This window comes from Arachis ipaensis, chromosome B5 (genome assembly GCF_059453495.1).
Source record: "Arachis ipaensis isolate K30076 ecotype BB chromosome B5, ASM5945349v1, whole genome shotgun sequence".
In the NCBI taxonomy this organism is placed as follows: domain Eukaryota; kingdom Viridiplantae; phylum Streptophyta; class Magnoliopsida; order Fabales; family Fabaceae; genus Arachis; species Arachis ipaensis.
The window spans coordinates 124,832,593-124,904,681 of record NC_142440.1 but is presented as its reverse complement, the minus strand read 5'-3'; the positions used below and the strand labels follow the sequence as shown (position 1 = coordinate 124,904,681).

Here is a 72,089-nt window from a genome sequence, read left to right as displayed (position 1 = left end):
ACGCAATTGGAAGCGCGCCATTTCGAGTTCTGTAGCTCCAGAAGATCCACTTTGAGTGCAGGGAGGTCAGAATCCAACAGCATCAGCAGTCCTTTTTCAACCTCTGAATCTGATTTCTGCTCAAGTCCCTCAATTTCAGCCAGAAAATACCTGAAATCACAGAAAAACACACAAACTCATAGTAAAGTCCAGAAATGTGAATTTAACATAAAAACTAAGGAAAATATCCCTAAAAGTAACTAGATCCTACTAAAAACATACTAAAAACAATGCCAAAAAGCGTATAAATTATCCGCTCATCACCTTTTGGACTAAAGAATGCAGGGGCAACCTATCAGAGACTGATGGACAAAGTCTTCAAAGACCAAGTCGAACAAAACATCGAGATTTATGTCGACGATATGGTCGTCAAGTCAAGCTCGGAGAAACAACATGAAGCTGATCTTCAGGAGGTTTTTCAACAGCTCAGAAAATACAACATGAGGCTAAATCCGGAAAAATGTGCATTCGGAGTACAAAAAGGTAAATTCCTTGGATTCCTACTTATAAACATGGGAATAGAAGCCAACCCCGACAAGTGCCAAGCCGTCGTAAACATGCAGTCACCTCGAACTATCAAAGAAGTGCAATGCCTCACCGGTCGTCTGGATGGCCTGTTTCGATTTCTACCAACGGCAGCCGCCAGATCATACCACTTCTTCAATACAATGAAGAAGGCTAACAAGTTCATGTGGTTGGAAGAAAGTGAAAAGGCATTCGCCGAGCTCAAACAAATCTTAGGTTCGCCACCTGTACTCAAAAAGCCAGAACAAGGTAAACCCCTTTTCGTGTTCCTTTCAATTTCCACTAACACGGTTAGCTCTGTGCTTGTAATAGAAACAGAGAAAGAACAACATCCAGTGTACTTCGTGAGTAAATTCTTACAAGATGCCGAGACTAGATACCCGATGATATAAAAATTAGCATTCGGACTGGTCATTACTGCTCGGCGATTACGACATTACTTTCAAACACATCCAATAATAGTTCGGACTGGTCATCCCTTGCGAAAAATATTATCACGGCCAGACTTAGCAGGCCGACTCAAAAAATGGGTGATAGAGCTCTCGACATCTCATACCAAACAAGAGGATCACCTAAAGCCCAAGCATTGACTGATTTCATCTCAGAGTTCACAAACAAAGAAGAAACACCCAAGATATGGGAACTATACGTAGATGGAGCATCGAACGAAAGCGGATGCGGAGCAGGCATCCTTCTGAAAGACAGTACTGGTGTCCAAGCTGAACAATCAATCAAATTCCTTTTTTGAAAAAACGAATAACCAAGCCGAATATGAAGCTCTATTAGCTGGCCTAAGGCTAGCCAGGGAAGTAGAAGTCACAAGTTTAAAGGTGTACTACGATTCACTCCTAGTGGTATAACAGGTAAACGGGCACTTTTAGGTACGAGATCCACTCTCAGAAAAATATTTAAATTAGGTCAAAAATATGCTACAACTTTTTTAAAATTTTGAAATATCACATATACCTAGGGAACAAAACTATAGGGCTGATATTTTATCTAGTCATTGGAAAAGGGGCATACTCTCTTGAAACGCTAGAAAGAACAACTCTCCCCAACACTTGGAACATTTCATCTTTAAAGATCTATTGTAGTTGAATCTCTATTGTAAACAAGAAGGGCCAGGTACTCTTTTTTTTTTATCACGAGGTTTTATCCCTAAGGAGGGTTTTACTCGGACAGGTTTTAACAAGGCCGATTGGTGCGGTATTTGTAACCCACTAACTTACCGGCAAGTGCACCGGGTCGTACCAAGTAATACCTTATGTGAGTAAGGGTCGATCCCACGAGGATTGATGGATTAAGCAACAATAGTATTTGATAGGCTTAGCTAGACAAACAGAAAAGAGTAATTGAGAGTTCAAAAGCATTAAACAATAAAGAAGAGTTTGAAGACAGGCAGGTGAATATGTGAGGAATAAAATATTGAGAAAGCAGTTAAGGCTTCAGAGTTATCTATTTTCTGGATTGACTTTTCTTATTAACTAATTTTAATCATGTAAGATTTAATTCATGGCAAACTATTTGTGACAAGACCCTAATTCCTTAAACCTTCTTAGTCTTCTCTAAAATTCATCAACTGCCAATTCCTTGGACAATTAATTCCAATTAGAGGGTGATGATCAAATTCTAGTTTATATGCCACAAGAATCCTAATTATCCAAAAATAAAGGGATTATATGTCACGTATCCCGTTAAATACAAACAATTAGAAATTCAGGATAATATGTTTTCAAGCTATTGTTCAAGTAAAGAGCTTTTTCAAGTTATACAAGAACTCAAATAGAACATGGGTCATACTTCCGTTCTACCCAAATTCATAAAATAAAAAACGAAAATAATTATTGAAATATAAATCAAAACATGAATTAAAATAGAAAAATAATATTATCAATCCATACAATAGACAGAGCTCCTAACCTTAACAATGGAGGATTAGTTGCTCATAGAATATGGAATATAAATTTGTATGGAATAATGTTGTGGAATGTCGTTCTGGAACCACCCTGTTAGGATCCCTTTTATAACTAATCCTAATAATTTAAAAATCAAATTTCTAAAATTAAAATTAAAATAATATCTTTTCCTAAAATAAAATTTGAATTTAAATTCGAATTAATTAACAAGTCTTCAGCTGATGAGTGGGGACAACTTGATTTGTCCATTCTGCAGCTTCTAATCTGTGATTTCTGGGCTAAGAACTGGGTCAAAACAGCCCAGAAATCGCCCCCAACGTTTTTCTACATTTTCTGCACGTGGTGCATGTCACGCGTATGCGTCGGTCACGCGTTCACGTCATTTGTGCAGATTCCAGTCCACGCGTTCGCGTCAGGCACGCGATCGCGTCATTGCGATTTCCTCCATTCCGCGCGGTCACGTGAGCCATGCGTCCGTGTCGGTATTTGCTGGTCATCTCCTTGGTTTCTTCTCTTTCTCTGCAGAAACTTCATCAAATCCATCCGAATGCTACCTAAAATGAATAAAATTGCACAAAACTCAAAATAGCATCCATAGTGGGTAAAATATAATTAATTCTTAATTAAACTCAACAAGTTAGATGCAAATTCACTAGGAAAAGATAGGAAAGATGCTCACGCATCACAACACCAAACTTAAACTGTTGCTTGTCTTCAAGCAACCAAAAACTAATATAAGCGTAGGATGTGAATTTGCATGAGAATGAGAGTTCGATTAAGCTCATGTTTCTTCTTATAGTGGGGTTTACAACTGCAATCCTGAATAGTTTTGGTATCTCACTTTATCCTTTGAAGTTCAGAATGATTGGCATCCATAGGAACTCAGAATCCAGATAGTGTTATTGATTCTCCTAGTTCAGTATGTTGATTCTTGAACACAGATACTTTATGAGTCTTGGCCATGACCCTAAGTATTTTGTTTTCCAGTATTACCACCGGATACATAAATGCCACAGACACATAACTGGGTGAACATTTTCAGATTGTGACTCAGCTTTGCTGGAGTCCCCAGTTAGAGGTGCCCAGAGTTCTTAAGCACACTCTTTTTGCTTTGGATCACGACTTTAACCGCTCAGTCTCAAGTTTTTCACTTTATACCTTCACGCCACAAGCACATGGTTAGGGACAGCTTGATTTAGCCGCTTAGACCAGGATTTTATTCCTTTGGGCCCTCCTCTCCATTAATGCTCAAAAGCCTTGGATCCTTTTTACCCTTTGCCTTTTAGTTTAAAGGGTTATTGGATTTTTCTGCTTGCTTTTTTTTATATATTATTTTTATATATATTTTTTTCGCAAGCTTTATTTTTTCACTGCTTTTTCTTGCTTCAAGAATAAATTTTATGATTTTTTAGATTATCAATAACATTTCTCTTTTTCATCATTCTTTCAAGAGCCAACAATTTTAACATTCATAAACCTCACTATCAAAAATATGCACTGTTCAAGCATGCATTCAGAATCACAAAAAATATCACCACATCTAAGTAAATGAGACTATTCTAAAAAAATTAAACTCAAATTCTCATGCACTACATCTGTTCTTCTTTCTTTTTTATTTCAAGTTTAGTGGGCAATACATGAGACATCTTTCAGAATTAAAGCATTTAACAGAAAAATTAAACTAGAACCTATGAATCTACTAATAAAGGATCATGCAATAAACAAAACAAAGTAGCAGGAAATCGGAACATACATAATAAAAGCGGGAGGGAATAAAAAATGAAAGGAACTCAACCACCTGGTTTATCTTAGCGGTCATTTTATTCTTCAGGTTGTACTCCTTTGTGAAGATGATTCGCCTCCCTTTTGGTGCCATAGGAATAAACAGAAAACCCTTAAGCGAAACGTCAACACCAAACTTAAAGGTTTGCTTGTCCTCAAGCAAAGAAGAACTGAAAATAGAAAGAAACAAATATTATTATGAAAGAAAAAAATAAGAGGATAAAAGAATAAGCGAGAATAGGGATTGGGAGAGAGAGAGAAAGAAAACTGGGCGGCGCAAACGACGCATTCGCGTATGGCACGTGATCGCGTACGTCGCGCATTCTTCATAATGACGCGTTAGCGTCAGGCACGCGTCCGCGTGCCCTAGATTTTGTGCGATTCGCGCGAAGCCAGCCACGCGCCCGCGTGACTTTCTGTTCGCATGGCTTGGGAGCCAAATTTTCATACGACGCGTTCGCGTCATGCATGCGCACGCATGGATGACCATATGTGCAACTGACGCGAATGCGTCAGTCACGCGTCCGCGTGACCAAATTTGTGCTTTTAGTACACTTCTTGCTCCAAGCCAGCACAACTCTCTGCCCAAACGCTCTTTTACGTCGAATTTGCAGGTCACGCATTCGCGTCGGTGACGCACCCGCGTGAATGGCGAAAATCACAAACGACGTGAACACGTGGGGTACGCGTTCGCGTGGGATCGTTTGTGCAAAAGGCATGAGTCCAGCGCCACTCCCGCGCAACTCTCTGTCAATTTTTATTTTTTCGCACACATGATTGACGCATTCGCGTCAATGACGCTTGCGCGTCGTGTGCCCTCCCCTCCCCCTTTTTTTTGAAATATAGCTTGAGGTGTTCGGTTCCTGGAAGAACATAGCTGCATGATCAGAAAATTAGTAAGAACTCAATAAAAATAAAATAAAATAACTAAGAAAACTACTACTATGAAAAATAACGAAGGATACGAAATTATCGGGTTGCCTCCCGACAAGCGCTTCTTTAACGTCACTAGCTTGACGGTCAGCTCTGCTAGTTCAGCAAATGAGTAGACCTCTGGCGATCAATCTCACCTCCAAAATAGTGCTTCAACCTCTGGCCATTCACTGTAAATTTTCTGTCAGAATTCTCTTCCTGTATTTCCACATGACCGTACGGTGAAGCTCTGGTAACCACAAATGGTCCTGACCACCGGGATTTCAGCTTCCCGGGAAAGAATTTTAGCCTTGAATTGTATAGAAACACTCTCTGTCCTGGCTCAAAGACTCTGATGGCTATCTTCTTGTCATGCAATAGCTTAGTTTTCTCCTTATAGAGCTTGGCATTCTCATAGACTGAGTATCTGAATTCATCAAGCTCATTCAACTAAAGCATTCGCTTAATTCCTGCAGCTTTTGAATTAAGGTTCAGGTACCTGATTGCTCAGAAAGCTTTATGCTCCAGTTCGACTGGCAAGTGACAGGCTTTGCCATAGACCAACTGATAAGGGGACATGCTAATAGGAGTCTTATATGCTGTCCGGTATGCCCAGAGAGCATCATCAAGCTTCCTAGACCAGTCCTTTCTTGAAATACTGACAGTCTTCTCTAAAATTCTCTTAAGTTCCCTGTTGGAAACTTCAACCTGTCCACTTGTCTGAGGGTGATAGGGGATTGTCACTTTATGACGGACTCCATATCTATGCAGAAAAGAGTCCAGCTGTCTGTTACAGAAGTGACTTCCTCCATCACTAATGAGTGTCCTTGGGACACCAAACCGGCTGAAGATATATCTTTGAAGAAAGCTCATTACCACCTTGGCATCATTGGTGGGCAAAGCCACAGCTTCCACCCACTTAGACACATAGTCGACTGCCACTAGAATATAGTTGTTTGAATGTGAGGGTGGGAAAGGTCCCATGAAATCAATACCCCATACATCAAACAACTCAACCTAAAGAATCCCCTGTTGTGGCATTTTATGGTTGGCAGGGAGATTTGTGGCTTTTTCACATCTGTCACAGTGCTTTACCAAAAATAGAAAAGTCATCCATAAATATCTCAATAAACTTTTCAACCATATCAGAAAAAATTGAAAGCATACACCTTTGAAAAGTTGCTGGAGCATTGCAAAGTCCAAATGGCATTCTCCTGTAGGCAAATACTCCAAAGGGGCATGTGAATGCTGTCTTCTCTTGATCTTGAGGGTCCACTGCAATTTGATTATATCCAGAATATCCATCTAGAAAACAATAAAAAGCATGACCAGCTAACCTCTCAAGCATCTGATCAATGAAAGGGAGAGGGAAATGATCCTTCCTTGTGGCAGTGTTGAGCCTCCTGTAATCTATGTACATTCTCCATCCTGTGACTGTTCTTGTAGGAATAAGCTCATTCTTTTCATTCTTGATCACTATCATCCCTCCTTTCTTGGGAACTACCTGCACAGGACTTACCCAAGAACTGTCAAAAATAGGGTAAATAATATCTGCTTCCCATAATTTCATTACCTCTTTTTGGACCACCTCTTTCATAGTTGGATTGAGTCTCCTTTGTGGTTGCACAACTGGTTTAGCATCATCTTCAAGAAGGATTTTGTGCATATACTTGGTTGGACTAATCCCCTTCAAGTCACTAATGGTCCACCCAAGAGCTGTTTTATGGCTCCTGAGCACTGAAATAAGCGCCTCCTCTTCTTCAGGCTTCAGAGAAGAGCTAATAATCACTGGATATGAATCATTTTCATCCAAGAACACATATTTCAGAGAAGGGGGTAAGGTTTTGAGCTCAAGCTTGGGGGCTTCCTCCTTCTTGATTGGCATGTTCATCAGCTCCTTTTGGGGTGGTGAATCGTCAACTTCAACTAATTCACACTCAGAAATAGGATCCAGAACATCATCAAGTACCTCAGTTTCTAGTACTTCTTGAACAAGTGGTTCAATAACATCTATTTTCATACACCCCTCAAAATCATTGGGGTGCTTGAGGGCTTCAAAAACATTTAGGACCACCTGTTCTTCATTGACCCTCAGGGTTAATTCACCCTTTTGCACATCAATCAGAGCTCTACCTGTAGCTAAAAATGGTCTACCAAGTATAATAGAGGGTTTTACCTCCTCTTCCATGTCTAATATAACAAAATCAACAGGAAAAATAAATGGTCCTACTTTAACAAGTAAATCTTCAACTACACCCACAGGTAATTTAATAGAAAGATCAGCAAGTTGAAGAGAAATACGAGTGGGTTTTACCTCCTCAATTTGAAGCTTTTTCATCACTGAAAGTGGCATGAGGTTGATGCTAGTTCCAAGATCACATAAAGCTCTCTGAATGCCGACTTCTCCAATGGTGCAAGGAATGACAAAGCTCCCTGTGTCTGGCATCTTCTCAGGAAGAGTGTGTTGAATAATAGCACTGCATTCCTTGGTTAACACCATGGTTTTTTGCTCCTTCTAATTCCTCTTGTGGGTCAACAACTCTTTCATAAATTTAGCATAGAGAGGCATTTGCTCCAGGGCCTCTGCAAAAGGGATGTTGATCTGCAGCTTCTTGAAGACATCTAAAAATTTAGAGAATTGCTTTTCTTTGGACGCCTTCTGAAGCCTCTGAGGATATGGCATTTTTGGCTTGTATTCAGAGGCCTTTGTTAAGGTGGGATAAGTGTCAAGAGAGTCAGAAAATGGGTTGTCTGCACATTTAGGAGGGGCATGCTCTACTTCTTCCTTCTTCTCCTCTGAAGCTTCCTTTTCAACTAGATCTTCATTGACCTTAGTCTCAGAACCAGCTACCTTACCACTTCTCAATTGAATGGCCTTGCAATCTTCTCTTGGGTTCACCACTGTATCACCAGGGAATGTATTTGAAGACCTTTCAGGTAATTGCTTACTCATTTGACCCATTTGCACCTCCAAGTTTCTATTGGAGGCTCTGGTTTCTTGTATGAAACTCATCATCATCTCCCATTTAGAATCTTCTTGGGATTTAGAATTTTCCTGCTGAGGTGGTTGTTGTTGCTGAGACTGAAATTGGCGGTTATTATAGTTGTTCTGTTGAAAACCGCCCTGAGAACTATTGTTGAAGTTCTGAGGTCTCTGAGGTTGATCTCTCCACCCAAAATTTGGGTGATTCCTCCACCCCTGATTGTATGTCTTAGAATATGGATCATTGTTGGGATTTCTAGGACCACTCGCCATGTAATTCACCTGTTCAGAAGAAGGTTGAGCATAATCATAATTATCATTTTGCATAAAGTTACCTGCCATGTCATAGGAGACTTCCTGTGGTGGATTTTGGGTGTTGATAGCTGAGACTTGCATGCCACCCATCTGTTGAGTAAGTAGATTTATCTGCTGGGACATAAGCTTGTTCTGAGCAAGAAGAGCATTAACAACTTCTACTTCCAACACGCCTCTCTTCTGAGAGGTCTCAGAGTTCATAGGATTCCTGTTAGATGAATATAAATATTGGTTTCTTGCAACCAATTCAATCAGCTCAATAGTCTCCTCTGGTGTCTTCTTCTTGTGTAGTGAACCACCTGCAGGGGTATCTAAGCTCATCTTGGACATCTCACCCAAGCCTTCATAAAAGATATCTAGTTGGGTCCATTTGGAGAACATGTCCGGAGGGCATTGCCTAGTTAGTAGCTTGTATCTCTCCCAGGCTTCATAAAGTGTTTCTCCCTCCTTCTGTCTGAAGGTCTGAACCTCTAACCTAAGCTTAGTCAGCTTCTTTGGTGGGAAAAATTTAGTGAGAAACTCTGTAACAACCTTGTCCCAAGTATTAAGACTCTCCTTTGGTTGTGAATCTAGCCATAGCTTTGCTTTATCCCTCAGAGCAAACGGGAAAAGCATGAGTTTGTACACCTCTGGGTTCACTCCATTTGTCTTCACAGTATCACATATCTGTAGAAAGTCAGATATAAATTGATTCGGGTCTTCGTGAGGAAGACCATGATACTGGCAATTTTGTTGCACCAGGGTGACCAATTGTGGCTTCAACTCAAAGTTGTTTGCAGTTATAGGAGGCACCACAATGCTCTTTCCATAAAGATCTGTAGTAGGAGCAGAATAAGAGCCAAGCACTCTCCTCTGTTGATCATCCCATTCGGATTTACCACATTGGCATTAGCGTTATTATTTGCCATAGTGGATTCTGCAGTCTTGCAAAGTCTTGCTTGTTGTAAACGTCACCTGAAAGTTCTTTCAGGTTCAGGATCAAAGTCTAAGAGATGTTCTTTGTCTCTGTTCCTGCGCATACACAAACAGAAAACAAGAAAAAATGGGACTCTCTACGTCAGAGTGCAGAGAAGTCCCTCTGAGGTAACCTGTGTAAAATAATAAAATAAAAATACTAAATAAATAAAAAAAATTTCAAAAATTAACAAGAAAAAATAAACAAAAAAATTAAAATAAAATTAACTAGGCGACACCAAACTTAATTTAAAAAAATTAGGAAAAAATATTACTGCTATTTATTTATAAAGTTTTTTTTTCTAAAAAAATTAAAGACAAAAATAAAATAAACTAATTATAAAAAAATTAATAGAAGAAAACAAAAAAACGAAATTAACAGAGAATAAAAATAAAATAATAATAAAAATATAATAAAATAAAATAAAAATGAAATAAAATAAATAAAAAATTAAAACGGACTAAAAAAAATCTTTAAAACTAAAAAAAATAAACGAACAGCAGGGGGAACGAAAAAAAGAAAATAAAGGAATTTTTTTTTCGAAAAATAAGAAAATAATATTTAAATAAAATTAAAATTAAAACGCCTAATCTAAACAATTAAACAACTAATAGTTGTTAATCACAGTCAATCCCCGGCAACGGCGCCAAAAACTTGGTGCGGTATTTGTAACCCACTAACTTACCGGCAAGTGCATCGGGTCGTACTAAATAATACCTTACGTGAGTAAGGGTCGATCCCACGAGGATTGATGGATTAAGCAACAATAGTATTTGATAGGCTTAGTTAGACAAACAGAAAAGAGTAATTGAGAGTTCAAAAGCATTAAACAATAAAGAAGAGTTTGAAGATAGGCAGGTGAATATGTGAGGAATAAAATATTGAGAAAGCAGTTAAGGTTTCAGAGTTATCTATTTTCTGGATTGACTTTTCTTATTAACTAATTTTAATTATGTAAGATTTAATTCATGGCAAACTATTTGTGACTAGACCCTAATTCCTTAGACCTTCCTAGTCTTCTCTAAAATTTATCAACTGCCAATTCCTTGGTCAATTAATTCCAATTAGAGGGTGATGATCAAATTCTAGTTTATATGCCACAAGAATCCTAATTATCCAAAAATAAAGGGATTATAAGTCACGTATCCCGTTAAATACAAACAATTAGAAATTCAGGATAATATGTTTTCAAGCTATTGTTCAAGTAAAGAGCTTTTCCAAGTTATACAAGAACTCAAATAGAACATGGGTCATACTTCCGTTCCACCCAAATTCATAAAATAAAAAACGAAAACAATTATTGAAATATAAATCAAAACATGAATTAAAATAGAAAAATAATATTATCAATCCATACAATAGACAGAGCTCCTAACCTTAACAATGGAGGATTAGTTGCTCATGGAATATGGAATGTAAATTTGTATGGAATAATGTTGTGGAATGTTGTTCTGGAACCACCCTGTTGGGATCCCTTTTATAACTAATCCTAATAATTTAAAAATCAAATTTCTAAAATTAAAATTAAAATAATATCTTTTCCTAAAATAAGATTTGAATTTAAAATCGAATTAATTAACAAGTCTTCAGCTGATGGGTGGGGACCACTTGATTTGTCCATTCTACAGCTTCTAGTTTGTGATTTCTGGGCTAAGAACTGGGTCAAAACAGCCCAGAAATCGCCCCAGCGTTTTTCTACATTTTCTGCACGTAATGCATGTCACGCGTACGCGTTGGTCACACGTTCGCGTCATTTGTGTAGATTCCAGTCCACGCGCTCGCGTCAGGCACGCGATCGCGTCATTGCGATTTCCTCCATTCCGCGCGGTCGCGTGAGCCATGCGTCCGCGTCGGTATTCGCTGGTCATCTCCTTGGTTTCTTATCTTTCTCTGCAGAAACTTTATCAAATCCATCCGAATGCTACCTAAAATGAATAAAATTGCACAAAACTCAAAATAGCATCCATAGTGGGTAAAATATAATTAATTCTTAATTAAACTCAACAAGTTAGATGCAAATTCACTAGGAAAAGATAGGAAAGATGCTCACGCATCACCGACCAGTTCACACCTTTCCAAAAGGATCGTTTTCGTAAACAAATAAATTTATCACTCTCCACACAATTATCCATACTTCATACTTATAAAATCGATAACAACAAACCAACAACACAAAGTTGGAAATCGCATTCATATATAGGCAACGACTATTCAAAATATTAACAATAATGAAACCGACTCTATACTTCGGACAAAGAGTTCCGAAAGGACCGATTTAAAAATCGGTATCCAACAAAAGTCAAACAAAAAAGAAGTCACTATCTCGACCTGCAAACCTCGATAATACTTGGCATCCCAAATGAAAAAAGGTCTCTTTTTCAAATACAAATAACCCTAATTTTAGATCCCTATCAGATTATCCACATAGATATATCTATCAACTATCACTATCTAACCAGCAAAATAGAAGTTGGAATCAAAACATCCATCCATGAGCAGTTCATAAGTTAAAATTGACACCAAAAAGTCAGATCAAACAAGTCTAATGTACTCCGAACAAGTTGGAGAGCAAAAAATAGTTCCGAACAATTACATATACAAAATAAACAAATATCTTAGGAAGGAGGAGGAACGCTCTCAGCATGCTCCTCGCCAACTTCAACTTCGACGAGCTCTCCATTGATAACTATTTTCGTAACATCAAGCTTCCCCACATCAAAATTAGGAGAACATAGCTGCACCTGGCTGACAGCACAGTCAAACCCTGTGGCAAACATCTCAAGCCCTTCCTCCTCTAGTTCATGAATCCGAGACGTCATTTCTCCTTTCGTCTTATCATTTTCTTTTATCTGGGCTTGCAAAAGGCGAATCTGATCATGCAACTTCAGAATTTCTTCCTCTCCATTTTTTATTTTTGCGGTTACATCAACAATAATGTCATCCCTCTCCTTCAGAGAATGCTCTAAGGAAACTACCTTATCCACAATAACCTGCTGTTCCGCACCTAGCAGCTCGGTCACACGACCGACACACAGAAGACGCGAAGCAACAATCTACACAAAAAACTGATCAGTAATAGGTAAAAATCAAAGGATAAACATATGAAAACAAAAATCCACCGACCTGAATAAATTTTTCCATTCCTTCCATACCAGTCCAGCGAGTAAGCCGCATATCCCTAGGATACTGAGAAACTCGGTCAGCAAGCTCACCAATGGGAAATTCCTCGCTCCAAAGGGATTGGGGGTTAACTCCTTCAATAAAACCATGTAGTTTTTTCTGCTTTTCAAAAACCGACTTTCACCAATCATAGCTTTCTCGCCTTCTTCGAAAATGACCTCCGGAGATTTGTCTGAGCCATCCCTTTTTCTCTTTAGAGATATAGATTACTGAGCAACAGACTGAGCAGCATCACCACCAGCTTCTTTCACTGCTCCAGAGCCACCGCCAAACTTCTCCTTCTTCCGACTTAAGAAGGATTGAAGCCGGGAAGTGCTCAGATGGGGTACTCGGCCACCTACAAAATACAAACCACAAAACATAAGAAGTCAAAAACAATATAAGACTTACAACAGCAAATCCAAGGATTACCTATATACGATCTTAGCCCTTCTTTATCATTTTCCTTATCAAAACGCAACAATTCAGATATAGACAAACATTCACCAACAGAAAAACTCTCTATAAGAAAATCTAGAACAAGGTCCTCTTCCTCATTTCTCTCATCGGCCTCGAGAATTTGCATCGGCTCCGAACACCAATACAAGGGAAATTTCTCTATCAGCTCATCATCCAAATAGAAAGGGTATTCGGTTTCCAAAGAACGAACTTTCACAAACAAAGATTTAAAATTCTTAAAAGAAGATTTATACAGGAGAAAAAGGGAGCGTCCGGGTAACTACTAAGGAAAACCCAGAGGCCTTTTTTCACTCCCTTAGACTGAAACAAAGAAAAGAAGATACCCAAAGAAAGGGGATATTCCAAAAATCCCATCAAACATTCATAAGCACACAAGAACGCCCAAGAATTAGGATGCAATTGCGAAGGTGCACAGTTAAGTTGAGTTAGGACTTGATATTCAAAATCAGAAAAGGGGAAAGTGACATGCAACTCAGCAAAGCAAGGGTATACATGTAGAAATACCCCCAATCCCCCTTTCTTTCACAGATCTCTCCTTGCTAGAACAGGGGAGGAATTCGACACGAACACCTGAGCCATTCTTAGCAAGCTTCAAATCTTGAAGCTCGCAAATTGACGCAGTGTCACTAAACGACGACGCACGAGTTCTAATATCCTCATGAACCCAATGGTAAGGATTCTCTTTATTAACCTCAACGGCCTTTACTTTATCTTTTTCTCTAACCATTTTTCTCGAAGAGAACTAAAGATAACAAGTAAAACAGCAAGGGGAGAAGACAAACCTTGTGAAGACCTATCCTTCCCACTTAAGCAGCAGAATGGTGATCCATGTGTGACGTTTCTTCCCAATACGAAAAATGGTAATAAATTTTTATTTTTTGCAACCTACAAAGTTAGTAGGAAGATAAAATCTATCCACATACCCAACAAAAACGGTTCAAATTTCAATTTATCTAAGCAATAAATTACGGTCCAGTTAACAAAGTAAGGAATTAAATTCCGCCTCTCTATAGCCATCGGGCATCCTAAACGACATAACCCAAACTTGACAAGTCGTTGACGCGCATTAAGCGTGGGGGCTGCCCTAAGTGCCGAGGTATAAACTCACAACATAAAGCTCAACTTGCTAAACTACATTTCGCAAGTCAAGTTTGGGGGCTGTGTACTGTACCCCTAGAATCTCGGAAAAACTGACTTATACCTCGGCACGACTCATTTCCTAAATAACAAAAACGAATTCAATCTTAACGGAATACCACCCACGATCTCACCATGAGATCGGTCACGAAGATCTCGACTAAAGCCGATGACCCATTCAATATCAACTAGGCTATAAGGCCGAGCATAGGACCAGAGCAAAAAGCATCATTAGTCAAGCAACTCACAGATTATATACTCGTTTTATCAAGTGACTTTTTACTGACTTGAACGCCGGAGTCTCTTTTGCAGGTAACCACGCTCGGGTCCGAGTTCACGAGGGTATTCCGGGTTCAGTTCGAACTGCCGAACGCACCAAGATTAACACGAAGTCGACACATAGCTCAAAAGGAATATCCTTACAAGAACATTATGTTTTAGTGTAATTTTTTTATAATATAGATCATGATCCCATTAAAAAAGATAAATTAAATAAAAAATTAATTATAGGTAATAATAAAATAATAAACATTGAATTTCAAAATAATATTAAGAAAAAAATTATTGAGAGTACTAGAATAAAAGTAAGATGTAAAAAAATACTATATTAACATTCTGACATTAATATTTAAAAATTAAAAAAATATAATATATATATATATATATCTTAAATTTATATTTTTTAATTTTAATTAAAAATATATTTTATTAATTTTTTATATTATTTTTATTTTAATAAATAAATATTAATTTTATTATAAAATTAATTAATAAAATTTATTTAAATATTTAAATTAAAATAATAAAATAATATAAAAAAATTATTTAAGTCCATGTATATTTTTTATGAGATACTTAGTAATGAGCTGCACCTAGAACTTGTAAGTGCAATTAAACAAGTGCCAGATAAGCTTACCTAAGAGAGCAACATTAAATAACAAGAATACAATATTGAGAAAATTAAATGCGCTGACTTGAAAGAATTCACCTAGGAACAACTAGATCATTCCCTAATTTTAATTAATAAATTTAGAATCAAACCTATTCCAACAAGTTTACTTGCATGACATGAAAAATCAGTCCAAATTCACCATATTGATTAATATATGTTCCTAACAAGTTGATTCAAAACACAAGAAAAGTTAACTGGAGTTAATATTAATCTAAATAATTCCGATTAGATTTTCAAGTTTATCGTCCATGAAAAATCGAGATTCAAGTTGCTATCCTAAACTAATGACCTCTCATATTAGGAAAGAGAATTACTTAAAAATAGAAAATGCAAAAAAGTATATTATATAATATAAACGTGCAAAAAAAAGCTGTCATAGATTATCAAAAGTTATTTCAATCCCAATTGAAGCAATAATGGAAAAGAAAATATCTAAAGCAATAATAAAAGCAACAACTTACGTCCTTGAGATGTGATATCCCCAGTTGAAAAATTCCTATCGCAAGAGTGCAGAAAATTAAAATAACAATGGAAGAAATTGTAAAAGAGTTAACGAAGTTGCCAAAGAGGAAAGTCCAAGAAAGCTAATTCTTTTCAAACCAAGAAAGCTAGCTAAACCTAATTGTGTACGTTGTATTTTATCTTTTTTTTTTCTTAAATTTTTTCAATCAGTTGCAACAAGTGAAATTCGAACCCAAAACTTCTAGATAGAGACAAAGAGACTATACTATTTAAACTATAGTTCATTGGCAATTGTATTTTATTTTATTTTTTTTTGTATTAGTTGTAGTTTATCTTTGTTCTAGATGATCTTCCCTTCATATGGTTGTGTAGGTATGGTGTAACACCCTACCACACAGAACTTTACACTTAAGCCGTAAAATAGAGGTGGTGTGGTATTACAGTCTCTAAAATAAAATATATACATATAGTAGTACAAAGAATATAATAACTAGGAGCCTTGAAAAACAGGTGAAACAAAGTTCGCAAAATAAAAAGCGCAACGCTCAGGGAACGACATAACTTGCATGCGAAGAAACCTAAAGATCATAGCTATAAATAGACAAAAAGAGAGAATAGAGAGTCAATGATACAGAATAACTAGCTCCTAACGCAGCCTGTGAAGCCAAGACTAGCCGGAGAATATTTACATACATATATACATCTCCCATCAACCCAAAATACAAAGATAAAACCTTAACTCTCCTTAAACCTCTAAGAGAAACAAAATAAACAAGTTATTCGGAGAGAAAGCTAAGTGCATACATATATACATAAACTATATAACAAAAGAAACCCAGAAACCACTCCGCTTCAAAAGTTCAGAAGCCTACCGAAGAGCCTCTCGACCTGCGTCTGAAAAACAGCAATATAGTATGAGGTGACAACCAGAGCTTCTCAGCATGGTAAATGTGTCACGCACATAACATATAAGGTCTTGGGAATGCAGAGGCAATCTTAGAACGCTGACACTCAGATTATAAAGTTTAAAATACTAAACAGAAACTATAAAAAGGGGTAGGTATCTAGGAAAAATATAAACTCAACTTAACTTAATCTTAACCTTAACTTGACCACCTTTTCTTCGTTCCTCCATCTCCAGCGAGTTTGCATAGACAAACAAACAGACAATTGCAAGCACAGGTAGGAGACAAGTAGTGCAAGTAACAAATATAGCAATTAACAAAATATATACAGTTAGGCATTCCCAAATAATGCACAGCAAACAAACAAACATAATGTACATGATGTATGCCTGTCCTATGGCTAATGAGGCTCATCTGTCCGTTATCAAGCCAACCTGACAAGTCTGAAACCTTTGGATTGTCCCTCAACGCGTATCCCCATGAGTCTATGCATAGCTTTTTCTCATTTCATTCATAATTCATACATTCATACATTCATATATAACTTACTCAATGGGGGATATCCATTCTCGGAAATTTATACGTGCTCGGTCACCCTTACAACGTAGGGTCAACAGAGTATCGAGTCTCAACTTGGAATACGTGGTGGCAAGCCACGGTTCTGTACCCAGGAAAACTCGTATCTCAGATAACATTAAATTCATAAATCGCATAGTATTCATAACCATTCGTATTCATTACATAATCATTTGTCATAGCCATGGCATTATATAGCCGTCATACATACACATTCTCCTCATATAACTCATCACTTTTAACTTTTACTCCATCCCCAAGTTACCTCTATTTCCTAGCTTCAACTTACTACTAGCTACTATGATCTGGGGCTAAAAGAGTGAAAATAGAGATTTAGAAGTTTGAAATTTGACTTAAAAACACAAAATCCATTTTTGTTGAAACAGGGGCCACACGTACGTGTGGACGTGTGGAAATTCTTGCTCGCGTGCACAAGCCCCCTGCCGGCGTATGCGAGAATCCCAACCCGAAAGGGTTGGTCGCGTCGCGAGCGACTGGTCGCATACGCAAATCCCAGGTCACGCGTACGCGTGGGCATGAAAAACTCATTACTCGCGTACGCAAGCTCCCTGCTCGCGTACGCGAAAACCCCAACCCGAAAGGGTTGGTCGCGTTGCGAGTAGCTGAACGTGTACGCAAATGCCGGGTCATGCGTATGTGTGGACCACACGTACGCGTGAGCATACGTTTTTCCAAAAATTTTGCTAAGTTTGAAAAAGCTGCAGAATTTCATTTTTAATCCTAAACTTCCGACGCGCATAACTTTTTCATTAAAAATCCTTTTTCTTCCGTTCTTCGAACGACGTAAACTTCATGGACCCAATTTTCATACAAAATAAGTTTGAAATCATTTGGGGGGTCTGGAAACCAAGTTATGGCTTGTCGAAGTTCGGCCAAAAACTAATTTTTCACCAAGTTCAAAACCTCAATTTTCTTAAAGAAACCAACTCAAACCTAATACACCAAAATCAACACAACATAACATTGCCATCACAATAATATTCCTTCCAAGCCTACCATATCTCAATTCAATAATATCATGCATCAATCTCTCTAATACATCAACAAATTTATCATCCACCTAACCTAAGCATTTATATATCATTATAAACAAGTCAATAATCATAAACTCATCAACTCACATCCCATTATTATCATCAATGGCAATCACCCAATCCAATACGCAACTCATAGCATAATTCAACAACAAGGATACTAAGCGTTAAACATTCCTTTATATTCCAACCTATCCTATGGTCGTCTAGTCTAAGTTTTCACAGAACATTATATATTAAATACGAGAAACCTAAACAATACCTTAGCCAATTTTCACGTATTGTCCAAGACAAATCACCAAAGTCACACACACAGCCCCCATAAGTCCAAATTCAACAAAGCCTTAGCACCAATCTTTTACCAAGCCTCCAATGCCCATGATTTAAGTTCCAATATATATATGTACACCTAGTTCACATACTCCATACATACATACTAAAAATTCAGAATTCAACATACTAAAATCAAGAATTGGCTAGGGTTAGAGACCTCACGGTACCCACAGACCAAGAGAGCCAAATCTAACAAGCTCCATGAGCTATATTGAACCTAGAGAACCAAAATCAACTAGTTGTTAACTTGGATTCTCTTAAATGTTGAAAAATTGAGGAATAGAGAGGCTGGGGTGATACAGTGACGTACCTATAAAATTGTTCCGGTAGATTAGTAGAGCTCGACACAGTGAACGCGTGGCCGTAAATGGTGCGGCGATCGAAGCCCGGATGAAGAAGTTACGGTGATTGGAATTATGAGCAAGGGTTTAGAACCCTCTTCTTCCCTTGGCTGTGTTCAGCGCTCCTTAAGGCTGAATGGGGAAGAAGATGAGCTTAAGCTCATTTATTTAAGGGGTTGGTTGGGTCCACGGGCCCGGTTCGACCGGTTCGGCCCGTTCAGCCCAATTTTGGGTCAAATTCTTTGAAATTAGTGTAAAATTCTCGTTTTAATGAGCTATATCCTATTTTAATATAAAATTTACATTTCTAATTTCCTTTATTAAAATTTAATTTATTGACTAATTATTTACTAATTTAACGGGGTTTACATCCTACCCACCTAATTAACAATTTCGCCCTCAAAATTCAGATTTAGTTATCTGAAAAGAGGTGTGGGTAGTCCTTTCGCATATCAGATTCAAGCTCCCATGTATGCTCTTCAATACCAGCCCGACACCAAGCTACTTTCACTAATGATACTTCCTTTCCACGCAAACGCTAGATGCTAGTGTTGTCAATCCTAACCGGAATTACTGGAAGCGTCAGATCTTCCCTTACTTGAACCGATTCTGGCTCCAGAACATGACATGCATCAGGAGTGTATTTACGAAGCTGCGACACGTGAAACACATCGTGCAGATTCGAAAGATGCGACGACAAAGCGATCCTATATGCCACCGGTCCAATCCTCTTCAGAATCTCAAACCGTCCAATGTAACGGGGATTCAGTTTCTTAGTCTTAATGGCCCGGCCCACACCGATTGTCGGAGTGACTTTCAGAAAGACATGCTCTCCTTCCTCAAACTCCAAAGGCTTCCGCCTTTGATCAGCAAAACTCTTTTGACAGCTTTGAGCTATAAGCATTCAGCTTCGGATCTTCTTTATCTGTTCTGTGGTTTCTGCTATCATCTCAGGTCCTAGCAAGCTCCTCTCTCCAGTTTCATACCAGCATAGTGGAGATTGACACTTCCTCCTATGTAGAGCCTCATATGGAGCCATTTCGATACTCGCATGGTAGCTGTTGTTATAAGCAAACTCCACTAGTGGCATATACCGATTCCAGCTCGCCGGCTGGTCCAAAACACAAGCTCTCAGCATATCCTCCAAGGTTTGGATAGTTCTCTCTGATTGACCATCGGTTTGAGGGTGGTATGCAGTGCTTAGGCTCAATTGAGTGCCAAATGCTCGTTGAAAGGCTCCCTAGAACCTTGATGTGAATCGAGGATCCCTATCGGATATAATGGTGGAAGGTATGATGTGTAATCTCACAATTTCCTTAATGTATAGCCGTGCTAACTCCTCCATCTTGCAACTTATCTGAATGGGGAGAAAGTGAGCCGACTTAGTCAGTCAGTCCACCACCACCCAAATGGCGTCATAACCCATCCGAGTTCTACGTAAGCCCAACACAAAATCCATTGCAATACTCTCCCATTTCCATTGCGGAAATCTCTAGAGGCTGAAGGGTTCCTGATGGTCTTTGGTGCTCAATTTTAACTTTCTGACAAGCTAAACACTTGGATACCTGCAATGCTACATCATTCTTTATTCCTGGCCACCAGAACATCGCTTTCAAATCTTGATACATCTTGGTACTTCCCGGATGGATTAAAAACCTGCTCTTATGAGCATCCTTCAAGATATCCTGCCGTAAGTTTCCGACGTTCAGCACGATGATTCGGTCCTTGAACCTCCATAAGCCGTCCTTATCCTCTGACGCTCTCCACCACTTTCCCTGCTCAATTGTCGGCAAAACCTTATACAAATCTTTATCATTTTGATGAGCCTTTAGGAGTTTAGCTTTGAAATCACTTGAAATCTGTAGTTGACTTAAGCACAGAGTCCCAAACTCTTCTCTAACTCCAAGTTTCAAACCTTGAAATGCTTTTAGTAGCTCCTCAACATGACTTTGGACCACCACACTCACAAGCCCCTTTCCGCCATTCACCTCCATATGACCCTAACCCTCAACTACCATACCAACCACCTTATGAGCCATATGAACCATATATAGAACCACCCCAATTCCAACCCAATTACTCACAAGAACCACCACTTCAATATTCACCATCTCCATATCCATCAATCCAAGAGTACTATGATCCTATTTATGAAAACCGAGTGCATCAAGAGACAAAGGATCGTCTCAAGGAAACAGTGGATCGATGTCAGGCAACCATTCGTCAATTGGGGCAAGCAATAATGAGTCAATTAGCTTCCCGACGTTCGGACACTCAAGGAACCCCCATGGCTTCATGTGGACAATCTAATGAAGAACGTAGTATGAAGGAGATACTAGAAACTCCAGTGAACAGTACGGAGCATGACTTTGTACTGGAACAAGTAGAGGAAGCCGGGATTATTGAAGAAGAAGAATTGGTTGAAGACTTAGGAGATGCTGAACCTCCATGGGAAAGTCAAAACATAGAGCCTCCTTCCAAGACGGTTGCAATTGATGTTGAGGAGGGTGTACAACCTCCAAGGCATATCACAGTTGAAGACTTGGAAGAGGTTGATCAAGAGATGGAGATTCAAGAAGAAGAAGCACAACCTCCCATGCCCTTGGAAAGCAATGAAGAGAAGATTGAATTGGAAGAAAGCTACCAAGAGGAAGAGGTTGAAATTGAAGACGCTTGCAAAGAGGTGGTAATTATCAGAGAAGAGCACAAGGGAGTGGAGCTTGCAATTTCATTAAAAACACCTCCCTCTAAGTTGCCATCATCCTTCACAACATTCAAGTGGATAAAATTCATATCTCTTAGCTTTCTAATTCCACTTGAATATGGGCTACTGGAGACGGATGGTCAACTTAGAGCTCTTTGTGGCATAAAGAGTAAAAGGAAAATGGTTAGTGGTAAGAATTGTCCTGCAAGGTTCATTATGGTTGGAAGCCTTAAGTTTAAATGCAAAGGTTGGTGTAGAGCTCAATTGAATGGGTCTAGGAAGCTGTTTGGTAGCTGCAGTGAGAATTCAAATTACTTATCACCCGGCTGGAAAAATACAAATCTCAACAAAAATAGGTGTAAAAGGAAGATTTGGGATCCTGGAATCTGCTCTGACATTTGTCACCCCGGGAGCCTAAGAATCTGTTTGAAGCTTCTTAAGGGCTTTACATGCTTAGTTTGGGACCCCGGAGGTTACTGGAGATACAAACATTGGTGGAGATTCCTGGATGAGTTCAAACACAAGCCACCATAAGAGGGAGCTCACCAAATGTCTAACTTAAGGACTTTAACTAAAAGTGCTAGGTGGGAGACAACCCACTATGGTATAATCATTCCTTTCTCAATTTTAATTTTATTTCGTTTTGTTTGTTTTTTTATTTTATTTTATTTTATATTATTGAACCTGGAGTTTTGCATCACATTCATATTAACACTGCATTCTGCATTTTCTTTTCAGACTTAAAAAAAATGCCACGCGACGCGACCGCATCAGCGACGCGTCCGCGTCGCAAGGAGAGGGGAGAAAATAAAAACGAACAGAGAGTCACGCTGGAGCGTGGATGGAGGCGTGCCAGTGGCACAAATCGACCCACGCGACCGCGTCGCCGACGCGTCCGCGTCACATGGGAACTTTGGCCTCCCATGCGACCGCGTCACCCACGCGGCCGCGTGCCATGTAAATCGACGTCACAAGGGTGCATGGCCGAAGGTTAAGCTGGAATGGGGCTGGACTCGTGCTGGAAGCCCAAACCCTCCCACGCGAACGCGTGCCCCACGCGTCCGTGTCGTTTTCAATAGATGGCCAGTCACGTGACCGCGTCAACCACGCGACCGCGTCACCCAATACTTTGCAATTAAATGATTTTAAACAGAGAGTTGTGCGAGCGCAAGGCTGCACTCGCGCCAATCGCACAAATCAGGTCACGCGTCCGCGTGCCCCACGCCTTCACGTCGCCTAACCTTATTGCGCACCACGCGACCGCATCGCCAGCGTAGCACAGCTTATCCAGATCAGCCAAATATCTTATCTTTTCTTCCCTAATCCTTATTTCTTCTATCTTTTCTTCCTTCTTCTTTCTCTCTTACTTTATTTCTTTCCCTTCTCATTCTTCTTATTTTTCTTTTTATTTTATTTTAATTTATTTGCATACTTTCATTCATTGCATTATTTTCATTGGTGTTAGAAATTTATTTAGGTCATTATTTCTATATTTTACCTGTGGATTATTAGAGGAATTATTTGACAATTATATATATTTATTTTTAAAGGGCTGCTTGCATGTTCAATTTATTATTTTCATTAGATTATTTACCATGCATGCTATGTGTTTGTGAAAACGCCCATATGGCATTGTACACTGCTTTTCAGTATCTTTTATCCTACTACTCTGAATGCCTGCTTTTCACAAAACCCTTTTTTATATCATATTCATTCAATATAATTGTCATTACAAACATGTTGCTAGTTTGAAAGATTTGGTAATCTAACTTGGACATTGAATGCTTGATCTATGCTACTCATGTCTTTGCCTGCATGCCAATAAACACCTTGCATTCAATTGTTATCATATGCACTAGCTATTTTCCATTGATGACTTTTCACATGTACTCATGAGCGTGTGTTAACGTCATTCTTCTTTATTGTGCATTGATTACCACCTTTTCCCGCTCTCTTCCTTGCTCTAACCCTTAGCTTTATAAGTCACTTTCTTTTTTCCTTTTCAGGATGGCCACCAAGAAGGGTAAAGAGAAAGCTACTCCCAAACTACCGGCAAGGAAAGGAACAAAAAGAGCCCAAGCTGAGGAACCACAACCTCCGTCCACTTGCAAATCTCAGCATGCACCAAGGACGGTGCAATCTTTAAGTGTGGGGAGGTCGATACCGATCTCCGTGGGTTAGTACCTTCCTATCTCAAACACCAATGGTTTATTTTTCTTGTTAGTTGTTGCATTTGCATATTTAATTGCATATTTGTTTGTTTGATTTTATGTATACTTTACCACTTGGTTGAAGTAATATTTTCTTTTTCAAGAAACCTTTTAAGAGTATTTCACTAATTTGAATAAAATTTAATGTTACACTTGTTTGAAGAGATATTATACTGGAACATGGTTTAGAGCTCGAACACACAAAACCTATGAGATTTTGAGCCTATTTGAATTGGTTGCATTTTTCAACCAATATATTATTTTTGATGTGTGTTTTTCTCTCTAAAATTGTGATCTTTGTCTTGCTTAATTCTATATTTCCATAATTTGATGTATGCATACACTTACATGATTGAGGCCTTTGTTTCACTGAGCTTACATACCCATATGGCCTTACCTTTCATTATCCCTTGCAAACCAATTTTGAGCCTATTGTACCCCTTTGTTCTTTTTATTTAGCACACCATTAACTCTAAGCGAAAAACAATAATGTCCTTAATTTGAATCCTTGGTTAGCTTAGACTAGTGAGAGTGCTTATTATTTAAGTGTGGAAAAAGTGGGTTTGGAAATATTTGGTTTAAGAATTGGGTATTATATATCTTTATGAAAATGTGAAAGAAATGTTTAGAATATGATTCATGCATTCAATATCTTAATCATATGCATTGAAAAAAATAAAAGAAAAAAAAAATATATATATATATATATATATATATAAAAAAAAGAAAAAGAAAAGAAAGAAGAGCAATTAAGCAAAAAGGGGACAAAATGCCCCAAAGTAAGTGGTGAAAGCAATGCATATGTACTGTACTTGAAATTAGAATGCATGAATATGTGGAAAACATGGTTAATGGATAGTTAGATGTGGTATTATGATTACATGGATTGTCTAAAGTTAGGTGGAAAGTTTAAGTTAATTAAGGATTCAGATTTTAGTCCACTTGACCAAATACAATCCTACCTTGACCCTAACCCCATTACAACCCTTAAAAGACCTCTTGATTTGTGTATTTGTGCATTAAATTTATGTTGATTGTTAGATGAAGAGCAAGCCTTAGAAAGAAAGGTTAGTAGAGAATTGAGAGAATCGAACCTAAAAACACTTGAGTGATTAGAGTGTATACACTACCAGTAAGGTTCGATGCTCAATTCCTTGTTCCCTGCTTTCATGAGCTATTTTCTTCTTACAAGTCTATTTGTGCTTCATTTTTATGATTTGAATTAGTGAAATCCAGTTCATATTTGTTTTTGAAAGAACTTATTTACTCTTAACCAAGTAAGTAAAATCATTTAGCATGTAGTTGCATTCATAGGTTGCATTTCATGCATTCCACCATTCATCTTCATCTTTATAGCTTCTCTTGAGCTTAGCATGAGGACATGCTAATGTTTAAGTGTGGGGAGGTTGATAAACCACTATTTCATGGTTTATCTTGTGCTCAATTGAGTGGATTTTATCAACTCTTTACCCACTTATTCATACTATTTGCATGGTTTTACATTTGCCTTCCTAAATATGTGCTTTGATTGAAAACATGCTTCTTTGGACTTATAATTGCTAATATTAATCCTCTCTTATTACCATTAGATGCCTTGATATGTGTGTTGAGTGATTTCAGGGATTACAGGGCAAGAATGGCTCAGAGGATGGAGAGAAAGCATGCAAAAGTGGAAGGAATACAAGAAGTTGGAGAAATTGCTAAGCTGTCCAGCCTGACCTCTTCGCACTCAAACGGCTATAACTTTAGCTACAGAGGTCCAAATGACGCGGTTCCAGTTGCGTTGGAAAGCTAACGTCTGGGGCTTCAATTTTATATATAATATGCTATAGTTTCCCTGACGCTAGACGACGCGATCGCGTGATCCATGCGGCCGCGTCGCAGTGACGGAAATCAGCGTGTTTGAATTCTTTTCCAGCGATTTCTGGGATGTTTTCGACCGAAAACACAGATTAGAGGCTATAAAGTGGGGAAACACAGCCATTCATGAGGAAGCTTTCACATTCACAATCTTAGGAGTAGATGTAGTTTTTAGAGAGAGAGGTTCTCTCCTCTCTCTTAGGATTAGGATTTAGGACTTCTCTTAGTTTTAGGAGTGACTCTCGATCCCAGGTTCAATGTTCTTTTATTTCTTTTCTCAAATTTTGTTTATGACTCTCTATGTTTAGATTGATTTTCTATTTAATATATTTTGAGGTATTTCAGACTTATGATTGCTCCTTTTTATTATATAAATAATTTGGATTTTTCTCTTTTGGCTTTGGTTGAGTCATTGGTAACTCTTGAGCTATCAAACTCGTTGTTGATTGAAAATTGGAATTCTTCAAGAATTACTTCGAGATCCAATAACTCTAACTTTTCCCAAGGAAAGACTGGGACTTGAGGATTCGAATTAATTTGTCCACTTAACTTACCTTCATAGTTAGAGGTTAATAAGGTGGGGGAAGAATCCAATTCTCATCACAATTGATAAGGATAACTAGGATAGGACTTCCAGTTCTTCATACTTTGCCAAGAGTTTATTTTATTATTATTATTTTATTTTATTTGTCATATAACATATTCCCACCTTACTTCTTAAACACCAATTTACAAACTCATAACCAATAATAAGAACATACCTCCCTGCAATTCCTTGAGAAGACGACCCGAGGTTTGAATACTCGGTTAACAATTTTTAAAGAGGTTTGTTACTTGTGACAACCAAAACGTTTGTACGAAGGGATTTCTGTTGGTTTAGAGACTATATCTACAACACGACTATTTTTATGAAATTCTTTACTGGCAAAAATCCCAACGTCATCAGCCCCATGCAAGTTGTCCCAAAAAAGGGAGGAATCACTGTAGTTCCCAATGAGAAGAACGAACCAATCCCTACAAGGACCGTCACAGGATGGTGGATGTGCATAGACTATAGAAAACTCAATGAAGCTACAAGAAAAGATCATTTCCCCCTCCCTTTCATGGATCAGATGCTGGAAAGACTTGCAGGACACGCATATTACTGTTTTCTCGATGGCTACTCAGGATATAACCAAATAGTGGTTGATCCGAGAGACCAAGAGAAAATTAACCTCATTTACTTGCCCATATGGGGTGTTTGCCTACAGGCGCATGCTATTTGGGCTATGTAATGCACCTGCAACCTTCCAACACTGCATGCTCTCCATTTTTTCAGATATGATAGAGAAATTCATCGAAGTCTTTATGGATGACTTTTCAGTATTCAGAGATTCCTTTCCTGATTGCCTAAATCACCTGGCCCTGGTATTAAAAAGATGTCAAGAGACTAATTTGGTCCTGAACTGGGAGAAATGTCACTTTATGGTGATAGGAGGAATAGTTCTTGGCCATAAGGTTTCTAACCAAGGCATTGAGGTAGACAGAGCTAAGGTGGAACTCATTGAAAAACTACCACCACCAAGTGATGTCAAGGCAATTAGGAGCTTTTTAGGACACGCTGGCTTTTACAGAAGGTTTATTAAAGATTTTTCAAAGATAGCCAAGCCCTTAAGCAATCTCCTTGTATCTGATACACCATTTGTCTTTGATGAAAAATGCATGCTAGCATTCGAAAACTTGAAAAAGAGGCTGTCCTCTGCCCCTATCATTTCCCCACCTGATTGGAACTTACCATTTGAACTGATGTGTGATGCATCTGATTTTGCAGTTGGGGCAGTGTTAGGACAAAGGAAAGATAACTTGGTCCATGTGATATATTATGCCAGCAAAGTCCTCAATGACACTCAAAGAAATTATACCACTACTGAAAAGGAGTTGCTGGCAATAGTTTTTACATTTGACAAGTTTAGATCGTACCTCATTGGTGCCAAAGTGATCATTTTCACAGATCACACAGCACTTAAATATTTGTTTGCCAAGCAAGAATTAAAACCAAGACTAATAAGATGGATCTTGTTGTTGCAGGAATTCAATATTGAAATTAGAGACAAGAAAGGAGTGGAGAACAAAGTAGCAGATCACCTATCCAGAATCCTTCATGATAAAGAAGGATCACATGATACAAGTGAAGTTCTTCCCAAATGAGCAGTTGATGATGGTTCACAGAGCACCCTGGTTTGCAGATATTGCCAATTTCAAGGCAACTGGGGCTTTACCTCCAGAAATCAACAAACATCAAAAAAGAAAGCTCAGCAATGACGCGAAGTATTTTGTTTAGGATGAACCATACCTATTCAAGAAGTGTTCAAATGGAATCCTTAGAAGATGTGTTTCAGAAGAAGAGGGAAGAGAGGTCTTATGGAACTGCCATGGCTCGTGCTATGGAGGCCACTTTGGAGGAGAAAGAACTGCAGCCAAGGTGTTACAAAGCGGATTCTTTTGGCCTACCCTTTTCAAGGATGCCAAGGAAGTAGCAAAGAGCTGCAATGAATGCCAAAGAGCTGGAAACCTACCCAAAAGAAATGAGATGCCACAGAATTTTATCTTAGAACTGGAACTGTTTGATGTATGGGGAATCGATTTCATGGGACTATTTCCAACCTCATATTCAAACAAGTATATCCTAGTAGCAGTGGATTACGTTTCCAAGTGGGTAGAGACCATTGCAACCCCAACAAATGATAATAAGGTGGTCATGAACTTCCTCGGAAAGAATATCTTTAGCCGGTTCGGAGTCCCACGAGTGCTCATCAGTGATGGAAGGAGCCATTTTTGTAACAGGCCACTAGAAGCTCTTCTCCTACGATATGGGGTAAAGCACAAGGTTGACACACCTTATCACCCCCAAACAAGTGGACAAATCGAGATATCTAACAGATAGTTAAAAAGGATTCTGGAAAAGACTGTAGGAGCATCAAGAAAGGACTGGTCGAAGAAGCTAGATGATGCTCTTTGGGCATACAAAACGGCATTCAAAATACCAATTGGGATGTCCCCATATCAACTGGTGTATGGAAAGGCCTGTCATTTACCATTGGAGCTTGAACACAAAGCCCTCTGGGCTCTCAAGCTACTAAATTTTGATAGCCTTGCCGCTGGTGAAAAAAGAGTCCTGCAGCTGCAGGAAATGGAGGAGTTCAGATCTCAAGCCTATGAAAATGTCAAGATCTATAAAGAAAAGGCAAAGCGAAGACATGACCTCAATCTGACATCCAGGAGTTTCGAAAAGGGACAGCAAGTGCTCCTCTACAACTCCAAATTGAGACTCTTCCCTGGGAAACTCAAATCAAGGTGGTCTGGACCCTTTCTTGTCACAAAGGTCTCGCCGTATGAACACATAGAAATCATGGAGGAAAACTCAAGGAGGACTTTCACTGTGAACGGACAAAGGCTCAAGCATTACATGGGCAACATGGGGGAAAGCCCCAAAGTGAAATATCATCTCAACTAATGGAGAAATCGTCGAGCTAGCGACGCTAAAAGAGCGCTTCGTTGGGAGGCAACCCAACCTAAGGTAGTTTCCTTTTCATGATCATTTCAATAAAAATTACAAGTAGTTTATCCTGTATTGCGAGGAGCTAAGTTTGGTGTTGCACACCAAAACAATCCCAAGAGTGAATGTGTAATTCTAAGTTTGGTGTTCCACCAAAGATTTCAGTTAGAATCACACTACACCTCTTCAAGAGCAAATTGCTAACCCCAACCAATCAGGGAAACCACTTGACAAGAGTTTAGTTTCTAGTTCATAGTCATTTTAGTAAATGCATGTATTCAATCTATTGCATTAGGCAAGGAACTAAGTTTGGTGTTCACACACCAAATCAGGTTCAGAAATTCACAAGCATACATGCATGCTAACTAATTCTCAAGTGCTTTGGGAACAAGCAACTTCCAATAACTTTGCAGGGATTCAATCAATCTTCTGGAAAAAAACAGTGCACCATCATCCAAGGAGGCGAGGAAGGATGCAGAAGCTATGGATGATGACAACAAAGGGATAGCTGGAAGGCACCACCAAAAGGTTGTATTGTTACCTGATTCCATATGCTTGGAAATGCTCAAATTGGAAGTCTGAATGTGCCCCTGATTAATAGTTACTCTTTAGCTTAAATCACTAGAATTTAATGTTTGTTTTTCATTGCTTAGGTTTATGCTTGCTAGTCTAATGTCACTGCTGCATTTTCACCTTGCTCACTTGTATGCTTGTCCCTTTAAGCCAAATAAAAAGAGATGTTATGAAAGACCAGAGTGATGCTCAAAATTGTGGAATAAGTTCTTAAGCTTGTGATGTAGTAATTACTTAGCTAAGTTGGTTCACCAACAAGGTAGGAAGGCAACTATCTGTCCTGAATCATATGCTTGAAACACACCCCATGAGACTAGCTAAATAACAAGATCCTAATAAGAAAAGGGGAAAGAAAAATAAAAGTTGAAAAATAAAGAAAAAGAGTAAGAAATAAGGCTAGGCACCAAGGGTTGAGTCTTGAGGTATGTGTCTATGGTGCTCCTGTGTAAAGGATATGCTTGGATGAATAAGCTCTCAGGGGTGCCTTATCACTTGGTAACTTGGGTTAACTAACCCGGGATTATCAGCTGAAATTCCACTATCAAGAGTAACCTTTGCTACAGAACACTTAGTAACCCAAAAAGGTGCTGAAAACCAAGGTCTCAAGAAAGAAAATAATAAACCATGTGCCTGTGGTGTGAATGTATGGGGGAAAGAGACTTGAGGGAGTAAGTCCTTAGGGGTGTCTTAACACCTAGCACCTTGAACCAACTGGTTCGGGAGTGCTAGCTGAAAGCTTATCTTAAAGAGTCGCCCCCTTACAAAGCACCTAGTCTAAGAACACAACCATACCCTGAAAAGACAAAGGGATCAAAGAATAAAAGTCTCATAGGGTACAATCAAGTGAGTATTCCAGGGCATGGTAAAGGTCTGAAAGCCAATGAAGGAATGAACCTAAGTTGCTATGCATGAAACCCCATAAAACCAAGGATATGACTTCCACAATAATGACTCATTTCTCTTGTCAGTTCATTCATCATTCTCATGTTCCAGTACTTGCTTAGGGACAAGCAAGCTTTAAGTTTGGTGTTGTGATGCCAGGGCATTTTGGCCAGTTTCACTGACCTTTTCTTTACTGTTTTAGGGTAGTTTTATGCATTTTCTTAGTTAATAAGCAAGTTTTGGGTAGATAATCACTTACATCTTGATTCAAGCAAACATTGTGAATTTTATATGATTTTATGAGAATTATGCATGAATTGAATGATAAAATGGATGATGCATGATCTCATGAGTTAGAACCTAGCTTTGATGCACTTTACTTGCTTGATTTCAGGATAAAGGAAGCAAGGAAGATGCCACGTTAATAGCCACGTTAGTCTAACTAACGTGACCATTAACGTGGAATGGGAGCTAGCTTGCAACGTTAATGAGAAAAGTGATCGCCAATAACGCCTTCGTGAGCCATCATAGCCCACGTTAGTTGCCACGTTAACTACATTAACGTGGAAGCTAACGTGGAAGAGAAGTAAAGCTCCAACGTTAGTGGTAAAAGTGAATACCACTAACGTTGGAAAAAGGGGCACACTTAGCCACGTTAAGAGTCACGTTAATTACATTAACGTGAACTCTAACGTGGAAGGAACAAAGAAGTGCCAACGTTAGTGACACTCACCTTTGTCACTAACATTGGACCAAGCCACTATTAGCCACGTTAGTTGCTACATTAATTGCATTAACGTGGAAGCTAACATGGAGGAAAGAAATGATGAGCCAACGTTAGTGACACTCACCTTTGTCACTAACGTTGGAGATGGCAATCACCACCACGTTAATACAATTAACGTGAGGCACTAATATGAGAAGGGGCGTTTGGAGCGTTAAGAGCCACGTTAGTTATACTAACGTGGACTCTAACGTGAGAAAAGGGGGGCTAAGAGCAACATTATTGGCAAAGGTGAATGCCAATAACGCTTGTGATGGACCAAGAGGCAACGTTAGTGGTCACGTTAGTGCCACTAACGTTGAAGTTAACGTGAACCATCTTGGGCTAGGGACGTTAGTGAAAAAGGTGATTGTCACTAACGTTCTCGAACCCACATTTTTACTTAACGTTAACGCCACTAACGTCCTAGCTAAAGTCCATGCCTACTTCACACTTTCTCTGCAAGTAAAGCTGAGCCCACTGAAGATTCCAAACTGCTTCAACTCAAGATCCAAAGGCCCATATCCAAAGACTTGAAGAGCCAACTAGAAGATCAGAAGAGTAGTATATATAGGAGTAGTTTTGAACTAGAGAGAGAGCTTTTGGGGCATTGAGAGAACTACACTCTGTATAATTTTACTTTCTCTGCACTTTTAGTTTTACTTTGAGAATGTATTTTCCATCTTTGTTTTCCATTCCCAGAGCTATGAACAACTAAACCCCTTTCATTGGGTTAGGGAGCTCTGTTGTAATTTGATGGATCAATAATAGTTTTCATTATTCTTCCTCTTTCTTTTCTCTTGATTTTACTAAAAAGCTTTCAATCTTTATCCAATTGGGTAGTTATCTTGGAAAAGAAGCTATTCATACTTGGACCTCTTCGGAACCTTGGAAGAGGAATAAAGAGATCATGCTAGAAATGCTTTCTCATGTTGGACCAAATTGGGGTTTGGATGGATATGGTGACATATAATTCTCCCAATACTTTGATTTGGAAATACATGTGGTACAATCAGTGACCATACTTCATCTCTTCTCATGAGCAATTAGACCAAAAAATTGGCTATTGATCAAGATTTGAGAGATTAAATTACCAAGGAATTGGAATTCAATCACTTAAGATTGCCAAGGAGATCAATGAATGCATTGATTGAGGAAGAGATGAAAATGAACTTGATCCGGAGAATGCAACATCTCCTGATCCCAATGAATTCTCCATTTCTGATCTTACCCATTCTCTTTATTTTCTGCCATTTACTTTTATGCTGAACTCCCCATTCCCCATTTAAGATTCTGCAATTTATTTTTTGTCAGTTATATTCAGTTCTTTATTTCCAGCATTTACAATTTCTACTATTTACTTTCCCGCCATTTAATTTTCTGCAACTCTCAAATCAACTTCTGCTTAGCTCAACTAGAACATTCCTCCAATTAAAGTTGCTTGACCAATCAATCCCTGTGGGATTCGACCTCACTCTATTGTGAGTTTTTACTTGACGACAATTCGGTATACTTGCCGAGGGAAAATTATTGAGAGACAAGTTTCCGTGCATCACATGTCAAGCTACATTTTAAGGCCAAGACCTTGCCGTCCAATGGCATTCATTCAACGTGGCATGACAAGTTCTCACAGAGGCAAATTGGGCCAAAATTGGATTCAATCATGCATGCTGTGCAACGACTAAATTGAGCTTTCAACAGCAAAGTAAACAGAATCACTCCCAGTGCTCCAAAACCTCAATGATCCTTGAATTGGATTGGAGTTGAATTGGACTTGACTCCAAGTTGAATTGAATCTGAATTTAATTTGAATTTACATTTGAATTTCTAATAGGTTATAAATAGGGATTGAGAGAGCACAATGATACACAATCAGGCGGTGGAGGACTCCACACTCCAATCTTGACTCTTCTCTCTTCTTTCTTACCAGATTTTAGTTTCTTTGTATTTCTTATCTTGTGCTCTCAATTATGAGGCACTAATTCTCCATTGTTGAGGAGAAGAGCTATGTTATTTCTAATGGATTAATTGTTCTTTCATCTCTATCTTTAATTATTTCATTATTGTTTCTTTGGAAAGAGCTTTCATTCTTTATTTCAAAGATTCAAATCTATTGGAAAATAGTTTGAATCTGATTTAAATTTCATGATTATTTGGAAAAGTGGATCATAGGAATTGAGCTTGAAGACCCTCTCCCTCAATTCTTGTGATTCTAGATTTAGATTTGATATTTGACATTCAATCAACCAATATCTAGATCCACAGAGTTGTGTGGCTCCAAATCAGAGAATACACTTCATCTCTTCTCATGAGCAATTGATCAAAGAATTAGTAATTGATTAGGTTAAGAAAAACTGAATCACCAAGGAATTGGGATTCAATTACCTATGATTTGCCTGAGATCAATAATTGCATGATTGAGATAGAAGTGAGACTCATTAATTTGGAGGATTTAACATCTCTGATCCTCAACATTCTATTTCATCTTATCTTCTTGTTATTATTGCTTTTTTTACTTCATTATTTAGTTCTACAGTTTATATTGATTCATTGCTTATATTCTTAATTTTCTTATGAGCTTTATTGTTATTTCATTTCTATTCCTAGTTATTTCATTTCTAATTCATTTACTTTATCGTCAAATCTATTTATGTTTTTTGATTAATCATCATCCAAATATAAATTGTCTAACTAGAATAATCAACTGATTATTATTTGCTTAATCCGTTGATCCTCGTGGAAACGATAACCCACTCACCGTGATATTACTTCATACGATCCAGTGCACTTGCTGATAGTTTGCAGATACTGTAAGATTTGTATCATGGTGTGTTAGTGCGTACACAAAATCTACGATCTCCACCTCCAACTTAGATTGGGAAAAAGTCAGTGAACAGATAAATGAAACGAATAAGAGGAAAAAAAAGAAGAGGGGGAACTGAAGTGGTGCACGAATTGTAAATCACACTTTTCACAACTCGTACCACTAACCAGCAAGTGCACTGGGTCGTCCAAGTAATACCTTACGTGAGTAAGGGTCGATCCCACGGAGATTGTTGGCTTGACGCAAGCTATGGTTACTTTGTAATTCTTAGTCAGGAAATTAGTAATAAAAAAGATTGGGTTTATGAAGAGTAAATAACATAAAATAATTAATACTTGTTATGCAGTAATGGAGAACAGATTGAGGTTTTGGAGATGCTTTGTCTTCTGAATCTATACTTTCCTACTGTCTTCTTCTTCACGCACGCAAGGCTCCTTCCATGGCAAGCTGTATGTTGGTGGATCACCGTTGTCAATGGCTACCATCTGTCCTCTCAGTGAAAATGGTCCAAATGTGTTGTCACCGCACGGCTAATCATCTGTCGGTTATCACTCATGTTGGAATAGGATCCATTGATCCTTTTGCGTCTGTCACTACGCCCAGCATTCGTGAGTTTGAAGCTCGTCACAGTCATCCCATCCTAGATCCTACTCGGAATACCACAAACAAGGTTTAGACTTTTTGGATCTCAGGAATCGCCGCCAATAATTCTAGCCTATACCACGAAGACTCTGATCTCATGGATTCGAATGCTCTGTTGTCAGGAGATGCAATCAAACACGTGAACCAGGAATCAAAGAGATACACACTCAAGCTAATGCAGATAGAATGAAGGTGGTTGTCAGGCACGCGTTCATAGGTGAGAATGATGATGAGTGTCACAGATCATCACATTCATCAGGGTGAAGTGCGAGTGAATATCTTAGAATAGAAACAAGCGTGATTGAATGAAAAACAGTAGTAATTGCATTAATTCATCGAAACACAGCAAAGCTCCTCACCCCCAATCATGGGGTTTAGAGACTCATGCCGTCAGAAATACAATGTTCAGATGTGAAAATGTCATGAGATACATAGTAAGTCTCTAAAAGTAGTATTTATACTAAACTAGTAGTTAGGGTTTATAGAAAATGAGTAAACTAAGCTGGATAGTACAGAAATCCACTTCTGGGGCCCACTTAATGTGTGTTTCGGCTGAGTATTGAGCTTTACACGTGTAGAGGCTTCTCTTGGAGTCAAATGCCAGGTTGCAGCTTGTTTGTGGCGTTTAACTCTGGTTTGTAACCTGTTTCTGGTGCTTAACTTCAGAATAGGGCAGGAAGTTGGCGTTTGAACACCAGTTTGTGTCGTCAAAACTCGGGCAAAGTATGGACTATTATATATTGATGGAAAGACCTGGATGTCTACTTTCCAATGCAATTGAGAGCGCGCCAATTGGGTTTCTGTAGCTCCATAAAATCCATTTTGAGTGCAGGGAGGTCAGAATCCAACAACATCTGCAGTCCTTTTTCAGCCTCTGAATCAGATTTTTGCTCAGGTCCCTCAATTTCAGCAAAAAAATACCTGAAATCACAGAAAAACACACAAACTCATAGTAAAGTCCATAAATGTGAATTTTGCATAAAAACATAGTAAAAACTAACTAAATCATACTAAAAACTACCTAAAAACAATGCCAAAAAGCGTATAAATTATCCGCTCATCACAACACCAAACTTAAATTGTTGCTTGTCCCCAAGCAACTGAAAATCAAATAGGATAAAAAGAAGAGAATATACTATAAATTCCAAAATATCAATGAAACTTAGCTCCAATTAGATGAGTGGGACTAGTAGCTTTTTGCCTCTGAACAATTTTGGCATCTCACTTTATCATTTGAAGTTCAGAATGGTTGGCATCTATAGGAACTCAGAATCCAGATAGTGTTATTGATTCTCCTAGTTCAGTATATTGATTCTTGAACACAGCTACTTTATGAGTCTTGGCCGTGGCCCTAAGCACTTTGTTTTCCAGTATTACTACCTGATACATAAATGCCACAGACACATAACTGGGTGAACCTTTTCAAATTGTGACTCAGCTTTGCTAGAGTCTCCAATTAGAGGTGTCCAGGGTTCTTAAGCACACTCTTTTTGCTTTGGATCACGACTTTAACCGCTCAGTCTCAATCCTTTCACTTGACACCTTCACGCCACAAGCACATGGTTAGGGACAGCTTGGTTTAGCCGCTTAGGCCAGGATTTTATTCCTGTGGGCCCTCCTATCCACTGATGCTCAAAGCCTTGGATCCTTTTTACCCTTGCTTTTTGGTTTAAAGGGTTACTGCCTTTTTGCTCTTGCCTTTTGGTTTAAAGAGCTCTTGACTTTTTCTGCTTGCTTTTTTTTTCTTTTTTTTTTCTTCGCCATTTTTTTTCGCAAGCCTTTGCTTTTCACTGCTTTTTCTTGCTTCAAGAATCAATTTTATGATTTTTCAGATTATCAAATAACATTTCTCCTTTTCCATCATTTTTTCAAGAGCCAACAATTTTAATATTCATAAACAACAAATTCAAAAGACATATGCACTGTTCAAGCATTCATTCAGAGAAAAAAAGTATTGTCACCACATCAAAATAATTAAACTAATTTCAAGGATGAATTCGAAATCATGTACTTCTTGTTCTTTTGTGATTAAAAACATTTTTCATTTAAGAAAGGTGATGGATTCATAGGACATTCATAGCTTTAAGGCATAGACACTAGACACTAATGATCATGCAAGAAAAACACAAACATAAATAAACATAAAGCATAGAGAATGAAAACAGAAAAAATAAATAGACAAGGAGATTAAGGAATGGATCCACCTTAGTAAGGGTGGCGTCTTCTTCCTCTTGAAGAACCAATGGTGCTCTTGAGCTCCTCTATGTCTCTTTCTTGCCTTTGTTGCTCCTCCCTCATAGCTCTTTGATCTTCTCTAATCTCATGGAAGGTGCCATATGGTTATGGAAAATTAAAAAGCGGGGCTTTTTCCACACCAAACTTAAAATGTTTGCTCTTTCTCGAGCAAAAGAAGAAAGAAAGGAGGAGATGGAGATGTGTGGTGGGTTCAGCCAAGGGAGGGTGATAGTGTGTATGAGGGGTTTATGATGGATGGATGTGAGTGGTAAAGAGAGTATGGAAAAGAGGGTGGGGTAGGTGGGGATCTTGTGGGTCCACAGATCCTGAGGGGTCAAGGACTTAGCATCCCTGCTCCATTGAGGCGTGCAAAACACCCTTAGAGTGCAATCCTGGCATTTAATGCCATACTGCTGCTTGTTTCTGGCGTTAAACGCCAGCTTTTTCCCCTTTCTTGGTGTTGAACGCCAACTTGGTGCTTGTTTCTGGCGTTAAACGCCAAGCTGTAGCCTATTTCTGGCGTTTAACGCCAGCTTGATGCTTCTTTTTGGCGTTAAACGCCAGTCTGATGCTTTTTACTGGCGTTTAAATGCCAGTAAGTCTGTCCTCTAGGGTGTGCTATTTTTTATGCTGCTTTTTATTCTGCTTTAATTCTGCAGCTGTTTTTATGACTCCACATGATCATCAACCTAAAGAAAACATAAAATAACAATGGAAAATGAAATGAAAAAATAATTAACATAGATAAATAAGATTGGGTTGCCTCCTAATAAGCGCTTATTTACGGTCAATAGCTTGACATTACTGAGCCCTATAGTTTGCAGTGTCTGCAAACCACGGAGCTTCCTGAATAGCAAACAATTGCTCATCCAGAAAGGTTTCAGAGATCTCAGTAAGAGGGAGGGTCGCTCCTGCTACTGGTTCTATCCGGGACAAGTGATCAGCTACTTGATTCTCTGTCCCTTTTCTGTCTCTTATTTCTATATCAAACTCTTGCAGAAGTAACACCCATCTTATGAGTCTGGGTTTTGAATCCTACTTTGTGAGGAGATATTTTAGAGCAGCATGGTCAGTGTACACAATCACTTTTGATCCTACTAAATAAGATCTGAACTTGTCAATGGCATAAACCACTGCAAGCAACTCCTTTTCTGTGGTTGTGTAATTCTTCTGTGCGTTATTCAAAACACGGCTAGCATAGTAAAAGACGTGCAGAAGCTTGTTATGCCTCTGTCCCAATACTGCACCAATGGCATGGTCACTGGAATCACACATTAGTTCGAATGGTAATGTCCAGTCTGGTGCAGAAATGATAGGTGCTGTGACCAACTTAGCCTTCAGAGTCTCAAAGGCCTGCAAACACCCTGTGTCAAAGACAAATGGTATGTCAGCAGCTAGCAGATTGCTCAGAAGTTTTGTGATTTTTGAAAAATCCTTTATAAACCTCCTATAGAATCCTGCATGCCCCAGAAAGCTTTTGATTGCCTTAACATTGGTGGATGGTGGTAATTTTTCAATTACCTCTACCTTAGCTTGATCCACCTCTATTCCCTTGTTTGAAATTTTATGCCCAAGGACAATTCCTTCAGTTACCATAAAGTGACATTTTTCCCAATTTAAAACCAGGTTAGTCTCTTGGCATCTTTTCAGAACAAGTGCTAGATGGTTAAGACAGGAGCTAAATGAGTCTCCAAATACTGAGAACTCATCCATGAAGACTTCCAGAAATTTCTCTACCATATCAAAGAAGATAGAGAGCATGCACCTCTGAAAGGTTGCAGGTGCATTGCACAGACCAAAAGGCATTCTTCTGTATGCAAATACTCTATATGGACATGTGAATGCTGTTTTCTCTTGGTCCTGAGGATCTACTACAATTTGGTTGTAACCTGAATAGTCATCTAAAAAGCAGTAGTATTCATGACCTGCTAGTCTCTCTAGCATCTAGTCTATGAATGGTAAAGGAAAATGATCCTTCCTGGTGGCTGTATTGAGCCTTTTGTAGTCAATACACATACGCCACCCTGTAACTGTTCTTGTAGGAACCAGTTCATTCTTTTCATTATGAACCACTGTCATTCCTCCCTTCTTAGGGACAACATGGACAGGGCTTACCCAGGGGCTATCAGAAATAGGATAAATAATCCCAGCCGCTAGTAATTTAGTGACCTCTTTCTGCACCACCTCCTTCATGGCGGGATTTAGCCGCCTCTGTGGTTGAACCACTGGCTTAGCATCATCCTCCAATAGGATCTTGTCCATGCATCTAGCTGGGCTAATGCCCTTAAGATCACTTATGGACCATCCAAGAGCTGTCTTGTGTGTCCTTAGCACCTGATTAGTGCTTTCTCTTCCTGTGGCTCTAAAGCAGAGCTTATGATTACAGGAAAAGTATCACCTTCTCCCAGAAATGCATATTTCAGGGATGGTGGTAGTGGTTTGAGCTCGGATTTAGGAGGTTTCTCCTCTTCCTGAGGAGTTTTCAGAGGTTCTTTTATTTCCTCTGGTTCCTCCAGATCAGGCTGAACATCTTTAAAAATGTCCTCTAGCTCTGATTCGAGACTCTCAGTTATATTGACCTCTTCCACCAGGGAGTCAATAATATCAACGCTCAGGCAGTCTTCTGATGTGTCTAGATGCTGCATAACTTTGACAACATTCAACTTAAACTCATCCTCATTGACTCTTAGGGTTATCTCCCCTTTTTGGACGTCAATGAGGGTTCGTCCAGTTGCTAGGAATGGTCTTCCTAGAATGAGAGTTGCACTCTTGTGCTCCTCCATTTCCAGCACTACAAAGTCAGTAGGGAAGGCAAACGGCCTAACCTTGACAATTATGTCCTCAATTATGCCTGATGGGTATTTAATGGAGCCATCAGCAAATTGAAGACATATCCGGGTTAGTTTGACCTCTTCATCCAAGCCAAGATTTTTGATAGTGGATGCAGGGATTAGATTGATACTTGCCCCAAGGTCACATATAGCTGTCTTGGTACAAGTACCCTCTAATGTGCATGGTATCATAAAGCTTCTGGATCCTTAAGCTTCTCTGGTAAGCTTGTTAGGATGACTGCACTGCATTCTTCAGTGAGAAAAACTTTTTCTGTTTCTCTCCAATCCTTCTTATGACTTAAGATCTCTTTCATGAACTTAGCATAAGAGAGTATTTGCTCAAGTGCCTCTGCAAACGGAATCTTTATTTCAAGAGTCCTGAGATAGTCTGCAAAGCGGGCAAATTGTTTATCCTATTTCGCTTGGCGGAGTTTCTGAGGATAAGGTATTTTGGCTTTATATTCTTCAACCTTAGTTGCTGCAGGTTTATTACCTACAGAGGCAGGTTGAGAAGCCTTCTTGAGGGAGTTAGTATCAGCACTTGTAGGTGTCTGATCCCTCACTGGCGTTTGAACGCCAGATCTGGACATGGATTGGGCGTTTAACGCCAGATTCCTACCCTTTTCTGGCGTCTGAACGCCAGAACTGGACGTGGATTTGGAGTCTAACGCCAGTTTTTCACCTGTTCTGGCGTTTGATTGCTAGACCTATTCCTCTCTGGGCTCTTACTGTCCTTAGAAGGATTTTGGGTAGCAGGTTGCTCCTCCTCTGTCAGCTGTTCTTTTCTTGGCTTTTTGCTGCTTTGAGTTGAAGTGTTTAGCGTTTTTTCACTTCTTAATTGAACTGCTTGGCATTCCTCTGTTATCTATTTTAATAATTGCTGTTTAGTCTGATTCAATTGTGATTCCATATCCTTGTTAGCAATTCTGGTCTCTTGTAGCATCTCTTTAAATTCTGCTAACTGCCTTGTTATAGAAGATAGTTGCTGATTGAGTTCAGCAACTTGTTCCTGAGGACTAAAGTCAGTTGATACTGCCTTAGCTTCTTCTTTCATAGAGAACTCATTACTTATGTACATATGCTGATTCCTAGCAACTATATCAATAAGCTGTTGAGCCTCTTCAATAGTCTTTCTCAGGTGAATAGATCCAACAGCTGAGTGGTCTAGAGATATCTGAGCTCTTTCTGTAAGCCCATAGTAGAAGATGTCTAATTACACCCACTCTGAAAACATTTCAGAGGGGCATTTCCTTAGCATCCCTCTGTACCTCTCCCAGGCATTATAAAGGGATTCATCATCCTCTTGTTTAAAGCCTTGGATGTCCAACCTTAGCTGTGTCATCCTTTTTGGAGGGAAATATTGATTCAGGAATTTGTCTGATAACTGTTTCCATGTTCTTATGTTTGCTGTGGGTTGGTTATTTAACCACCTTTTAGCTTGATCTTTTACAGCAAACGGAAACAGTAACAGCCTATATACATCCTGATCTACCTCCTTGTCACGCACTGTGTCAGCAATTTACAAGAACTGCGCCAGAAACTCAGTAGGTTTTTCCTGTAGAAGACCGAAATACTGGCAATTTTGCTGCACCATGACAATGAGCTGAGGATTTAGCTCAAAACTGCTTTCTTTGATGGGAGGTATACAGATGCTACTCCCATATGCAGCAGTAATGGGGTTAGCATATGACCCCAGAGTCTTTCTGGACTGTTCATTTCCACTTAAGTCCATGATGGAGAGAAGGGAATTGATATGAATTGCAAATAAAATATATTTTTATTATTTTTTTATTTTATAAAAAAAACGAATAAATAAGTAAAAAAATAAAATAAAGTAATTAGAAATTAAATATAGATTTCGAAAAGTAAGAAAAATAAAATTGAAAACTAAAATAATTACTTAATTAAGAAGATTTGAAAAACTTTGGATATGATTTTTGAAAAAGATTTTAAATTTTGAAATTTCAAAACTAAGATAAGATAGAATAAAAAGTTTTAAAATAAAAAATCTGAATTTTTAAAGGAAAATTCGAAAATTATTTAAAATAAAGAGAAAAGATATTTTTGAATTTAATGAAGAAAGAGCAAAACAGTAAAAATGACACCAAACTTAAATTTTAGATCAAAACAAAGGAAACAAACAGGAAAACTTTGAATATCATGATGAACACTAAGAACAACTTTTGAAAAAAAAAATTTTAGGAAAACAGAAACACAAAGGACACCAAACTTAAAATATGAAACTAAACTCAAACAGAAAAACTCAATTATTAGTTTATAAAATTTTTTGAAAAAATTGAAAAAGAAAATAAGAATTTAAAAGAAATTTTCAACCAAAACAATAATAGAAGACTCTAAACCAAAAAGAAAAAAATTTCCTAATCTAAGCAACAAAATAAACCGTCAGTTGTCCAAACTCGAACAATCTCCGACAACGGCGCCAAAAACTTGGTGCACGAATTGTAAATCACACTTTTCACAACTCGTACCACTAACCAGCAAGTGCACTAGGTCGTCCAAGTAATACCTTACGTGAGTAAGGGTCGATCCCACGGAGATTGTTGGCTTGAAGCAAGCTATGGTTACTTTGTAATTCTTAGTCAGGAAATTAGTAATAAAAATGATTGGGTTTATGAAGAGTAAATAACATAAAATAATAAATACTTGTTATGCAGTAATGGAGAACAGATTGAGGTTTTGGAGATGCTTTGTCTTTTGAATCTCTACTTTCCTACTGTCTTCTTCTTCACGCACGCAACGCTCCTTCCATGGCAAGCTATATGTTGGTGGATCACCATTGTCAATGGCTACCATCCGTCCTCTCAGTGAAAATGGTCCAAATGCGCTGTCACTGCACGGCTAATCATCTGTCGGTTCTCACTCATGTTGGAATAGGATCCATTGATCCTTTTGCGTCTGTCACTACGCCCAGCACTCGTGAGTTTGAAACTCGTCACAGTCATCCCATCTCAGATCCTACTCGGAATACCACAGACAAGGTTTAGACTTTTCGGATCTTAGGAATGGCCGCCAATAATTCTAGCCTATACCACGAAGACTCTGATCTCACGGATTCGAATGCTCGTTGTCAGGAGATGCAATCAAACACGTGAACCAGGAATCAAAGAGATACACACTCAAGCTAATGCAGATAGAACGAAGGTGGTTGTCAGGCACACGTTCATAGGTAAGAATGATGATGAGTGTCACGGATCATCACATTCATCAAGGTGAAGTGCGAGTGAATATCTTAGAATAGAAACAAGCGTGATTGAATGAAAAACAGCAGCAATTGCATTAATTCATCAAAACACAGCAGAGCTCCTCACCCCCAATCATGGGGTTTAGAGACTCATGCCGTCAGAAATATAATGTTCAGATGTGAAAATGTCATGAGATACATAGTAAGTCTCTAAAAGTAGTATTTATACTAAACTAGTAGCTAGGGTTTATAGAAAATGAGTAAACTAAGATGGATAGTGCAGAAATCCACTTCTGGAGCCCACTTAGTGTGTGTTTGGGCTGAGCATTGAGCTTTACATGTGTAGAGGCTTCTCTTGGAGTCAAATGCCAGGTTGCAGCTTGTTTGTGGTGTTTAACTCTGGTTTGTAACCTGTTTCTGGCGCTTAACTTCAGAATAGGGCAGGAAGTTGGCGTTTGAACGCCAGTTTGCGTCGTCAAAACTCGGGCAAAATATGGACTATTATATATTGCTGGAAAGCCCTGGATGTCTACTTTCCAACGCAATTGAGAGCGCGCCAATTGGGTTTCTTTAGCTCCATAAAATCCATTTCGAGTGCAGGGAGGTCAGAATCCAACAGCATCTGCAGTCCTTTTTCAGCCTCTGAATCAGATTTTTGCTCAGGTCCCTCAATTTCAGCCAGAAAATATCTGAAATTACAGAAAAACACACAAACTCATAGTAAAGTTCAGAAATGTGAATTTTGCATAAAAACTAATAAAAACATAGTAAAAACTAACTAAATCATACTAAAAACTACCTAAAAATAATGCCAAAAAGCGTATAAATCTGCTCATCATGAAGATTAAGATGAATTAAAGAAGAACCGAAGAAGAGGAGGAATAGAAAAAAATAAAAACAGAGAATGGAGAGAAAACGTAAATAATGGGAATGAATCCCTTTTTTACTTTTTATATTGAATTCAAGTTTTATAATTTGAAATTTTAGAGGTAAGTATACATATAAAGCAAGCTGAAAAAGAAGGATAAAAAAAATGAGACAGGATCATCAAGAGTGTGTTATAATATAGATGGTTTGATGTAGGAGTGTTGTTGTAATAAGGACGATGCAAGAAAGTTTTAGTCCTATATGATGCAATGAGCATAAATAATGTAATAAAAATACGTGGATGATCTTATATGTGTGACACATCCGAAACACACTAACATATGAACCTTGTTTTTATATATAGTTATAGGATTTAAAATTAAAAAAGGAATTTAATCAGATATGGGACTCACTAGTAACTATGTTAGATAAAAGAGTCCTTAAATTATTAGCATAAGAGTTATCAGCATGTAGTTTAGCCGGATGATATTGACTAACATGTATAGAATTCTTCTTCAAAGATTTGGTGCGAGTAAGGTGATAGAGCGGATATTTTATACGTTTTTTGGCATAGTTTTCATATAATTTTTAGTATGTTTTATTTAGTTTTTATTAAGTTTTTACAGGTTTTAGTATAAAATTCACATTTTTGGATTCTACTTTGAGTTTATGTGTTTTTGCACAATTTCAAATAATTTTTTGCACTAAAAAGACTGTTTTACCCTTACTAATCATTAGTTTAGTATTTAAGGGATTTGATTCATGTTATTCAGAAACCTTTTGATAACTTTACTTTACCTTTACCATATTTTCGAATTTATCATTATATTTCTCATCAGTATGAGTTTCTAAACCTCCTAGGTTGAGGGGAGGAGCCCTGCTAGTCCTATAAATTAATAAAAGTATTACTATTTTTCTTCGATCCGTGTGTGATTAATTCTAAGATGTATATTCGTACTTCAGCATGGTGAATAGGATGATCAGTGACAATCAGCTCTGTTCATCATACTAAGATAAACGTGCCTGACAAACACTCGCGTCTACTTGAGTTCGTGTGAATACTTCAGTGGAAAGCACTAACTGCCAGCTTGAATCACACATCTCTCAGACGGGTAATCCACGACTTCGTTGGGGACTTCTCGATACACCAGTTCAGCCGATTTATGGGGAGATTAGGGTCTCTGTGGTAGAGGCTAGAACCCAATGATGCAATATTCTTTGATCCGGAAGATCCGACCTTATCTGTGGCGTTTTGAGTAGGATCATTGAGGAGAATGGACTGTACGTGCTTCACCCTCAAGCAGAGATGGATCCACACTAACCCTGGAGTTCAGATCCAGAAGAGTATTGACGACATCTCAATAAAGGCGTTAATCACTTACAGCCTGCCATTGAAGAGATCACTCACAAGAAAGGAAGACAGTAATACCAGAGTTAACTCAGAAAGGCTAAGCAACTCCAATCCTCAATTATAACCATCTTACTGATTTCTTTGACAAAATACCTTATTCCCTTCTCATATTTCTTTTAATGCAAATTTGACAACTCTTCCAACAACCTTCTGATTTCGCCTGACTAAGACCTGCAAGATAACCATAGCTTGCTTCAAGCCAACAATCCTCATGGGATCGACTCTAACTTGCTCAGGTATTACTTGGACGAACCAGTGCACTTGCTAGTACAACAGTACGAAGATGTAGGTATTCGTGCTACCATAAGGTGATCTAGATTTGATAGAGTATAATAAATTGTGGTAAAGTGATCAACATAGCATTATATGTAGACTTTTCATGATGAAAAATCATACAATAAGAAAAAAGTTTAATTCTAAGAAGTGGATTAAATACGTACTTTTACCATGCATGACCACTTTGCATCTCCTCTTCTCTCTCAAAATGTTCATTCTTCTGTAACATTCAAGTGTTGTTTAAAACCATTACAATATCTACCATCAACAACAAAATTGAACATATTTTGATTATGTGTAGAAGTTGCAGAAACAACTTCATTGTAGTCAATAGAAGATAAACAACATACAGGAATTTCTCTGTAAAATCAGAAAGAGATACTAACCATCGCCGAAACCAAAACATGGTCTTAAGTTATCTTTCTCAAGAGAAGAGAGACTACGACCAATTATAGATATTGCTTGCTCATATAGATTAGAATTATTTCCAATATAATGAAGGATTTTTTGATAGACTGAGTGCTTGCCTACAATTGTCAAGAAGTGACATCTCAACTTTCACTGCATAAATATGCTAAGATACACATATATCAAACTCATAGTATTTTTAAAAAGAAAAAAATTAACATGGCATATAGAACAATAGATTGACATCCCCTAAGCAATGGCATATAAACACGTTTCAGGATTATTCTTTCCATTTGCAGCAGCAAATATAAATTCTTTATCTTTACCAAATTGATAGACTGCTATAGTAGATAAAGATGCACTTGCAATTAATCGTATTGAAACTTTGCACCTCCAAGATGAGGGCCTTTCCCATGAAAGCTTTCACGAAAATTTGCATCTATTTAAAACAAAAGCCACAATTTTAAAAACCGAGAATACATAAATCTTAAACTGAAAATTAAATCACAACTCTATTCACAGTAAAAACCATAATTACAACCAGTTCAAAAAACATTACTATGACAAAAAAATCCAAAAATAGCAAACCAATAAGGAGATTCACTAATTTGATTTTGCTATTGAGCATTGCTGCTCCGATATTAGAGACCGAAAGCAAGAATGATGAGAAGAAGAGAACTGGAAAACATATTCTTTTGGAGGTGATGCTAGGTAGCCAAAATATAATTATAATAAAAAAATATCACATAAAAATTCTCATTCTCTTGATAAGTAAGTGACATGTAACTCCTTATCACTTATCCTTTTTATCACCTATTATTTTGGTGCATGTTTGGAGTCATTAATGTTTTTTCCAAAATCAAATTCAGTTTCTCCCAAATCAAATTTCTAACATCTCTCAATCACATTATTATCCATTAAAATGCAATAATTCTCTGCAAAAATTATGAAAATTAAATTAAAAATTTTTAACAACTCCAACTATACAACTTATATTTTACATATAGACTATTAACAAATAAAACATAAAATATAAACAAAAATTAAAAAATAATTTTTTAAAAATAATTATTAACTCGTTATATTAAAATCAATAAATAAGCATACATATGAATATTAAATAAAAATATTAAAATAATTAAAATTATGATCTATTAGTGCACATATGAGATAATTTGAAAAATATAATAAGATGTATAGTTTAAAATTTGATAATATTAATTATAAAAATTTATTAATTATAGACATCATATAGGTATGAAATTATGAATATTATGAGTACAAATTATGGATGTTATTAACATGAAATATTGGATGTTATTTGTATGAATCTATGGATGTTATGAGTAAATTTATCAATTGAATAAATTAATTTAAGAATTTGATATTTTTTTAAATTCAATTATGATAAAATTTAAAAACATCTGTGTTAACTTTATAGTTACTTATGCAATAACTAAAAAATGATATATATATATATATATATATATATATATGTGTGTGTGTGTGTGTGTGGATGTAATATCTAATAAACATAAATTTAATTTTTAGATGTTAGTTGTATGTAATTATGGATGTTATGTATATGAACGTATGAATGTTATGTGTATGAATTTAGTTAGTACAATATAATTATAAATGCACATAAAAGCACACAAAAAAATTAAATCAGTTTATTATCATACCTCATAAAAGCTAGTGTGTTATTCATATTCTCAAAAATTGGTTGACTGACAACAACCTTGTCGGGTGAGTCCGTCTGTTGTTCAAATTCTTCATCAGCACCTTCTACCATAGGTACCGTATTAAGGTCGAATTCAAATGCCATACTATTTGCAATGATAAACGCAATTTCTTGTAAAATTTCTTGACTTATATACTATTGTGCTTGCAATGGTATTAGAGTCATGATTTTTGAATGATTATAATTGAATTAATAGAAGGTATATATTACAAAAAATCAAGTGCAATTAAAATGCCTTAACGGAAATAAAGAATTAATGATTTTTTCGTATCTCTATTGATTGATATTAAATGCCTTAAGGAAACAAAGAATCAAGTGCAATTAACTCAATTAATATATATTATCATTACCGTCCATTATTATTATTATTATTATTATTATTATTATTATTATTATTATTATTATTATTATTATTATTATTATTTAATGTATTAAAAATTATAAAAAAGAATATTAAGTATTGATTACAAGAATACCTAATAGTAAGGGATATGATATTATAAATAATATGATTAATAAGTGAAGTTGATAGGAATATGATAAGTGGAATGATAAGAGAGTGAAATAAAAAATAAAACTGTTATTAAGTGATGTAAACGAAGTAAATTATGAAAAATTTTGGCTAATTATGGCTGAAAATTTTTTGTTACTAAACTTTTTCCTTCTTCTAGGCTAATGAAAATGAACATATACAAATGAAATTTTTTCAAATTAATTTTCAATAAAAAATTTTAATTTGATACAATAAATTTGCAGATTAAACAAATAATAATTATTTACATAATTTATCTAATTAATTAGTTAAAACACAAAAAATAACAACTATGCAAATCTGCTCCGGTTGTCGGTAATATCTCACTGTTCTGTTTTGGCCATTGTTGCTATGCTCTCTGCTTTTATAGTCGCACACTCGCACTATATGTACTCTCTGTGGCCACCACTTAGTACTGTCCAACGATCTACTCTCCTCCGCCGCTTCCTCCTCCATATTCATCACAACAACATCGATAACCATCACGAACTTCACCGCAATTACTATAACCACCACTAGCATACCATCGTCCACCACCATAGTGGTCGCCACCTCTTCTACCGTCGTAACCCTTCTAACATCGCTGGCATTGCCTCCACCCCGACGACTTTCCCGAATGTTGGAGCCTTGAGGTACAGTGACATCATAAAATGACTTTCTCTACCTTGGTGTGTTAGTGCATACACAAAATTTATGATCTCCACCTCCAACTTAGACTCGGAAGAAGTCAGTGAACGGAGAAATGAACCAAATAAGAGGAGAAAAAAAAAGAAGAGGAGGAACTGAAGATTATGATGAATTGAAGGAAAATCGAAGAAGAAAAAGAATAGGAAAAAAAATAAAAACAGAGAATGAAGAGAGAACGTAAATAATGAAAATGAATCCCTTTTTAACTTTTGATTTTGACTTTAAATTTTAAAATTTTAAATTTCAGGGGTAAATATACATATAAAGCAAGCTGAAAAAGAAGGATACAAAAAATGAGATAAAATCATCAAAAATGTGTTATAATATAGATGGTTTTGATATAGGGGTGTTATTATAATAAGGACCATGCAAAAAAAAATTTAGTCCTAAATGATGCAATGAGCATAAATAATGTAATAAAAATACGTGGATGATCTTAGATGTGTGACACGTCTTAAATGCACTAATTCATGAACCTTATTTTTATATAATAGGATGTCTTAAGTGTCTATTTTTCAATATCTATGTCTTAATATATTATATACACAAACTAAAAGGTGTCTAAAATAACGAATATAATTAAACACATGTATAACGCATTAAGAGTAAAGTATCATTTTTGTCCTCAACGTTTGGGGTAAGTCCTAAAGTTGTCCCTAACGTTTCAATCGTCTTATTTAAATTCCTAATGTTTCAAAACTGACTCAATGTTGTCCTGCCATTAGGGATCCGTTAACAGAATTGACGGCAGAACAAAATTGAGACAATTTTAAAATGTTAGGGACTTAAATAGGACGAAAACGTTGGGGACAAAAATGATACATAGAAATAAATTTTAATTTTATCCTTCAATAACATCATTTTTTTACTATGCATAGTATTCAATTATTTTTTAATCACATCTAAATAAATTACACTTAATCATATTACTTTTATTTTAAATAAATTAAATTTTTTTACAATTTTACCCGTAAAGATTTTTAGTTATCATGAAATGTTTGTAGAATGATTAGTATATAAACTTGCAGAAAGGAAAAAAATAATATATATACAATAAAATATAAATTATACCTTTTGTCTCTAATGTATCAAAATTTTTTAAAATTATAAAAAAATAAATTTATTTAAAATAAAAGTAATGTGATTAAGTGTAATTTATTTAAATGTAATTAAAAAATAATTGAATACTATGTAGTAAAAAATTAATATTATTGAAAGATAAAATTAAATTAAAATTTATTTTTTGTATTGTTTTTGTCCTTAACGTTTTCGTTCTATTTAAGTCCCTAACGTTTCAAAATCGTCTCAATTTTGTCCCGCCGTCAATTCTGTTAACGGATCCCTAACGGTAGGACAACATTGAGTCAATTTTGAAACGTTAGGGACTTAAATAGGACGATTGAAACGTTATGGACAACTTTGGAACTTATCCCAAACGTTGGGGACAAAAATAATACTTTACTCAACGCATTAAAATAAAAATCTTTTTAACTTTTTAAGTATTATATATTTATTTTTTAAAAATTCAAAATAAAAAAACTCGGTCGAGTTTCCAAATTTGGGTTCGACCGACTGATTCTCGGTTAATTTTCCGATTCAACATCATTTGGGTTAACAATTTTGATTGTCACCGAAACCAATTTCTTACTGTTCGAACCGGTTTCCAAAACCATGGTACTGGCTACAATGGTGCCATATGCGGCCCCAAGCCCCCAACACCAACCGTAGTTACCATTTTCATCGTGATTCTCGTAGTTCTATTTGATGGGTGCTGAGAAGAAATGGCTCTTCACCCTTTTCACTGCAGCATTCCTATCCCTCATGATCATTCTCTCTTCTTTCACTTCCTTAACATCTCCAAAGCCCTTCCCCTCAATTGTAAATCACGGTGCTCTGTACCCTCCCGCATTCGCCTACTTCATCACTGGCAGCAGAGGCGATAAGGACCGCGCCTTCCGCCTGTTGCTGGCAATCTACCACCCAAGAAACCGTTACCTGCTTCATCTTGGGAAGGACGCTGGGGACGAAGAGAGGCGGAGACTCGCGGCGGCAGTGACGTCGGTGCCGGCGATACAGGCCTTCGGGAACGTTGATGTGGTCGGGAAGGCTGATTATGTGACGTATTTGGGGTCATCGAACATTGCCATCACTCTCAGAGCTGCTGCCATTATGATGAAGTTGGATGGTGGTTGGGATTGGTTTGTCACTTTGAGTGCCCTTGATTATCCCCTCATCACCCAGGATGGTAATGCCAATACGGTAAATTCTGTTTTGGTTCATGGGTTTGCACTTTGTAGTTTCTACTGTGAATTCTTTCTTTCTTCATTTCTTTGATAAGGTAGCGTTTAAATTGGGAATGGAAAATGTCCTCGAGTCCAGACCTTGACTTCAGTTAGGTTAAAAACGAGAGGAAAGCATGCTTTTTGTCTTTAACTTCTGCGATTTTTTTATTCAAAAATACTCCCAACATTTATTTTGATTCAATTTTGTCCACAAATATTTCGATTTGTGCACTTTTTTCCCTAGTGTTTTAGATGGAGTTAACGTCTAGGATAATTTTGACACGGATTAAAAATCGTTAGGGATAAATTGAATGAAATTAAATGTTAAGGATATTTTTTAAGAAAATTACAAATGTCAGGTTTCTGGTAGTTGGACCTGGATAGCGGTAGTCCAATCAATAGCAAGAAAAGATTGTTGTTGCCTGTATTGGTTTGATGATGAGCTGGGAAGGTTTCTTTAATCTTTTAGGAGCTTTGTTTTGGTTTTGGTTTGGTTTAGGAAATTAGAGTTGTGATATGAAGTAGAAACTTTTGTTTCTCTAGTGATGGTTATGAGAAATTATACTCAAGTTTTAATACTAGATTATGGGAAAATTGTTTATTGTGATTGTGTTCTTATTTCTGTATTCCCTAGTTTTGTGACCTTTTTTCTGCTTTTTTATAGTTTCTATACTACAATTGGCTTGGAGTTTGGTTACAATAGGTAGGGATAAGAAAACCAAAGATAAACGGTAGACTGTCTCATTTCAGTAGTGGTTTAGATAATACTGATAGTATACCTTCAATAAACTTGGTATATAATTGCATAAATCATCCACAATTTAGTCTTTAAACATACAGGGAGAGTTAAGGTGATTTGAATTGATTCTTAATTGTCATTTGTCAACCATTTTTAAGATTTAGGCTTAGTTATAGATGAAATACTATAATTGATAGATTAAGATAAAATGTGTATGCTATATCTATACTTTCAAGAATGGTACATATTAAAATATCTCTGGTTTTCTTCCTATGTAAATTGGAACTTGTCTGATGCAATTATATGACTTCCAATTAGGTTGGAGTTAACGTACTTTGAAATATTAACTATCATAGAAGGTTTGGCTGAGCTCTATTGTGTATAATGATTGTAGTTGCATTGAAGTGAATGAAATATTTTAATTGTTATATTCCCTCTAAGATTTCACCTTTTCTACTTCTATTATGTTATTTGGAACTGTAAAGTTAAGTTCGTTTTTTATTTATAAATCTGAATGTCATATGGTTGTCAGGCTGGACTGGGTGCTGTGGATTAATATGATTCACATTTAAACTTGTGTTGACCATGGTTAACGAATTTGCTCAAGACAGGTTTTCTAGTTAATTAGTATTTTTGCGATGGAATGTAAGCGTGTATTTTCTGCCAGAACTGAAACAACATTTGAGTTGCCTAAGGAAAAGAAGCCTAGAGTTAAAATGGATAAAGATGCTTTTGATGGGAGAGGGGGAACCAGAAAAGTGAAAGAGGAGCGGGGAAATAGAGGGGTGTTTGGTAGGACCCCAATGGTAATAAGGCCAATTAAGGGATTTAACGAAGTATTTTATAGGAGGAAAATGTACAGAAAAAAGAGAAAATAGGGGAGGTTCCAGATATAAATAACAAGAATTGAGTCCTAGTGGGTTAGCTTGCCTAGATAGGACTTAGGAGGGGATGATCTGACTTACCCTAATAGGAGTACACACTGTCATTTTTCAGTTTTAGGAAATGATTGCAATTTGAGCTGCTGAGAGCATACTCAGTGCTCTAGCTTGTTACCTAATTCCAGCTACATCTCCTTTTGTCATTTCTTCTTTATTTTCCTAATTTGGAAGGTTTGGAACTGCTCCCTTCCTTGCTGACCCACCCCCTTATGCTTCATATGATCATATCCCATTCCTAAGCTAGCGTTTATTTGGAGGTACTGAGACGGAGTCTGGAAAACTGAGACTCAGCATCATGTTTGTTGGCCCAAAGACTGGTACTAAAATTTCAGTCTCCGTCTCCAAAATTTTAGTACTTCCAAAAAGTGGGGATATAGGGGACTAGAATTTTTGGGGACAGAGACTAAAATCTAAATAATATTTTATGACCAAAATACCCTCGTTCTAATTAATTGATTCCAAGTTTACCCTTTCTGCAAATCAAATTAGGGCTACTTTTTTTGCAGGTTCTCATTCATTAATATTCTCGTCGCCAGGACCACTGCTGCGTCATCGCCGTCGTAGCTCCAGCAAGCGAATCTAAGCTTGAGTAGGTCCCTGAAAATTAGCATACAAAGTTATCAATCCAATTATAATTAGGGATTATGTAATCATCTAGACAAAAAATGCACCCCCAAATTCGGTGATATGTGACAAATGAAAGAGGAAAGCAGGGACGAAGAGAAAGAGAGGAGAGCAGAGACACATCTCCAAAGTGAAGAGCAGACTTGATAAGGAACGACGGTGGCGGTGGCAAGGCAGATGCAGAGGCGGCGAAGGGCACCAAACAGACGACCTTGTGGAGTACCTAGCGGCGCGATTGAGAAGCTTTGGAGATGCTGTGGTGCGCTAGGCTCGACGGGAGAGTCTCCTGCGCCAGCGTAAGCGGCGGTGCCGGCGGAGGGGTTGACGGACGGCTTGTGTCCTCGCTGCTCAGTTCTTCGAGCACAGGGGAGAAAAGGGGTGAAGCTTCGTGAAATTTGACATAGGTTGAGAAAGGGATTAGGTTTTATAATCTTAGGGGTATTTAAGTAATTTGCAACATTTCACTCTTTACTTTTATTTCAAACCAAATAGGAGACATAATTCAGTCCTGTACACTTTTACACCAAACACAATACTGAGACTCATTTCAGTCTTTGTCTCCCAGTCTTAGTCTCAGTCTCTCTTCCAAATGCTACTTAGATTTTGGCCCTTTTTGAAGTCCCAATCCTTCTCTACTGGATTCACACCTCCTCCCTTCCATTCTCGGTTCCTCTCCTCCAACAATATGGTTCAATCCTTGATTTCAGCCAATGTCTCCAACTCCAAGCTTTTATTTCAGCTTGTAATAAGTTTTAGCTTGTTAGTGAAGATTCCTTTAAGAATTTCGGTATCAACATATTACATATGCCTAGGAAGTTTTTCGAATTGGTCTATGTAATCCATTACAGGCCCAACTTGTCTCACCCTCAATAATGTCCCAAATGGGTCCTTCTCCGCCCCCTGGTTGGAGTGTACACAACACCGCTTCCCTGAATTGATACCAAGAAGGGAATGCAACTTGGTTCTCCTATGCTTGAAACTAGTTCAACACTCAACTCTAGTGTGAGAAGCACAAGCTCTATTCATTTGTCTCTCTCAGTTACAACAAAGTAATGCTCTATCTTCAGCAACCACCCCACTGCAAAAACCCACCGCGGGAATGAGGGGGGTATCTCCCTCTTGGTGGTGAGACCAAGAGTTACGACGCTCTTTGTGGCAGTAAGGAAAGTGGCAAGCATCTCCCCCAAAGCCTAGATCCCCCTCCCATCAGTCCTCTAGGTTCATCTTGTGGATCTCTCTCCGTGGTAGAGATTGATCCCTCGAGTGATTTCGCTGTCAATCCTTCACAATGTGCAGCATCTCATTGAACTTTTCTCAAGAATATATATCCTTCCTACCATGTTAGCATTAGCAATGGGCTCACACGGCTCCCAAGATGAGAGCTCTGATGCTAAATTGTAAGAAACCACACAAGAAAAGGGAGAGAATAGGTATAGTATATTATTTACTGACAGTAAAGCTGGGTCTCAACTCTATTGCTTGAGAATAAAATCATATTTGAATTAGGAAAGAAGAACATAAAAATGAGGCACTATACTATAGCAGCCTCACACTGCCTATATACATATTTTCTCCATGACACAGTCACAAACCGCATATTCTATTGCCAGATTAGCAGTCTCTTAATCCTCATTCCCCTCAATGTTTGCCATATTTCAATTTTACCCCATGAGTTTCATTGGTTTCAATTATACCCAAGTGTTGATTATGGTTTCAATTTCGCTCAATATGACATGCTAAATTGTTAAGGGAAGTATTAAAACCCCAAAATACTCCTAATAATTGAATACCTCAAAATTCAACTTTGTCATTCTTGTTTCACTGTTGCTGCATCTCTTGTTAGAGCCTTCAGCTAGTCTCGCGTCGCTTATCGTGTTACAGGCTCAACTTGTTCTTCCACTTTTGTTGAAGTTTGTGTTGGATATGTTTACATGCTTGGTTGACATGATGGACAGATCAAATATTGTGGCATTCCATGTAAAAAATTTTTTACCTTGTCTTGGTTGCTCTTGATCTTCACCGTCAAGGTCCCCCACCTCCAAGAAGATGAAGATGAAGAAACACCACTTCCAAAAAGATGACCAAACTTAGATAAACATAATGATATTTGGGTTATACTACTTGGGTTAAACACCCATCTCGCTATCTCTTTTGAATTTGGGTTGATATCTGAGAAAACCAGTCAGGAGTGAGGTTTATTAGGATATTTTGGGGTTTTCAAATTATTGTTAACATTTTACCACTATCCACACTCTATTGTAAAATTGAAACTATAATAAAACATTTTTATCATTGAAACCAATAAAACTTTTGGAGTAAAGGGAACAAATTGCAAACAATGAGTATTTTTAAGGCTTAATCTGGATGCGTAGTTTTAGGCATCCTGAATAAATTGAATCTGTATAGTTACTTTTCCAATGATGATACTATTAGTAATATGATTGATATTGTCACAAGAGGATCTAATATCGGCGAATAGGTCATCCGTTGTCATAAATAACAAAGAAAAAAAGTAGATACTCAAGTTTCTCAATAGGAAGTGTCAAACTTTATAAAAGAAAAGAATTACATTTTGCACCATGAGCATGATACATATTATGTACTGAATTGAACCGAATACTGCTAGTTGTAGATGCAAATTATCACCAGATCGTGGACAATGGAGCAGATGAAGGCTGGAGAGAAACCATGTAAATGATATATGTGTAGAGGGGAACTTGTTCAATGCAATTCAGTACAGAAGAACAAATTTATGAGTAAAATAGTTTGATAAAGCATTATTAATAACCTGTTCTATATTCTGGGAAGGAAATCGAAGGTGGAATAAAATGTTAACACTAAAGCTTTTGTCAAAACACTCTTCAAATGTGAAATATATACTGTTGCTTTTCCTTTTGCCCCATCTGGAGAATGTCCTATGAGAGATGCTAGTTAACTCTTGCACCCGTTCCCCTTTTAAAGAATAGGATATCATTTGCCTCTGAGATTGCAAGTAATTATACTCTATTTGTTGTTGTTAATGATCTGACATAGCGTTTAAATCAACTTTGTTGTTCCAAAGGTGTCAATTAAGCTTGGCATCAATGAACTTTTCTCAACAGTATTGCAGTCCAATACCATCATTTTATTTTCTTTTGATGGTCTAGCTGATGAAATCCTCTATATACTTAAGAATTTCGTCAACTCAATTATCTTGTGCTTTGTTTTGATCAAGTCAATTTAATTGTGTATCTGTTTGTTTTATTCTATGTTGTACTCCCAACTCAAGAACTCTTGTAGTGTTATGTTATTATAGGTTATGAAATGCTCTACATATTACCGAGAACAATTTTTACTTAATCATTCCATGATCTGTTTATGGACAACTGATTTTGTTTCTTGATATGATCCATTTTTGGTTTTTTCCTCCCATCAGAATTCTCTGATTTACTAATCCCTCTCTTTTATCTGTACCAGATTTGTCCCATGTTTTCTCTTCTGTTAGGAGGGACCTCAATTTCATTGACCATACCAGTGACCTTGGATCGAAAGAGTAATAAAAATTACTGCTAATCCTTCTAGCTGTTATTTCATGGCTCTCTTTCATATGATTAAAGATCATATATTTATGATGTATTTTTATGTATGCAGAAGTGATAGAATTGAGCCTATCGTAGTTGACCCAGCAATATATTTATCAAGGCGAAGTAAAATTTTTCAAGCCACACAGAAGCGGAAGACACCTGAATCCTTCAAAATCTTCACAGGCAAGTCTATTCTCTCATATTCAGTCAGTGCAACACCATCTTTGCAAATGGGAGGTGTCTTTCGTGAATCTTTCCTTCGCTTGCAGGTTCACCATGGGTAATCTTGAGTCGATCATTCCTCGAGTTTTGCCTTTTTGGCTGGGATAATTTACCTAGAACACTGCTCATGTATTTTACAAATGTTAAGTTATCTCAAGAAGGTTATTTTCACTCGGTCATTTGCAATACACCAGAATTCAAGAACACAACAGTGAATGGTGACTTACGATACATGATCTGGGACAATCCTCCACAGATAGAACCACAGAACCTTAACATCTCTGATTACAATAAGATGGTAGAAAGTGGAGCTGCTTTTGCTAGGCAGTTCAGGGCCAACGACCCTGTCCTGGACATGATTGATGAGAAGATTCTCCACCGTGGACGGAATCAAGCCGTTCCAGGGGCATGGTGCTCTGGCCTGAAGAGCTGGTGGAGGGATCCATGCTCCAATTGGGGTGACGTTAATGTTCTTAGGACAGGACCTCAGGCAAAGAAGCTCGAGGAGTCTGTTTCAGACCTCCTTGACAATTGGAACTCGCAAACCAATCAGTGCAACGCTGCCACAGAATACACACAAGAGTAATAAATATTCAATGGAGTTGTGCGTAAGCACCATGATTTAACGGACCAGTCAGTAGAAGTGACAATTTAATGGAAACGCATCATTTGGTTACCGACGTAATCTAAAATTTGGAAAGTGGGTTGATGAGGGTGAATGAGACTCCTCGCATAGTGGCCTTTGCAAGTTAGGTGCAGATATGGAATCGGAAGACGGATGTGACTGTATTACTCTGGTGGCTTAGTAGTTCTGGTGGATCCTCCGATACCCATAAATTATTTTGATGTTCACCCGGCTTCCATTTTCATCATGTAACATGTATGTTCTGTACTGTATGTCTCTTCTCCACAATGATTCTCGATAACTTGAGAGCAAAGTTCATTCTTGTTGAGATCTTATTCTCCCTTCCCGTATTCTCTCTTTACACTTCCATGGTGCAACTACCCTAAAAAATTGTCAAAACGGATTAAATTGAACAGGTTTAATCAGTTAAGCGTTTTACCGACCCAAAAAAACAAATCCAAGTAATTGGCATACTCTTCACTCATCAATCCCCTGTCACTTCACCCTGAAAAGCAGCTTGAAAACCAAAATAAGGACTACCACCCTCCTTTGCTATCTCATTTGTCTAAGCGTTGTTCTTCGTTCATTCCTGCTGTTTGTCTTCATTTCATCATTGTAGAGGATTACAGATATGATGAAATTACTAAATACAGTTTAACATTTTATTCTCTTTTTCGGACAACAATTATAGTTAAATTTTGTTTTAACTGGTTGAACCCTTTGCAAGTATATTCAGATCTAGTTTTTAGTGGGGAATCTGCTATATCCAATTATGATGTGCTATCGTTTAACTTGTATATCTGCTTGTAAAATCTTGTCATTCTTGATAATTGGATTAACCAACAATTATAATGCTTTTGTTGCTTTTATGTGGGGTTGGACTCCTTATCTGCAAGAGTCAATGACGAAAGGAGAGTGACATTATGTTACTCGACCAATGTAGTCCTTGTGTTCGATGAGCCAAAATTGATTGCAAACTCAAGGAGGTCGAGAGAGAGATTGTCGAAGAAGAATTCGAAGATAAGTTTTAAAATTCAAGGAATTAGGCCCGGACAGTTATTTGGTAAATTGATGAGCAAGTTACGTGTCACAAAGTGTTTGAGCTTAATGGCCCTATAAATTGACGAGCTGCAAAGGGATTTAGGTTGGAAATAGGTTTTACAAACACACTTTCACAAACTCTCACATTCCAGCAATTTTTTGAGATTTTGTCTTGAGTTAGTTGTTTTTAGGTTTCTTCCATCTCCTTTATTTTCTCTTTACAAATTTTGTACTTTACGTTTTTGTAATTTAATTTTATTGCAAAATTTAATCTCGTTTCTGTTGTACTTTGTTAAATTCTTCGTTTTATTCGAAAGGCTGAAATTCTGTTAAGTGTTCTTTATATTAAATTGTTCAAGTGAAATCAGTTTATTTTATATGGTTATTTTCTGTAAAATTCTTTTTTCTTTTATCATTTACAAAGTAAAAATTTTGATGCACATAAAATTAATATTCCATAAAGGAATAAGTTTCTCTCCTCAATATTCCAACCACTAAAATTATTTACAATCGTCAAAGTTATTGTTTGACCTTGACTGGTTAATAATCTGCATAACACATTAGTAGTCCCAGAAATTTATCTCGGCCAATCTGAGAGTAATGCGTGATTCATCTCGACTAATTGTTTGACACGTGAAAGGATTATTCTTCAGCATTTTTCACTAGAAAAGGAAAACAACTTAATGTCATCTTTATAATCTTTGGCAAATCTAATTAACACTTTTTGAGGCTCATGAAAAAAAAAAAAAAAAAAACCCTAAAAAATGCACTTGGTGAGGCTTTCAAAACTAAGTGCAGATAGATATGGATTCTGAACTCCAGCTCAACCAGGCAAGAAAGAAAATACAACAGTACCTATTCCTAGTTGAAAACCTTTACATGATCATTGTTTAACGCATTTGCATTGTAAATAGCCCTGGCGAACTAATTAATCCTAACTATTAACTAGGGAGTTAGCCCCTCAACCGTTAAGACGCATTCATAATCACTGTAAATATTCACTAAAATAATGATCTTTTCAAAAACCCAATTCTCAGCACAAAATTAAGAGTCCGAAATTTAATTTCAAGAAAAGCAAACATAATCTTTTCGTTATCACCTAATGGAAAACAGAGAAGTGGAAATGCTGCGCAGCGCTATCTTCCCCATACGACGTCGCGTTACCAACTTCCGCCGCTGCCTCCGAGATCCTTCCAGAACCTTCTACTCCTCTGCCTTTTCGGCCCTTCAAAGGCGAAAGCACTTCTTGGAGGCCATGAACGACGAGCCAGTCGCTGTTATAAAGTTCAGGGGAAATCACCGGAACGCCGTTGACCAATAGCACGTCTTCCGTTGACTTCGTGACGTTGAGCGTGAACCCTCTCTCGTAGGTCCGAATTAGAGTACCCTCCTCCAACGTCAAAAGATCGCTCCAAAGGATCTTGCAAGGCACGAGGTGGTGGCGAAGAATAGACGAGTGACCTCTTAGTCTTGGGTTGTTGTTATTAGTTGCTGCCACGTGGCCCCTTGTGGCGTTGGTGGACGTAACGACCTTGTCCATGGGGGCGAAAAGCGTCAGCTGTGGGCGGTTCCTGATGGCGAGAAACTGCGTGTCGAGAAGCTCAGCCATTAGGAAGCAGCCTTTGGATCTCAGAACGCTGCTAGCTTCTTTGAAAGAAAAGGCTTCGCCGGAGGAGAACGACTTCCGGTGGTTCTTTCTTCCCGCAAAACACGCGGCGGCGGAGGAGGAATAAGGATCCGTTGTTCCAGTGCGGTGGGGGATTTTGGCTGGAAGCTGGAAGTACGGGTCGAAGAAGTGGTCGGTTGTGAAGATAACGAGAGAGGCGTCTCTGTAGAGTGGCTCCGAGTTGACGGTAACGTTGTTAATAGAGAGACTGTCGGCGGAGTCGGTGGTGGTGGTGACGGTGAGGGAGTGGGATGGGAGAAGGGTGGGGATGTTGGCGCCGAAAGGGAGTGAGATTAAGCTGTGGAAGGAGAAGGCGTTGGGAAGGAGGTGGTAGCGGAGGAGGGAAAGAGTGGGCTGCTGGAGAATCTTGAAGGCGGCGTCGGACGGGGCAAAGACGGTAAGAGAGCGGGTTCTTGGAGAGGCGAGGGTCTGGGAGGCAAGTTCAAGGTTGACTGCCATGGCGTCGAAGCCGGATGCGGACAGGATTTCAGCGGCGTCGAGGATGGCGGAGGAGGGGAGAGAGGAGGAGATGGATAGGAGGAGGTGGAGGACAAAGAGAGAAAGGAAGTGTTTGGTGGAAGCCATTGATGGTTGAGGTTTTTTGTTTGGAAATGGAGACCCGGAAGTGGAAGGGTGGTGATTGGTGAACTGAACCAAGGTGGGAACTGGGAAGAAGGGTTTGTTAATTTTGGCGGGAAGAGGTTTATACGTGGGAACCTACAATTCGATTCGAAGAAGGCAGTTGCCTCGTTCGAGAGGTCAAGTGGTCAACAGAGTCTGGTGGTTCGCGATTAATATAAAATTTTAAAAATTACCAAAATTAGCGAGTCTAATTTACTCAAATTTATTAATTATTTTTAATATATTTATTAATTATAGAAAATATCATTCGCTGATGAGAACATTTATAAAATCAAGTCAAATAATTAAAATTGCTAAAAGTGAATGAGAATGTGATTGAATCGTATTCAGAAAAAATATTTCTGAGACATGCAAATTTAGATACTTAAAAGTGAGTTCCAAGATGTAAATAAAGAGAGATGTGTTCTGTTTAAGTATCTAATACTTTGGATGTGTTATGATATAGATGTTCATCATTTAATAAGGGGATAAGTATTGTTTTGGTCTCCAACGTTGAGGGTCCGAATCGAAATTGTCCCCATCGTAATTTTTTATTTAGAATCATCCTTAACGATTTTTTTCGTATTAAAATTGTCCTTTTAATTTTTTTTGGACAAAAATACCCTCACCACTACCAACACAATTACCTCCTCTACCACCACCACCAACACCAACAGCACCACCACAACCAACACCAACACCAACACCACAACCACCACCACCACCAGCACTACCACCACCACCACCACCAGCACCACCACCACCACAACCTCAACCACAACCACAACCACAACCACCACCACCAAACAGAAACAGAAACAACACCAAACAGAAACAGAAAGAACACCAAACAGAAGCAAGAAAGCAGAGGCGAGGTAGAGGTGGCGAGGCGGCAAAGCAGAGGCGGCAAGGCGGCGAAGCAGAGGCGGTAAGGCGGCGAGCAGAGGCAGAGGTGGCGAGGCGGCGAAGCAGAGGCGGCGAGCAGAGACGGCGAGGCAGAGGCGGCGAAGCAGAGGCAGAGGCGGCGAGGCGGTGAAGCAGAGGCGGCGAGCAGAGACGACGAGGCAGAGGCGGCGATCTCCAACGGCGACGGGACCACCACGGCGACGGCGGCTCCAAGCTTCGCCACCGCCGTCCCCCTCCCCCTTTCTCCTTCCCCCTCTCCCCTTCCCTCTCCCCTTTCCCCCACCCCCACCCCGGGTCCTTTCCCCCTTCTCCCTTCACCGCCGCTGTTCATACCCTGGGTCGAACTGACCGACCCGGGATGATTGGTGGCAAAGCGACCGACCTCTTCAGGTCTGACTGTCCAACCTCTTCTTAAAAAAATCGGCCAAATCGACAGGAGAGCCCAGTAAAGGGCCCAAACAGTGGAACACGACCCAAATCCAAAGGCAGTTCCAGCCTGCAGAGATAAAGGCGGTTCCCTTAAAGATAAGCTGACTTCACTCAAGATAAAGATAAGATAAGATAACTAACTTATCTTATCAGAAAGGTCAGCCCACCCTACTATAAATACACTGGAGCACCCAGGTATAACTCATACTCTGATTCTACATAAAACCTGCTTAATACCCGTGCTAACTTAAGCATCGGAGTCTCTTGCAGGTACCCCCCACCCTTCGGTGACCAAGGATCAGCAGTGCTGCAAATCCAACAAATTGGATACAACAGCTCCGGCAGTCATCAGCCAGCCGGACACGTTATCTCCGACCAGTACAGAAGATCTCGTCCGAGATCGACCTCCAGTTTCAGGTAACCCTCGGAACATTGGTGCCGTTGCCGGGGAACCTGGAAGTCATCCCATCACCATGGCGGACGACCATGACAACGACCACGATTCGGATTCAGAAGACAGAACGCCGCACAAAAACGCGGACACTACACTGAAAGATGCCCTGGAAACCAACGGGAACAAAGACTCACCAAATCCAGGAGCAATAGAAGCACTTTAAGATCGCTTGAAGCAACTTGAAAAAGAAACCCAACAACAACGAGAGATCGGAAAGGATCTACAAAGAGAGGTACGGCGACGTCGAAAATTGGAAGAAAAATTACTGCAATTAGAAGCCGATCTCAAATCAAAAGCCCCTCCGATAACTCCTGAGAAAAGCTCACGCAAAGAACAGGATCCATTCACCAGGGAGATCATGAAAACCAAAATCCCAAAGGACTTCAAACTCCCGAATATGACTTTATATGACGGTACCACAGATCCCAACCACCATCTCAGCAATTTCAGAAGCAGAATGTACCTTACCGACGCCTCAGATGCCGTTCGCTACAAAGCTTTTCCAACAACTCTCACGAAGACAGCAATCCGATGGTTCGACAACTTACCTCCAAAGTCCATCTCAAACTTCGATGACCTGGCCAAAAAGTTTTTGGCCAGATTCTCCATCCAGAAAGATAAGGCCAAGCACGCCCCCAGTTTACTAGGGATCAAGCAAGGAGATCGGGAGAGCCTCCGCAACTACATGGAAAGATTCAACAAAACATGCATGGACATACAAAGCTTGCCAACAGAGGCCGCCATCATGGGACTCATCAATGGCCTACGAGAGGGACCATTTAGCCAATCTATATCAAAAAAGTACCCTACCTCCTTAGACGAAGTACAGGAGCGAGCAGAAAAATACATCAACATGGAAGAAAACGCTCGATTGGGAGAAACCTCAAAATCGGGGGCCTCCTACCGTGACAGAGACAAGGAATCTAAAAGAAAAGAAGATCGACAAGGGGAGAAAATGAAAAAATACCAAAATTACACTCCCCTCAGAGCATCCCTAGTCGAAATATACAAAGAGGTCTACCATACAGAAAAAATTCCCCCAGCACGGCCCCTCAAAGGCAAAAGGGGAGGAGGAAATCGGAAGGAATATTGTGAATATCATCGGGTCAGAGGACACTCCACCAACGAATGCTTCGACTTGAAAAATATCATAGAAAAATTGGTGAGGGAAGGAAAATTAGATCGATTCCTGGCCACCCGAGATGATGATCAAAGAAAGAGGCGAAGGGATGAAGATACCGAACGAACAGAACAATCACCTCGGACACCAGAAAGACATGTCCACATGATACATGGCGGATTCGCAGTAGGAGGGAACTCCAAATCCTCCCGCAAAAGGTACCTCAAAGAAGTATTTCATATCGAAGGAGAGGAGGAAGCACTCAACATCCAGCGATAACATTCACTAAGGAAGACGCGTCCGGCATCATCACAGGACACGACGATCCCATGGTTATCACCATCATATTGGCAAACGCCAACCTACACCGCACCTTAATAGACCAAAGGAGTTCTGCCGACATCTTATTCAAAACAGCCTTTTGATAAACTCGGCTTAGAAGAAAAAGAACTTAAAGCATATCCAAACAGTCTGTTCGGGTTAGGAGATACCCCAGTTCGACCACTAGGATACATACCACTACATACAACCTTCGGAAAAGGGGACCAATCCAGGACCCTCAAAATAGACTACATCGTAGTCAATGTAAGTTCAGCTTACAATGCTCTCATAGGTCGGACAACACTCAACCAACTCGGTGCAATAGTCTCGACCCCACACCTATGTATGAAATTCCCACCTTCAAAAGGGATAGCTACGATAAAAGCAGACCAGAAGATGGTACGTCGCTGTTATAACGAAAGCCTAAACCTCAGAGGCAAAAGAGAAGAGTTCCACACAATCGAGTTGGGCGGAGTTCAACGATGGGAAGATCTTCGTCCCCAACCAAAGGGCGAGATAGAAAAAAATTCAGATCGGGGACACCCCGGAAAAAATAACTAATATCGGTACAATCCTCAAAAGAGATTTAAAAGAATTACTAATACAATTCTTACGAGATAACGTCGACCTCTTTACATGGAAAGCCGCAGACATGCCAGGCATAGACCCTAAACTAATGTGTCATAAGTTGGCAGTTTACCCAGTGTTCATACCCTGGGTCGAGCTATCCGAACCGGGATGTTCAGTAGCAAAGCGACCGACCTGTTCAGGTCAAGCGGACCGACTTCTTTACGAAGAACTCGGCCAAATCGACAGAATAGCCCAGTAAAGGGCCCAAATGAAGGAACACAGCCCAATCCAAAGGTGGCCCAAGCCTACAGAGAGAAGGGCGGTTCCATTGAAGATAAGCTGATCTCACCCCAAAGATAAGATAAGATAAGATAACTAACTTATCTTATCTAAAAAGGTCACTCAACAACTACTATAAATACACTGGAGCACCCAGGTATAACTCATACTCTGATTCTACATAAAACCTGTTTAATACACATGCTAACTTAAGCATCGGAGTCTCTTGTAGGTACCCCCCACCCTCCGGTGGCCAAGGATCAGCCGTACTGCAAGTCCAACAAGTCGGACACAACAGCTCCGGCCGTCATTAGCCAGCCGGACACGTCATCTCCGACCAGTACAGAAGATCTCATCCGAGATCGTCCTCCAGTTTCAGGTAACCCTCAGAACATTGGCGCCGTTGCTGGGGACCTGGAAGTCATCCCAAAACCATGGCGGACGGCCATGGCAACGACCACGACTCAGATCTAGAAAACAGAACACCGCACAAAAATGCGGACACTACACTAAAGGATACCCCGGAACCCAACGGGGACAAGAACTCACCAAATCCGGGAGCCATAGAAGCACTTCAAGATCGCTTAAAGCAACTTGAGAAAGAAACCCAGCAACAACGGGAGATCGGAAAGGATCTACAAAGAGAGGTACGGCGACGCAGAGAACTAGAAGAAAAACTACAGCAATTAGAGGCCAACCTCAAATCAAAGGCTCCACGAACCACTTCTGAGGAAAATTCACGCAAAGAACGAGATCCGTTCACCAGAGAAATCATGAAGACCAAGATTCCAAAAGATTTCAAGCTCCCGGATATGGTTTTGTATGACGGCACCACAGATCCCAACCATCATCACAGCAATTTCAGAATCAGAATGTACCTTACTGATGCTTCAGATGCCGTTCGCTGCAAAGCTTTTCCAACAACTCTCACGAAAACGGCGATCAGATGGTTCGACAACTTACCTCCGAAGTCCATCTCAAACTTCGACGACCTGGCCAAAAAGTTCCTGGCCAGATTCTCCATCCAGAAAGATAAGGCCAAGCATGCACCCAGCTTACTAGGGATCAAGCAAGGAGACAGGGAGAGCCTCCGCAACTACATGGAAAGATTCAACAAAACATGCATGGACATACAAAGTTTACCAACCGAGGCCACCATCATAGGGCTCATCAATGGCTTACGAGAGGGACCCTTCAGCCAATCTATATCAAAAAGTAACCCACCTCCTTAAACGAAGTACAGGAACGAGCAGAAAAATACATCAACATGGAAGAGAACGCTCGGCTCGGAGAAACTTCAAAATTTGGGGCCTCCTACCGAGACAAAGATAAGGACTCTAAAAAGAAAGAAGATCGACAGGGGGAGAAAATCAAAAAATACCATAACTACACTCCCCTCAAGGCATCCCTGGTCGATGTATACAAAGAAGTCTGCCATACAGAAAAGATCCCCCCAGCACGACCACTCAAAGGCAAAAGGGGAGGAGGAAACCGGAAGGAATATTGTGAATACCATCGAGTCCGAGGGCACTCTACCAACGAGTGCTTCGACTTGAAAAATATCATAGAAAAATTGGTAAGAGAAGGAAAATTAGATCAATTTCTGGCCACCCGAGATGAAGACCAAAGAAAAAGACGAAGAGATGAAGATGATGGACGAGCTGAACGATCACCTCGAACACCAGAAAGACACGTCCACATGATACACGGCGGATTCGCAGGAGGTGGGATCTCCAAATCATCCCGAAAGAGATATCTCAAAGAGGTATATCATGTCGAGGGAAAGGAGGAAGCACCCAACATCCCGGCAATAACATTCACTAAAGAGGACGCATCCGGCATAATCCCGGGACACGACGATCCCATGGTCATCACTATTATACTGGCAAACGCTAATCTACACCGCACACTAGTAGACCAAGGGAGTTCTGTCGACATCTTATTCAAAATAGCCTTCGACAAACTCGGCTTAGACAAAAAGGAGCTTAGAGCATACCCGAACAATCTGTTCAGACTAGGAGACACCCCGGTACAACCGCTGGGATACGTATCACTACACACTACTTTCGGAAAAGAAAACTAATCCAGGACCCTCAAAATAGACTACATTGTGGTCGACGTAAGTTCAGCCTATAATGCCCTAATAGGTCGAACAACACTCAATCAACTTGGCGCAATAGTCTCAACTCCACATCTATGCATGAAATTCCCAACTACAGAGGGAATAGCCACGATAAAAGCAGATCAAAAGATGGCACGTCGTTGTTATAACGAGAGCTTAAACCTCAGGGGCAGAGGAGAAGCGTTTCATACAATTGAGCTCGGCAGAGCTCATCGACGAGAAGAACTCCGGCCGCACCCAGAAGGCGAGGTAGAGAAGGTTCAGATCGGAGACACCCCGGACAAAATAACTAATATCGGCACGGTCCTAAGAGGAGACTCAAAAGAATTACTGATACAATTCTTACGAGATAATGTCGACCTCTTCGCATGGAAAGTCGCAGACATCCCAGGTATAGACCCCAAGCTAATGTGCCACAAGTTGGCAGTCTACCCAGGATCTCGGCCGGTACAACAGAAGCGAAGAAAACTTGGACCAGAACGATCCCAAGCTGTGGAAGAACAAATACAAGCACTGCTAGAGACAGGATTCATAAGAGAAGTCAAGTACCCACTATGGCTAGCCAATGTCGTCTTGGTGAAAAAATCAAACGGGAAGTGGCGCATGTGCACCGATTACACCGATCTCAACAAAGCCTGCCCAAAAGATCCATACCCACTCCCAAGTATCGACACTCTGGTAGATGCTTCCTCCGGATACAGATACCTCTCGTTTATGGACGCGTACTCAGGATATAATCAAATTCCCATGTATCCACTAGATCAGGAAAAGACCTCGTTCTTAACGCCAAAGGCAAACTACTGCTACATCGTGATGCCTTTCGGTCTCAAGAATGCAGGAGCTACTTATCAAAGGCTAATGAATAAAGTCTTCTCAGATCACATCAGAAAAATCATGGAAGTTTATGTGGACGACATGCTGATAAAGACACAAAGCGAAGATACACTACTGTCCGACCTGGCTCAAGTGTTTGGCACTATAAGGAAGCATAACATGTGACTCAACCCCGCAAAATGCACCTTCGCAGTTGAAGCAGGCAAATTCTTAGGCTTCATGCTCACACAAAGGGGAATTGAAGCAAATCCATACAAATGTCAAGCCATACTCAACATGAAGAGCCCAACCTGCGTCAAAGAGGTACAACAACTCAACGGGAGATTGGCCGCCCTATCCCGATTCTTAGCAGGAGCTGCGATAAGATCTCTCTCCTTCTATGCCACTTTAAGAAAGGGAAAACAGTTCGAATGGACGACAGAATGCGAGCAGGCCTTCCGAGACTTCAAGGAGTTCTTAGGACGGCCACCTATCCTATCTCGACCACGAGAAGGAGAGCCGCTCATATTATACCTCGCAGTAGGGAGCCGGGCAATAGCCATATCACTAGTCAGAGAAGACGAAAATGGGCAACAACCCGTCTACTTCATTAGCAAAGCACTACAGGGATCCGAGCTGAACTACCAGAAAATAGAAAAATTTGCCTATACTCTTATTCTAACATCTCGACGACTCCGCCCGTACTTCCAGGCTCACACCATTAAGGTTAGAACTAACCAGCCCATAAAAAGAATATTGCAGAAAACAGATTTAGCAGGCAGAATTCTACAATGGGCAGTCGAGTTGTCGGAATTTGACCTCCAATATGAAGCTCGGATGGCCATCAAATCACAGTATCTGGCCGACTTCATCGCAGAATTCACAGATACCCTGGAAACTCCCACAGAATGGAATCTCTACGTAGACGGTTCCTCAAATAAAACTGGAAGCGGTGCAGGCGTGATAATAGAAAGCAACAAAGGAACCCAAGTTGAGCTCTCCCTCAAGTTCGGGTTCCCGGCCTCCAATAACCAGGCAGAATATGAAGCATTGTTAGCTGGTTTAAAGCTGGCTAAAGAGGTTGGAGCTCAAAAACTCAACATTTACAGTGATTCACAAGTAGTTACATCACAAATAACAGGGAACTTCCAGGCCAAAGATCCCACCATGAAAAAATATTTGGATAAAACCAAGGAACAACTCGGACAAATCGGGGAATATAAGATCTACCACATACCCCGCGAACAAAATACCCGAGTGGATGCACTCTCAAAACTAGCCAGCACCAAACCAGGGGGTAACAATAGAAGCCTCATCCAGGAAATGTTGCAAAACCCATCAATCTCGGAAGAGGAAAAAGTCCTGGCCATAACAAATCAAGACCAAGGATGGATGACCCCCATAATCAACTACCTCAAAGAAGGAACACTCCCCGCAGAAGAAAAGGAGGCAAAGAGGTTAAAAAGGGAGGCACAGTACTACACCATCATAAACAACATCCTGTACAAAAGAGGGATCTCAATACCTTTACTAAAATGCGTGCCGACCTCCAACACAAGGGAAGTGCTAGAAGAAATACACGGCGGCATTTGTGGTAATCATCTCGAAGCACAAGCTCTCGCCAAAAAAGTACTCCGGACGGGATTTTATTGGCCAACCCTACAGAAAGAAGCCACAGAATTTGTAAAGACATGTCCACCATGTCAAAAACATGCCAACTTCCACATTGCCCCACCAGAAGAGCTCATCAGCGTGACTTCGCCTTGGCCGTTCGCAAAATGGGGACTCGATCTTCTCGGCCCCTTCCCACAGGGATCAGGACAAGTTAAATTTCTCATAGTGGGAGTAGATTACTTTACAAAGTGGATCGAAGCAGAGCCCCTAGCCAATGCCACCGCTCAAAGAAGCCGGAAATTCTTATATAGAAATATTGTCACGAGGTTCGGGGTCCCATATTCGATAACCACAGACAATGGCACTCAGTTCACAGATGCAGGCTTTAGAAAACTAGTAGCGGACCTGAATATAAAGCACCAGTACACCTCCGTTGAGCATCCACAAGCCAATGGACAGGCCGAAGCTGCTAACAAAGTCATATTGGCTGGACTAAAACAGAGATTACAAAATACAAAGGGAGCCTGGGCAGAAGAGCTTCCACAGGTCCTATGGGCATATCGAACAACGCCACATTCCACCACGAAGGAATCCCCTTTCCGATTAGCATACGGAACAGAGGTGATGATTCCAGTAGAAATTGAGGAAGGATCGCCAAGAGTAGTTCACTATAATGAGGGAGCAAATTCCCAACTTCAAAGAGAAGAGCTCGACTTGTTACCCGAAATCCAAGAAAGAGCTCGGATCAAGGAAGAAGCCCTAAAGCGCCGCATGGCTTCCAGATACAATCAAAAGGTAGTGCCGAGAAGCTTTGCAGAGAATGATCTTATTCTAATCCGAAATGATATCGGAACAACTCGACCGGGAGAAGGAAAGCTGGCGGCAAACTGGAAAGGACCCTACCGAGTCGTGGAAGTACTTGGAAAGGGCTACTACAGACTATCTGAACTCGATGGACGAGAGCTTCCCAGGTCATGGCACGCCTACAACCTCAGAAGGTACTACAGTTAGAAAAAAGGATATAAAAGATCTCATCATTGGATGCACTCTTTTTCCTGAAAAGGTTTTTTAATGAGGCACCAAGTTGAGACTCAGACAATCCCATATGTATATATTTGCACTTTTTCTTTAAATAAAATATATTTTAGATATTCTACAAAGATTTCAAGACGCATTAATCTGAAGCATTCATCGTCCGATTATAAAGCAACAGATCGGCAGAAAGTGAAAAACAATTTCACTGCACGATCACAATAAAGACAACCGTCTGATAAAGGTGAAAACGCGATTCACCCAAAGGACGATCTAGAGATGACAACCACTTTCTACAAATCGGCAAAGATGAATACAAAATAATGTAAGAAGTTATCGAAAGTGATCTAAAAAAGAACCTGACGAGGTCTTACAGATTGCTAAAATAATAACTTAAAGACTGGCTGACGTTGAGAAGTCGGACCAAGTCAACCCAAGTTATAAGTAAACCCTGGAAAGAGGTCTGGCCAACCCTATTAAAGAGGATTACTTTAACTTAGAAGGGCTCGACATGACAAAGTCAGCCCAAAATGAAAAGTTATAAAAGTAGTCCCTGAAAGAGATCTGACAAAGATCCAAGAAAGAGGACTACAAATAACTTAAAGAAGACTGATATAACCAAGTCAGACTCCTACTACTTAAAAGTTATCAAAGTAGTCCCTGAAAGAGATCTGACAAAGATCTAAGAAAGAGGACTACAAATAACTTAAAGGAGACCGATATAACCAAGTCGGACTCCTACTACTTAAAAAGTTATCAAAGTAGTCCCTGAAAGAGATCTGACAAAGATCCAAGAAAGAGGACTGCAAATAACTTAAAGGAGACCGATATAATCAAGTCGGACTCCTACTACGAACAAGTTATAAAAGTAGTCCCTGAAAGAGATCTGACAAAGATCCAAGAAAGAGGACTACAAATAACTTAAAGGAGACCGATATAACCAAGTCGGACTCCTACTACTTAAAAGTTATCAAAGTAGTCCCTGAAAGAGATCTGACAAAGATCCAAGAAAGAGGACTACAAATAACTTAAAGGAGACCGATATAACCAAGTCGGACTCCTACTACTTAAAAAGTTATCAAAGTAGTCCCT

The 72,089-nt window shown here is 38.9% G+C and overlaps 2 protein-coding genes and 1 long non-coding RNA gene across 3 annotated transcripts; 1 reads left to right on the top strand and 2 right to left on the bottom strand.

The window, feature by feature from the left end:
- Positions 1-43,416: 43,416 nt before the first annotated feature.
- Positions 43,417-46,095, bottom strand: LOC148565679 (uncharacterized). Its single transcript, XR_015883346.1, has 3 exons — positions 46,029-46,095; positions 45,807-45,862; positions 43,417-43,777 (listed from the first exon to the last, which is right to left on the bottom strand). It is a non-coding gene; the product is annotated as an uncharacterized LOC148565679 (long non-coding RNA).
- A 4,563-nt stretch (positions 46,096-50,658) lies between these two features.
- LOC107643861 (beta-glucuronosyltransferase GlcAT14A-like) lies at positions 50,659-58,344 on the top strand. The gene is made up of 4 exons (XM_016347610.3): positions 50,659-51,258; positions 57,056-57,131; positions 57,230-57,345; positions 57,432-58,344. The coding sequence occupies exons 1-4, from the start codon at positions 50,778-50,780 to the stop codon at positions 57,968-57,970; spliced, it is 1,212 nt and encodes a 403-aa protein (XP_016203096.1). The 5' UTR covers positions 50,659-50,777; the 3' UTR covers positions 57,971-58,344.
- A 1,805-nt stretch (positions 58,345-60,149) lies between these two features.
- On the bottom strand, positions 60,150-61,321 carry LOC107640925 (putative fasciclin-like arabinogalactan protein 20). The gene has a single exon (XM_021124290.2). It carries the CDS (start codon positions 61,299-61,301, stop codon positions 60,150-60,152), a length of 1,152 nt encoding a protein of 383 aa, XP_020979949.2. The 5' UTR covers positions 61,302-61,321.
- Between the last annotated feature and the right edge of the window lie 10,768 nt (positions 61,322-72,089).

Excerpts from the sequence above, each read along its gene's own strand:
- LOC107643861 (XM_016347610.3), top strand. The coding sequence starts at position 50,778 with ATGGGTGCTGAGAAGAAATGGCTCTTCACCCTTTTCACTGCAGCATTC. Across the intron at positions 51,259-57,055 it reads TCCCCTCATCACCCAGGATG|ATTTGTCCCATGTTTTCTCT; the intron begins GTAATGCCAATA and ends TATCTGTACCAG. Across the intron at positions 57,132-57,229 it reads AGTGACCTTGGATCGAAAGA|AAGTGATAGAATTGAGCCTA; the intron begins GTAATAAAAATT and ends TTATGTATGCAG.
- LOC107640925 (XM_021124290.2), bottom strand. The coding sequence starts at position 61,301 with ATGGCTTCCACCAAACACTTCCTTTCTCTCTTTGTCCTCCACCTCCTC.